This window comes from Bidens hawaiensis, unplaced genomic scaffold (genome assembly GCF_021521415.1).
Source record: "Bidens hawaiensis isolate Kalapana, Puna unplaced genomic scaffold, B.hawaiensis_p1.1 tig00013873_1, whole genome shotgun sequence".
Classification (NCBI taxonomy): domain Eukaryota; kingdom Viridiplantae; phylum Streptophyta; class Magnoliopsida; order Asterales; family Asteraceae; genus Bidens; species Bidens hawaiensis.
In genome coordinates, this window is record NW_027492188.1 from 408787 (window position 1) to 480875 (window position 72089).

General features: G+C 39.8%; 1 pseudogene across 1 annotated transcript; it reads right to left on the reverse strand.

Moving 5' to 3' along the window:
- Positions 1 to 25835: 25835 nt before the first annotated feature.
- Positions 25836 to 32318, reverse strand: LOC143545231 (ABC transporter A family member 2-like; annotated as a pseudogene). The gene is made up of 16 exons (XR_013137391.1): positions 32241 to 32318; positions 31834 to 31949; positions 31606 to 31721; positions 31220 to 31405; positions 31036 to 31131; positions 30202 to 30402; positions 29930 to 30089; positions 28865 to 29091; positions 28672 to 28789; positions 28522 to 28598; positions 28270 to 28360; positions 28014 to 28157; positions 27464 to 27736; positions 27297 to 27377; positions 27049 to 27225; positions 25836 to 26239 (listed from the first exon to the last, which is right to left on the reverse strand). The product of XR_013137391.1 is annotated as an ABC transporter A family member 2-like (transcript).
- Positions 32319 to 72089: the final 39771 nt, after the last annotated feature.

Here is a 72089-nt window from a genome sequence, read left to right on the forward strand (position 1 = left end):
ACCAAACGGTATGAGGTATTCATTCACTTACTTACATCCTGACTACACTTAGTCTATTGACTTCAATACTTTCTCCTTTACGAACGTTACTGATTCTCACGCCGGAGGGTGGTTACAGGAAGACACCCCCCCTCTTGTCCTTCCTGGAACGAGACTCGCGGTATTTGTTTTGCAGGTTCCGGTCATTGGACTTTGGGAAGTTATACTCATATTGTGGTTGTAGTTATCGTACAATACCCTGTTGACTCATCGGATTCAGGACCCATAATAGGGGAGTGGATCCGTGTTTCTTCATTGGCGCCATCCGTTTTAGTGTTAGAACAGCACAAGTTTTCATTGGTTTTTCGTTCGATATGAGTAAACTTTCTGAAGGGCTGACGGGAACTCCTACACCCGATCCACGTGTAACTAATACAGAAGCACCTCAGGGTTTTGCTTCAAGTGTTTTTGCACGTGTCACGACTCCAAGTGGCCATACTCTCGAACGTGTTACAGCCCCGGGGTCACGGATCACTGACATAACACTTGGGGGCTCTACCGCAGAAAATGTTATAGCACTGACCGGTCCCACTCCCACAGACATGGGTCGTGTCTCGGTACCGGAAGTTCCCAATTTGGGTAATCTCAGACGAATTATGGAGGAGACTCGCCGAAACCAGTTAGTGTTGGATCTGGAAGATGATTCAGGCGATTCTGACATGGCGAGGTCTCATCAGCGTAATTCCAGATCTAGGGGAACATTATCCCCAGAAGAGTGGCTCTACGTGCAAAAACAAAGTTTGGCAGATGAATACGAGCGCAGAAAACGCAACGAACGACTTTATGCTCGCGCTTTGACTTATGAAGAATCTCCAAGAAGATCTCCTTCTCCTCCACCAACAGTGAGAGGAAGTCAGATCCGTTACAGCCAACAGACGGAGCCAGGGTTTGGTGAACTACCGAGGCTACGTCCTCGTCCTCGCATGGATATGCGGATGCCATCCTACTTAGATGAATTGGATAGTTATGATCCAACTTATCAACCGGGATATTATAGTCTGTACACTGGGGATAGCGGAATGAGTTCGCATGCAAGAAGTAGTCGTCCGTGAGATGTGGTCCGCCACACAGATTATCATAGTAATGCTGAAAGAGACTTTACCAAACCATACCGCCCGGCAGCTTTTTCCGAAAAATCGAAGTTCATAGAAAGTATTGCTACAACACCTTTTCCTGTTAACGCTAAAATACCTACATCGGTAGGTAAATACAACGGTATGACTGATCCAAGTGTTCATCTCCAGAACTTTGTGGCGGTTGGTGGTGTTAGTGGTTGGACACTCCCCTGTTGGTGTCACATGTTCGCATGGACACTAACAAGGGCAGCAAGAGAATGGTTTGAAAAGTTACCTGATGGTCAAATTTCTAGTTGGGACGACCTGGTGAAAAATTTTTCCCAACAATTCACCCAGCAGAAAAAGCATACGCGTGACCAGTCAGAAATTTTGGACGTCATCCACCGCGATAACGAGTCCATAGAAGATTTTATCACCAGGTTCAACGACGAAATTCTGAACATCGGTGGGATCAGCAAGGACATGCTTCGCGGTGCCTTCCGCAAGAATGTCAAATGCGATGATTTAGTCCGCACACTTACTGGTAGAGATGGAATGCCAAAAGAATGGGACGATATTATGACCGCGACAAAGTTGTATGCCAACACTGAAAAAACATTGAGGAACGGCAATCCGAAGCAAAAACTCAAAGTTGAGTTTCAGACTCCGAGACTTAATAGGCAGGCGAAAGGGCCTATCTGGTCATGACTTCAGCCAAGTACGGAAGTGTAAAAGCCATTTGATGCAAAATCCCTCATAGGCAACAAAAACAAAGCAGGACCCTCGAGCAGGGGTCCCAATAGTTGGACTCCTCTCTTAAAGACTCCCGCCGAAATTCTCACTACAGAAAACGTGAACTTTAGAAAACCACATCCACTCTCAAGAAGGTCATTCCTCAATGCCAAAAATCATTGTTCGTTCCATGACGACATTGGTCATAACACGAACGAATGCAAAGCATTAAAAAATGAAATTGAGGCGGCTGTGAAGTCTGGAAAAATCGGACACTTAGTGAAAAATGGAAAACCTGAAAATGGTAAGGCTCTCGCTCGGGACATCTAGGGTCCGAGTAAAAAGCAAGTTAAAGATCTGAACGTCCATATGATACAAGGCGAATACAATACAGGGAAAAAGAGGAGAGAATCCGATGATGAGGGGTGGAAGAATGAGCCAGTGATCTTCCCTCGAGTCAAAGGAGGACCAAATAACAAGAGTCCTTTGATTATTACTGCCATTTTCGGACACTATCGTTCCCAATATGTCTTCTTCGACACTGGTAGTACATCGGATATCATGTATGAGCAATGCTTTGAGCAACTTGACGAAGTTGATAAAGAAAAGCTGAAACCAATTCATGCTCCAGTATCTGGATTTGGGGGAGAGATAATGCATCCACGAGGGGTGATTTCTTTCCTAGTCACGCTGAGCGACGGAGTCCATTCAAGAACAGAGGAAGTCGAATTTTTGGTTTTGCCAGCAACGTCGAAGCATGTTATCATCCTAGGACGAGAAGCAATTGGTGACTTCAATGCTCACCCGTCTACAGCTCACGGCACGGTTGGGGTCCCAACCAACACCGGTATAGCAATAATTCATGTTAACAGACATTGCTTCGCAACTGAAAGTTCAAAACCCAGCAAGATTCCAAAACAATCTCGGAGGACCGAACCAGAAAAATGGGTTCTGAACAAGAAATTCCCTGATCAAAATGTAACAGTTGGACCTGCTATTTCTGAGATAGTAAGGACTTTCCTGAAACAGTTATTATCAAAAAAATTGATGTTTTCGCATGGCAACCCGCGGACATGACTGGTGTCCCACAGAACATTGCGGAACATAAATTGAGGGTAAACCCATTGTTTACACCAATTGTTCAAAAACAACGTAAGATGGGTCCGGAGCAAACAAAGGCAATGAATGAGAAAGTTCAGGACCTCTTACAGGCTGGAATTATTCGTCCAATTCGTTATCAGACTTGGGTCGCTAATCTAGTCATTGTCCCCAAAAGCAACGGGACATGGCGGATCTGTATAGATTTCAAGGATCTAAACAAATCATGCCCCAAGGACTGTTATCCTCTGCCGGAAATCGATCTCAAGGTTGATGCTGTGGCACCATTCAAATTCAAATGCTTCCTGGATGCTTACAAAGGCTATCATCATATCCGCATGGCAGCGGGCGATGAAGACAAAACGACATTTCGTACCGATCAAGGCACCTTTTGCTACAAAATGATGCCTTTCGGACTGAAGAATGCAGGAGTCACATATCAGCGATTAATGGATATAGAGTTTAAAGGACAAATTGGTCGAAACCTGGAGGTCTATATGGACGATCTAGTGATTAAAAGTGTTGAGGAAGAGCAGATGTTGAGAGATATTTAAGAGACATTCGAAACCTTGAAGAGTATCAACATGAAGTTGAACCCAGCTAAGTGTTCATTCGGGATGGAGGAAGGAAAATTCCTCGGAGTAATTGTCACGGGTCCGGGTTTCAAAGCTAACCCAGATAAATTTCAAGCCGTAGCCCGCATGCCTTCCCCTTCCTCCCTCAAGGAAGTTCAGACACTCAATGGTCGATTGGTTGCTTTGAATCGTTTCTTGGGTAACCATGCGGCCAAATATCATCCTTTCATCTCAACACTAAGAAATTGCATCAAGAAAGAACAATTCAAATGGACCGCGGAAGCGGAACAAGCTTTCTTAGAGGTTAAAAAATGCTTGATGGAACTGCCCATGTTAACAGCACCCCACGTGGAAGAACCTTTAACGTTATACCTATCGGCATCAGATATTGCCATCGAGGCTGTTCTTTTGACAGATCGAAAGAATGTTCAAACACCGGTCTACTATGTTAGCAGAACGCTATCAGACCCGGAAACAAGATATTCCATGCTCGAAAAACTTGTTTTGGCACTGGTCTATGCTGGCCGACGCCTTCGCAGATACTTTCAAGGACACCCCATCAATGTTCTAACCGGATACAAGCTCAAGAATGTTCTCAGCAAACCGGAATTTTCGGGGCGATTGGAAAAATGGGCCATTGAGCTGGGTGAACATGCGATAGAATACAAACCCATACCAGCAGTTAAAGGGCAGGTGTTGGCGGACTTCATTACTGAAGTCCCGCAAAACAAAGAGAAGGAATATCTAAGTGAGCAACAACCCCAAGCGCCTCCGGAATCGGGACAGGTTTGGTCTTTGTTCACGGACGGGGCTTCAAGCAGTGAGGGATCTGGTGCAGGTCTCAGGCTAGTTAATCCTGAAGGCCATGAGTTTACAAATGCCATAAAATTAGACTTCAAAAGTACTAACAATGAGGCAGAGTATGAAGCTTTCTTGGCAGGCTTACGGATAGCCAAAAAGCTTGGGGTTAAACATTTGGAAGCCCGTGTAGATTCCATGCTGATTGCGAGACAGGTCAACAGAACATATGAAGCAAAAAATGACATAATGGCTTCATATATGTAACAAGCAAAATATTTGATGCTTTAGTTCTCCTCATGCAAGGTCATCCATATTAAAAGAAGTGAGAAAAAATCACCAGATGCTCTTAGCAAATTGGCTTCCACAAACTTGAACACTTCGCCAAAGATATCCGCATCGAAATATTAGACCGCCCATCTGTTCCGCAACATCAAGTTTTGGTAATTCAAACCGGAGTGGAATCTTGGATGACACCCATTACAGCATACTTGTCATCCGGTGCCCTCCCGGAAGAAAAAGCCGTGGCCCGGAAGATAAAACACAAAGCCTTGAACTATCAGATACATGACGGTGTTTTAAATCGACGCTCCTTCCTTGGACCACTACTTCGATGTGTGGATCCCGAGAATGCGAACTACTTAGTCAGAGAGGTTCACGAAGGCCTCTGTGGTCTTCACGCGGGTCCACACATGGTAGTAGCAAAATTAATGAATGCCGGATACTATTGGCCGGGAATGCATCTGGACGCTGTAAATGAAATCAGAAAGTGTGATTCATGTCAACGCCATGCTCCTAACTAGTTCCGACCAAAAAACGAACTCGTTCCAGTCACTTCAGCCTGGCCGTTCCAAAAATGGGCTATAGATATTATGGGACCTTTCCCTGAAACCCCCGGCCGAGTCAAATTCTTAATTGTAGCCATCGACTGCTTCACGAAATGGGTGGAAGCCAAACCGGTTGCTTCCATTATAGAAGCAAGTGTTAAGAAATTCCTGTGGGAATTCATCATATGTCGGTTTGGGCTTCCCTTAGAACTCGTTAGTGACAATGGAACTCAGTTTGCGGATTGTGGGTTACAGGAATGGTTGAAAGAATTGCAGATTTCTCAAATTTTCACATTTGTAGCCCACCCGCAAGCAAACAGTCAGGTTGAGAGAACCAATCGGACTATCAAAAAAGGAATCAAAGCAAGGTTAGGAACTAAACGGACGGGTTGGGTGGACGAATTGCCCCATGTACTATGGGCCTTCCGCACCCAAAAGAATTCCAGTAACTCCGAAACCCCCTTTAGTTTAACCTATGGAACGGAGACCATGATTTCGGCCGAGATTGGCATCCCATCCGCTAGATTTCTTCTGATCGACGGTAATGATCACGAGCTCCGGATGAACCTTGACCTACTTGAGGAAAGAAGAGAACTAACATTGATCCGCGAGCATAATTACAAACGTCAGTTGCCAAAATATTACAACTCGCGGGTCCATAAGTGTGAGTTCGATGCGGGAGACTTTGTTTTCCGCAATAATGAAGCCTCCGGGCAAGAACCTCCGGGCAAGTTGGCCCCAACTTGGGAAGGACCTTATAGAATTCAGAAAGTTTTATCTAAGGGTGCCTATAAGTTAGAGAAGTTGGATGGGACTGAGGTCCCTAGAACATGGAATGGGGCCCAACTAAAAAAATGTTATATGTAATATGTTTTTCCTTTGTTTGGTCCACGTGCCTAACTAGATAGTCACAAGTTATGTACTTTCATCTTGTGTAATTCGGCTTATGCCTTGATTATGGAAATTATCGTTCAAACACTTATATTATGGAAATAAAACAAAGTGTCATTTATTGTTTTTGCTATGTTTTACGACTTGTTTTTGCTATGTAATCTTTTATTGTCACACAAAGAAGATCCTGCAAACACTTATATTATGGAAATAAAACAAAGTGTACCGGATACATCAAAGAAACTTCTTCATTCATGCAAAAGAGATTACAATATAGATTAATTACACAACAAAAGAAAGCCTATCTATGGCGCCGTATCTTTAGATCCAGCATACTTGCCTTCCGCATTACCAGCATTCTCATCATCTTCTTCAACAAAATCAAGAAGCTCCTTTAATAGCTCGATGCTATCCTCTTTATCTGCAGGCTCCGAAATCTGCTCTGCTAAAGGAAACTTCAAATTATCGAAGTCTTAGACTTTTGGATGAAAACAGCAGCAGTATCTTGACCAGCCAAAACGTATTCCTCAGGAACCCTGGAAGTAGAACCAAATTGATAACCTTCCTGGAATCCTAGTTGGCGGCCAGCTTGCTTAGCAGCTTTCAAAAGGATAGAAACGCAGTTCCCAAGTTCATCACTCGTCCGAACATCGGCGATAACCTGCAAAAATAATAACGTATAAGCAATTACACACACTTAAGTGGTTTCCAATATTATAGGTTGCATACCTTGGGAATTGCCTCCGCCAACAGCCATTTTTTGTCCGCCTTGGCCCGAACAAGCTCCATCTTGTGGTTGGCACATTCCAAAGCTTGATTTTGGTTCTTGGTTCCAAGGTCGGACAAGCGTTTGTCTTTGGCTGCTGACTCAGCCTGAAGAGTTTTTAGTAAATTGGATTGTTCATCCAATTGCTTTGGAAGAGCATCTTTGGCTTCCTCGGCAGCAGAACGAGCAGTCTTCTCCGCTTCCAGCGCTTTATGGTTCTCATTAGCCTCATTAATAGCGTTGAGAGCCTCTTCATTAGCATTGGACGCGGCAGCCGTCAGTTCATCCCACTCCTCATTCATCGCTATCCAATACCGGGTTATTTCCTGATTGGTAGAAATTGTATTCGCCAAATGATAAGAATTGGAATTCAACAATTCTTGGCGAATACGACGGCGATGACGCTCCTTTTCAGCAGGAGGAAGACTCTCTCGCAGATATACTGAGCAGACGTCCACATCGCGAAATGTCGAGTTTCGGCGAAGGGTCCACTGTGGGTTATGCGGAGTGAGATCTTCCTCACGAGAAGACGAAGAAGTTTGGGGCCCAGGCCTAAACATACTCACTTCTCCTTGATCCCTAAAATGATGAGTATGATAGGAGGGCGACCTACTAAAATGGTCAGCAGGATCAACTTCTCTCGCCTTTAAAGGAGAATCACCCGCCACAAGGATCGGTTCCTGGTCGGTATTGGGAGGCGGAGGAGGCGGTACAGTTGAGCTCTTTAGACCTGAAATATCTTCAGAAAAATCATTCAGGCCCACTGAAAACAAGTGATCCACAAATTAGATATGCAGTGGATCCACAATAGTTAAGCAAATGTGAGAAATATGTAACGTACCTAAGGAAGTATCTTCCGCGTCAAGTTGATTCATGCGCGTTTCCATGGCGGAGGGCTTAGCCTTCTTTGATTTCTTCGTCGGAGCGACTTTGGTAGGATTAACCTTACGCTTGCCAGCTACCTTTGAGTCTTCTGCATCAGCGGCTGGATGCTCACCCTCAGTGGTGACATCATTAGGCATAGGGCCTTTGCCCTCCGCAGCAGTAGTAACATCATCTTGATCCGCCACCTGACTAGACGTGGCTCTTTGGAGGGTCAAACCTACAGTCGATCGCACGGCATTAATAGCATCAACCGAGAAATCTTCCTCGCAGAGTGACGACTCCTTGCTAGACGAAAAGAGTACAATCACTCCGCTGGAAGTAACGACAGTCATAGGTCGGGGTTGTAAAATGCCCTCACCTTTCTGAATACATTCTTTGACGTAGTCCTTACCTCTTGCATACATCGCCTCGGAAACCACTGGTTCCGAACAGAATGCGGTGGGGAATACGAAGTGAACCCGAGTGCGTTCCAAAAAAGGTCCATCCCATGGGTCAATTGGACGACGCACCATCATTCCCCCTTCACGGTCCAACAGAGTGTCGAAAGCGGAACCTTCACCTGTACAACACAACTAAGTCAGAAGTTAGACATTTATTAAGGGAGGAACAGAAGTTATACCAAACTTACTCTTGTTGGTCCTCTCATAGTACGGCTCCAACTCAGGAAACGGCTACAAACGGCTCATCTTCGCACTCACCATTGCTCCCTTATGAATGGGATGCATGGGATTCGGCATGGCAGTTAACGTTTTAAACCAAGAAAGACCTTCATGAGCAGCGGCCGGAACCACGGGCATAGCATCCTCCGCCTTACGCTTAGTCATAACGAACTGAATAACGTCCTCACGGATCCAGAAAAACTTGGGTTTCCAACCATGAAGGCTTCGGAACCATTCCGTACCTATAACCCTATTTTCAACGGAAGCAAAACTGTACCATCCATCACGGAAGGTCATCTTGTAGAATACGGCAAATATGCCGGTAAACGGTTCGAGTCCACGAGCTTGACAACAGAATTAGAAGTGACGAATCCTTAACATCCCAAAAGGATGGATCTGCGATATGTGAACCCCATAAGTTGTTAAGATCGATTGGATAAACTTTGTCACAGGAATCCGGAAGTTCCCCGTCGTAAAATGGTCTATATATACAGCCATCTTTCTCGGCGGAGGACTAGTGGCAACGGAACCACTCGGCGGACGTTCCGGCTCCCACTCCGGCGCCAAGCCGTATACATGTACAACGTCATCATAATCTTTTTGTTTAAGGTTTACAGTGACCTCGGTAATAGTAGGAGTACTCTTCTTATCTCCAGCCATTTAACCAGATGAATAAAACTTAATCAGAAAGAAGAAAGAAATCTCAAAAAGTCTTAAAGTCTAGAGTATTTGAGAGAGAAAGAATTGAGAAAGCGATAAGAGTGGAAATAAGGCCACAAATGGTTTATTTTTACCCATCGCAATTAATGCGACAGATTGAATACCAGAGGAGAGAGGAACTGCGGACCGCTGGATGATCGACACTTCAGACGAGAAATTTAAGAAAGTGGAAACAGGCTGTCAAGGGCGTCATGCAAGTCTTGTCAAAGTACCCCCAGGAAGTTTCTCTCTCCACCACATCATCATGAGTAACCAACTTGCAAAATTTCAAATTTCAAAAATATCTTATAAGGATATTTTCCTTAAAAACTTGGATACTCATAAAAGAATTTCTCAAAAGATTTCTTTTCATTATATCAAAAGAAAATTATAAAAGTTGAAAAGAGATAATTACAAGAAAACTAGTCTATCCTATTCTACGGATTTAAAACTACTCTATCTTCCGGAGCCTTTGACGAAGTACTCAGATTCATCACCCAGATAGTTTTTCAATTATTGCACACCGTCGGGAGCGGAAGCAAACTCCGGAAGAGTATTCTGGAGAGGAAAAACCAGGTCATCATGTTCTTTAATACGTATGGTGCGTTCCTGCTTGACGTCAAGGCCATGAAGAGGATGATCCTTAAATGTGCGATTACTTTGAGCATAAGTCATCCCCTCATGAAAACCCTTTATGCGCCCAAGTGAAGAAGAAGCAGCCATCACGTTAGCAAAGCTGTCGGTCAACTCCGCACTTCCCTTAATATGGCGGATGACCTGATAACATACGCGTGCAAGTCATTTAGTATCACGATATAAAACAGATGTGATAGACGATATATAAGAAAAACTTACAGACTCAAGTCCTCGAGTAAGGAACCATTGACGGTCTTGCTCCGCGCGTTCAGCCCTCGCTCGGTACTCTTGAGACTCACTAAGAGCTTTCTGCCTTTCATTTAGAGCCGAGGTAGCACGGGTTTTCGCTTCTTCACGAGCCAGCAGAAGGGAATCATAAGCAGCTTGAATTTAGATAGCGCTTTTATCTTTAAGCTCGGCTTGTTCCCTCTACAACCTGAGCTCCACCTCAAGCTCTTGGATTCGAGTACCCTACAAGGTCACTTGATTCTCCAAGGCCGAGTTGGCCTCTTGAGCCCAAACTAGATCGTCCCTCTCTCTCTCTGTGCCTTAGCTCGAGCAGCCTCAAGAAGAGAGTTTTGTTTCTCACATGCCTCTTTCCAGTCTCGGGCAGCAGCAACACTCCGATCTTGTTCGTTCTTAAGGGCAGCCTCTGCATCTGCCTACTTCCACTTAGCCGTTTTAGCGGCCAAGTGATGATCTTCGGCCTCTTTCTTCGCAGCTTCGAGTTCTCGGGAAGCTTCACCAAGCTTCCCACCCATAGTACGCCATTCTCGAAGGATTTTTTGACTATAACCTAAAATGTTAGCCAAATGAAAGGATAAGTTCGAGTGAAGATCCTGGCAGGAAAGATCACGTAAGCGCGCCATTTCAGTAGGCGGCACACAATGTTCACAAACCTCATACACGTCACGGGATCAGTAAACCGGGACCCATTGATAATATCCCACGGTGGGACGAATAAGTCAAAGGTGTCCCTCAAATTGGCATCTCCGTAATATCGCGAACCCAAAGATTCACGACGATGAGGGGAACCCTGCATCGAACCCCCTCCCAACTCATGGACGGAAGTTCCAAATTGCAAACCCCCTCCCAGGCCCGTAGTCAAAGGCGAAGAAATAGAGGTAAATTGGGGAGGAGGACGAGGTGGAGATTCTTCAGTCCTAAATACCTCCACGTTCACAACAGGGTTGTCCTCTTGATAGCCCGTGGCAGTCCCAGTTTGAAAAAGATAGTCGAACGAGCTATTGTTCCCAGACTGGGTAACGGGCTCCTCTGTAGCAACATCGGTTGGTGGGGTAGATGGTTTGTCTTCCGGAACTTTCTCGGGTGAAGAAGATGGTGGTTTATCAGTTTTGGGAGTTGGTGTAGGCAACTTCTCAGACGTATCATCCCCAAAGATCAATGGATCTACAAATAGAAAGGCTATGCTTAGCTAAACACCCCGAAAGTAGTGAAATACTTAAAGGTTAGTATTTACCTTCTACTGTATCAATGCGTTCAGCAAGACTGTACTGTGGCTTTTTGGGACGAAGAGTTTTTCGTTTCTTCTTTGAAGGCCCCGCCTCAGTGTCTGCAGTCTTTGCATCCGCTTGACTTGCCTGAAAAGCCTAGAAAGCTCTCTTTTTCTCCAACTCTGCTAACATAGATGAGACAGAAGAAAGTTCAGGGGCATCCTCTTCAGAGTCCTTCTCTTCTCCAGAAGCAGAAAACTCAAAAGCATTACCATCATCATCATCGCTTAATGATAGGATGGCAATCATTCCGTCAGAAGTAATAGCATTAAGCGGAGGAGGATTTAGAACATACACACCTGTTTCAAAGGTGGCATCTGAAATGACAGGTTCAGCTCGCACTTTCTTTGGAAAAAGAAATTGAGATTTGGTCTTCTCGAGGATGGGTTGATCTCCCGCATCACGAATGCTCTTACGAACACAACCCCTATCCTTAAAGAGAGCGTTGAGCATTGAACTCCGACCTATAAAAATTGAAACTCAGTTATAGAAAGATTCAAGAGAAAGAACAAGAGATAAAGACAACTTACGTTCATTCAGATCCACGAAATAGGCTCCATAAACTCCGATGGCCACAAGCAGCTCATGCCTGCCCAAATTAGGGCTTCCTCAGGCAACGTCCGCATGGGTGTTGGTTCCACAATAAGAACACGATACCACTCACGACCCTCATGAACAGCCGTAACAACGTCCGAAAGAGCAGAATTAACCGGACGGCGAACCATGGCCATAGGAACAACATCCTCGGAAATCCAAAAAAACTTATTCCGCCAGTCAGCAGATACCTTTTCAACTTCATATCCGATACTTCGGTTGGAGAACCCTTGACACGCATACCAACCATCACGGTTAGCAAGACGGTAAAAAACTGGAAATCGGTCAATATGGGGTACCATGTCCTGTGCTATGCATACAAATTCATAATGGCGAATTCGTATTACAGCACGTGGGTGCAGTTGGGATAAATGAATCCCATAGGCAGTTAGCATTTTCTTGAAAAATTTCGTTATTGGAAAACGGAAATTCCCATAAACGAAATAGTCAGCGTACACAACCATTTTTCCAGGTGGTGGAAAACTGGCTATAGAACCAGGGGAAGAAAACTCTGGCCCCCATTCTGGTGGAATGCCGTATGTCTCTAGCAGTTTCTCGTACTCAGAATGATCCCAGGAGACTTCTATTTCAGTCTGAACGTTCAACATTATAACATAATTCAATAAGATATAGGGAAGATATATATGAAGTTTAGAGAAACACGAGTAACTAATCAGAAATCGAAAGCGATGAAACTTCGAACAGAAGAAATCTCTCCTTATTTATACCCATCGCAATTAATGCGATGGGATATGAACAATGGAAAGAGAAACCCATCGCCTAATCAGCAGTCGCCACGTCACGCGGGAAAATTCGAAAAAGAGAAAAAGTTGCACAGTCAGGTACAGTGACAGCCGTTAAAAACGTTCCATCATCTGTTCACGCGCCTGCGAGTGGTCAACTTGTCCTTTTTTCATGATTATCTATACCAACAGAAGATATTTTCTACCTAACTTCAAATTCAAAAATCCCAAACAAATACATTAAGTCCATAATTTCACCCGCATAAAGACTTCACACGGAAGAAACACTGGACTGGGGGGACTTATAGAGGTAGGGTTCCAAAAAGACTCAAATACCCTCAAGTATCACCCGCGGGTCACAGAAGAGCCCCTCACGGGTCACCCGCGGGACATATGGATCACCCGCATATCACGGTGCAGGAAGAACACCCTCAAACCACGTGCGGAAGCATCCTGGCATCCTCAGAAGTCATCCGCATGATAGAGCATCTGTCCGCCTAAGTGACTGGGAGGCAGTGCCAAAAGGACAGCTGTCACCAATTAACTACCTTATAGAAGAATGTCCACGATCGTTACTTGAAGGATACGTGACCCGCCATCCAATGAACAAAGGACACCTGGCCAGGTTGTTATAACCGTGCACATGGCCAGAACGAGGTCCATCCTATCATTGGGCGACGCGTGTCCAAGTTGTTATACCCATGTACATGGGACGTATAGCTCAACCTATCATAAGAGGACACGTATCCAGACGGTTACCCAAGATCTTCTAGAAGAGGACAGCTGACCCAATCACCTTCCTACATCCTTCGGCTATAAATACCTCACCAAACGGTATGAGGTATTCATTCACTTACTTACATCTTGACTACACTTAGTCTATTGACTTCAGTACTTTCTCCTTTACGAACGTTACAGATTCTCACGCCGGAGGGTGGTTACAGGAAGACACCCCCCCTCTTGTCCTTCCTGGAACGAGACTCGCGGTGTTTGTTTTGCCGGTTCCGGTCATTGGAATTTGGGAAGTTATACTCATATTGTGGTGGTAGTTATCGTACAATACCCTGTTGACTCATTGGATCCAGGACCCATAATATGGGAGTGGATCCGTGTTTCTTCAGAGTTCATTTGATATATAACCTCAAATCAATAAAATACGGGTGCAGCTTCGACTCTGGCGCGGTCCTGAAGAAAGTATCAGTTTGCATGTAAAGTGAGTGGTTTGATTTGGATTGGGAAGGGTGTGGCCGGCTTGGCTTGTAAGGGTCAGGCTAAATGTACCCCCCTGGTTGCTTGTCATACCCACCCACCCCCCCTGGAAAAACCAACTTTAATATTACCATTTGAAATTATATAATTACCAAATTAGCACAAAAACAAGGATTTCATATTTTTTTTACAAGTTGCGTTTTTTTTATGATTTCAAGTTTAGGGTTTAGGGTTCGGGTTTAGGGTTTAGGTTTTCCGGTTAGGGTTTAGGTTTCGGGTTTAGGGGGGTATGGTTTAGGGTTTAAGGTTTAGGTTTTCGGGTTTAGGGTTTAGGGTTCGGGTTTAGGGTTTAGGGTTTAGGGTTTAGGTTTTCGGGTTTAGGGTTTAGAGTTTAGGGTTTAGGGTTCGGGTTTAGGGTTTTAGGTTTTCGAGTTTCGGGTTTATCTTGTAAAAGATAAAGAGGTAAAATAAGGACATTATAAATATATATATTAATAAAATTAAAAAAAATATTATAAATATTTACAATATTAATACTAAAAAAATAAATTAATAGTAATACTTGATAATTTTTAATTTGATATATGTAGTGAAGATTGTTAAGTGAAAAATATGTTGTAGGGACTGATATGTATATAAATAATGTTAAAGGGTAATAGTAATTTATCTAATAAGTTAAGGGGAGTGTATATTTAATAAAAATGGTGTAAGAGGGTATTTTAGCAGCACCCGCTTGTAATCTGTGTATATATTTTTATAAAAGTTTTGTTACAAAGGAATTATTTGATACGTGAGACCAGGGTATGCAATATTAGTGGTTTATGGGAATGTATCAAATTTTCTAATTGGCTATAGTATAAACCAAGAATTATAAGATGAATATGGTCACAATTTCGGGTGTATCATTTGTATATATTGTCTTTTAGTTAGTTTGATTAGATAGTATGTGTAGGTTTTGTATATATATTTGGCTATATTCTTTTTATAAAAATAATTCCCTTTCCATTATCGGTTTCGTATATGTATCATACTTGTTAATATATAATTTTCTCATGTATAAAAGTCTGTTTGTAATATATGTGATGACTGATTTATGTATGTATGATGTTGGGTTCGGGTTAAACAAGCTTTGGGTTCGTTTAATTAATTCAAGCTGAGCTCATGTTACAGAAAACGGTATTATTATCGGACTTACCCCTATCTCTATCGGGTTCTACATACTCATTGGGTGTTGCTCATTAGCTATAATTTATTCGATTCGCGGCCAGCTCATCGACGAACTATTCGTTTCGACTATTCGTCCATCATCACACTCAATATTTAGCAATAGGATTTTTTTTTAAAAAAAATAGCCCCATTTTTAGGGTTGTTACACATCGGTTGTTGTTGACCTTGAAGTATGCGTTGAAAGTTTGCGAACGGATATTGTCTAAATTGGTTGTAAACGATGGTGGGTCGTTTAGAAATAGTGGAAGGTATCCGGATGTGTCAAATGGGTTTATTTATTGTAGTGGTTGTTGGTGAGGCTTTCATTGGGTTTCTTCATTTCGGCCGGACCTTGATGACGATTCCATTTTTTTAAACAAAAATAAAATGCGTGAAAGTATAAGATTTGAGAGAGTTAAGAGAGTATTTGTTAAACAATGTTGGTCTGAATTGTTTTTAAATAAGTTTATTTGTTTTAAACGGTCTATTAACCGTAGGCAACGGTCACATTCATATTCCCCATTCTCGTAAATAATCGGTGATGTGTCCACAGTTCTGTAGAAAAGAACCCCCCCCCCCCACACACCCACACCCACACCCACCGACTCAATCCGGTGGGTGGTGTTCCCAAAATCTCCCGGACGGGAGTTGGGATTCCCGGGTGAAGAAACACTAATTGACCCCGGGCAGATTACGGATAATCTGGGGGTTAAATAGATGTTTCCCACGAGGGGTTAGGTCCGGCAAAGATGGTTCTTCTGATGACCTGCAAAACAGACACCGTGAGCTCGTCACTGAGAAGGGGGGGGGTACCTCCTTGTGACCACCCTCCGGGGTGAGAATCAGACTAGATTGCTCTTGAATATAAGTGTATATTAAGAGATTGCTAGAAAAGATAAGATGTGATAAGGTAATGTAATGTGTCCATACCATTCCAAGGTGTTGGAGTATTTATAGCCGAAGGTAGGTTTCCAAGCAGGTACAGCCGGCTGAATAGTATTCCTGTTCTGCCAACTGTGGGCTACGCACGTGCCATGCTGGTGGTTGGTGGGTAGGCAGCGGCTGATAGCGACCAGGCCGGCTGTGTACTATTCCTGTTCCACCAACTACAGGCTATGCACGTCCTCCGACAGGTTGGTGAGTAGGCAGCGGCTGATAGTGACATACAGTACAAGAGTGTGCTGCTCGTCATACTGTTGTCAGTGAGCTGTCGTATCTTTGGTCAGATCTTTTGTCCATACCTTGTCAGGTACAGTACAAAAGATCCTCCAGTATCGTACGGACTGGCTCATTTTTGCGGCAGTGTTCCCGGCTTTGTGCGGGAGTGTTCCCGGCTTGCTCACTCCTTCTTCAGGTGACATTACTGAATTATTTAAGAGTTAAGTGCCTTGTGCGTGTAGCCTTACTGCGCGGGTAGCCTTCCCTGATGGCTAGTATCCGTTGCTGCGGGAACAGGCAGAGTACGTCGACCATTAGGAGGCTTTGCCTGCGGGAACAGCTTGCGTACTGTGCGTAAGGACGTCACGTCTCTGAGCATGGTGGGTCGTGCGGATCCAGTTGGTTTCTGCGCAGACGTCTCTTCAAGGTGAGTCTTGCGAGTTTAGCCTTTGCGCAGACGTCCCTGTTGAAGGTGAGTCTTGCGGGTTCAACTGCGCAGACGTCCCTCTTTGAGGTGAGTCTTGCGGGTCCAACTGGGCTCTGCTAGGACCTACCTCTTCAAGTCCCCCCAGTCCAATGTTCTTCTCATGAATTGATAATAAGTGAGGTGAACTTTTGGACTTAAGCAAAGGGTTTTGAAAAGGGTTTAGTTTTAAGGTTTTCCATGGGGATTCTTCCCGCGGAAGTCCTAATGTCACGTGCAGAAATTCCCGACTTTTCTGCTTGATCTTTGGGTATGATGCGGGTAGGTCTGTAACCTCCTCGCAAGTCAGAAGCGTTGAGTTCCACTTGTATAGATTCTCCATGAGGTTTTGGTAGTTTTGAACGTAGTGATCAATTATGTTAAAACAACCAATTCCATCTTGGAGCTTCAAACAATCTAGTTCTCGACGTTCCCGCTATACGGGGATGTTATTCCCGTTTCCGCAAGCATGGCCCAGAAGATCCTTCTTGGTTTCAATTCCCTGCGGAGTGCTAAGTATGTGAAGGGTTTCGCCTTGACACTGTACCCGCACTCGTCTTATAGTTACTTTACTTCCAAGGTATTCCTGGCTTCAATTCCCTGCGGGTGCTAAGTATGTGAAGGGTTTTGCCTTGACACTGTACTCGCACCCGTCTTATAGTTACTTGGTCGCCGAGTTATTCTTGGCTTCAATTCCCTGCAGGTGCTAAGTATGTGAAGGGTTTTGCCTTAACACTGTACTCGCACCTGTCTTATAGTTACTTGGTTGCCAAGGTAAGGGGTATAGTCCCGCTTACTTTTGAATCTTTTTGAATCTTTTTGAAATTCGAAGAGTTGGTGAAAGGATAAGAACAGTTCAAACTGTTGAAACGTCGTCCGACGGTTTCTTCTGACAGTGTCAGGACGTGCAGGAAGTTATGACGACGTGACAATATATGGTCATTCCAGACGCTTTTTCAGGCGCGTGGGCGCGAGTTTTCGGGCGTGTGGCCGCGAAGTTTACGGCACGCGTCCTGTCAACAGCTGTTGCCAGCTTGCTTTTTCCACGTGTCATAGTTTCATTGCACCAGCGTTTTCCTCTCTCTTCCGCATTAAATTCATCGCATTCATTGCGATGAGTATATAAAGGGAGGAGAGGTTGCATCTCAACTCACAGTTTCACCTCTCTTCTTCTTTTAAACGATTTTCGGCGAATACTCTAACTTTTCTATCGAGCATTCCCCTGAAATCGTTCTTGTTTACATCCCAAACATGTCTTCTCATGATCCTGAGGTTACTGTCGAGGAGTCCGATGTATACCTCGAGAATCCGTCGTCCACTTCGGACAAGGATGACAAGAGTACTGCTGGCGAGTGCCAGTGTGCTCTTCCGGTCGACCTCTATCAGTACGTCGTCAGGAAGTTCATGCTCGAGCCTTTCGAGCCTGAGTTTCCTGCACCTCATCAGACGGTGTACGATGCCCCCAAGGGCAAGATAGGGGTGTACGCTGCATTCTTCGTCTATGGGAATCTCAGGTTCCCATTGACGAAGTTTGTATACCGTGTTCTGGAGAGACACGGTGTGCATCTGACTGAGGTACACCCAATGGCGATCGCCAAGATCTGCCATTTCGAGTGGGTGTGTCTCATTCTGGGTGTGGAGCCCCATGTTGACCGCCTGATGACCTTCTATTCCTGGAGGTGCATCCAGGGGTGGTATACCTTGGTCAATCGGATCAAGGGTTTGAAGATCTGCGCTACCGAGCGCAGTCTTCGATCTTAGAAGCGGGAGTTCTTCTATATCTCCGCTCGCGTCGTCCCCATAGCGATGACGTTCAAGAACGGGAGAGCTCTCCCGAACCTTCACGCCTCCAACTACCAGGAGGCGGAATGGTTCTCCAAGGTTTCCCGGATCCAGTCTCCGGTTTACCGCTTTGCGGAGTCCGGGATGGTGATGCTCGGGATGAGCCGGGTGTGGAAGGAGGCGTCACAGATTCCCATCGTCCTCGAATACGGTTTGAACTCTGTCCCTTACGGTATGCTTCATATTATCCGTTAATTTAGGGTTTTTGTTCTAACCGTGTTTTCTTTTTGTTTTCAGAGGGAAACGAATTGCAGTCTCTCCTGCAGCCGCGGGAGAGTGATGGTCCCGCTCGGATGGGTACTCGTGCTCTAGATGAGAACGAGTTGCCCATCCTTGAGCAAACGGCGGATCGGTTCGTGGAGGTCTACCCGCCGGGCCACCCGATTCTAAGCGCCACGCGGCCAGGTAAGGAGTTGTTTAACCCTCGACCTGTCAATGCTCAAACCTCTGCTGGAATTCCTCTAATCTTGTCATCTTCTGATGAGGAATCCGCAGATGGTCCATTCTTCGTGAGGAAGAAGAAGGCTGCTGGCGGGAAGGGGAAGGCGAAGGTTGCCTCCACTGCCGATCCGGTGAATCGGTCTGACTCATAGACCGAAAGCGAGGAGGTGGCGGGGAACCCTGGTGGTGTTGAGATCACTGCTCCGAAGGTTGAGATGGCTGTCACCTCCGGGCAGCCCAGTACAGCGACGGTGACCGGCGTAAAGAGGCCGGTTCCATCGGGTTCGTCCCCGCCTGTTCGTACCTTCAAGCTCAAGAGGACTCGTAAGTACAAACTTCCTTTACTTTTAACTTCATATCTTTCCGCCATTATACTTATATATCTTGTCTTCGTGTAGGCGTGGATGCTACCGCATTCCAGGGTGGAGCGGGGAGGAGCACCTCCGGACCCATGATGGTAGGTTTGGTCAACCTACCTGAGGTGATGACCCAGGCGGCTGCGCCTGCTTCAGTTGGTTCAGTTGCTCACTCGGTTGAGGCAACTGTTCCAACTGTGACGTCGTCTCCGCCGGTTGTCAGTGCCATATTCACTGATTCTTTCACTGAGCCGGCGGTGAGTTTTTCTGTGGTCTCTTCCGCAGCAACGACCGCGGTTGTGAGTTCACCTCCGGTGAGTTCACCTCCGTTGGTCTCTACCACAGCGGCGTCCGCCATGCCTCCTCCGGCGCCGGCGACTACGGCCGGTCTTTCAGGTATGTCCGGGGTTGCGGCGTCTAGCCAATCTCTGCCTCCTTCCCATCTGCCTGACCTCTTGGATGGATATCCGTTAGGTTCGGGTGATGGGTTTGGTGGCTACAGGCCTGTCGTCGACCCTACAGGTGCGTAGGGTTATTTTGGCCTGTTATGTTCTTTTTTTATCATCTTTTCCTAACTGCTTTTTGTTTTTGCAGTGTCGGATTCGAATGAGGTGTTTGTTCCGCGGTGGAACATCCGCCGGGGAACCACCCTTCGGACGGCTGTGGACTGCGTCGAGTGGGCGCGCCACGCCGCCCCCAGTGGTGCACTGGGAGAAGCTATGTCAAGCTACCAGGAGGGTAGGCTGACAAACGAGCTTCGAATTCTCCTTGCCCGGATGCAGCCGCGCGTCGAGCTGCTTTGTCGTGAAAACGACAAGTTAAAAGCAGCTCGTATCCAAGAAGTAGCTCAGGCGCGGGCTGTCCAGGAGGAGAACAGGAGGCTCTCCGCCGTTGCTGCGGAGAAGGAGAAGGCCTTCAAGGCCCTTGAGGTTGAAGTTCAGGCCCGTCTCGAGGCCCGTTCCAAGGCTGCCCAAGCTGTTAACGAACAGCTTCGGTTAGCTAAGGAAACCGCTCGGAACGCAACTGAGAGGGCCACCAGGGCTGAAGCTGTTGCTGAGCCTCTACGCACCGAGAATGAGGAGCTCAAAGCCAAATTAGAGAGGCTCCAGCAGGCTCATGACGCCTTGGCCATGGAAGACGCCAAGAAGCTTCAAGAAATCTTGGACCAGAGGGGTATGCTTGACCATACTGAGCGTAAGCTAAAGGGCGTTGAAGAGGCTGCTGCTAAGGAAGTGTTGCTTGCCAACCTTAACAAAAGTGAAGCCGAACGCGCCCGTAACCAAGCTCAAGCTGCCCTCCAGGAGGCTCTGGTTACCAAGGAATGGCTTCTACGAGAAGCGTTGTCGCAGGTAAGCTTAGCTTCATAATGTCTTCACGCTTTTCTTTATACTTAGAAAGGTTTTGATACTTGTATTTTTGTTTTGTAGGTTGTGCATCAGGTCTTCACGGACACATCATATGACGATGCCATGAGCGCAGCCCTCAACGCTTCTCATGAGGATGGGGAAAAGGCTGGCTTCCTGCTTGGTCTAGGGTTCGTTGAGAAGGGCATCCCGCCTTCCAACTTCCCTTTATATGATGTGGATACTGAAGCTGCTTATGACCAAGCAGTGAACCAGTATGCTGCCTTCCCGCATCCAGTGGTGGAGAAGGTGAACGAAGTTGCTGCTGATGATGATGGGTTAACCATTCTCAAGACCTTCCTTGAACCGCCACAGCCAAGTGATGGTGCGGGTACAAGTGGGTTTGGAGGAAGTGGTCATGAAGCTTGAACCTTTAGATCCCTTTCCACTGTTAGGATAGGTTTATGTTTTTGTATAGATTTACACTCTTGTAGGCGGGTAGATACCCGGCCATTCTTGTAATACTTGAATTTTTATGGTATGTAAATCCTTTGTGCGGGTAGGACCGTCACTCTTGCTTTATAAACGTTATACGACTTGCTCATGCATATTATAGTTTAATTTGGCACTTGTTTTGCCGCATAAACAATATATGATTCGCTTGTGCATACATTAGTTTAACTTAGCAATTTCTTAAGTACTTTGAATAAGTTAACCTATCAACGTGGCAGATAATAGGTTAAAGTGTTGCTTCCTCTTTCGTGATTGTGCGGTTAAGACCGTCACTTGCACTTAGTAGGATGGCTAAACTTTACCTATATCTGACCTGCGTGGAGGTTTTCCTCATTTTTTTCTTGAAGATATTTTCTAAGTGTTCTGAATAAGTTAACCGTTCGACGCGCGGTTGTCAATAGGTTAAAGTTCAGTTTCCTTTATCATGATTTGTGCGGTTAGGCCCGGCACTTTCATTTAGTGGGATGACCGAACTTCACCTATGACTGACCTGCGTGAAGGTTTGCCGTTTTTTGTGTTTATGCGGGTTTTGCCGCCTTCCACACGCAACGATTTCTTCACACTTATTTATGCGGTGAAAACCGGCATATCAGTGTTTTGAATAAATTAACCGTTCGACGCGCGGTTGTCAATAGGTTAGTTCGGTGTCCTCTATCATGATTTGTGCGGTTAGGACCGGCACTTTCATTTAGTAGGATGATCAAACTTTACCTATGACTGACCTGCGTGAAGGTTTGCCGTTTTTTGTGTTTATGCGGGTTTTGCCGCCTTCCACACGCAACGATTTCTTCACACTTATTTATGCGGTGAAAACCGGCATATCAGTGTGGAAAGTTCATTTAAGTATAAATGTAAGACCATCAGCGTCAATGTGATAAGGAGAATCATTTCCATTAGAAGTGGCTCTGGGCCTTTTCTTTTACAAGTTTGGAATTGATCTACATGCAGACTGTGTAATTGAGCTCCCTTCCATGTTCTTGGGAGTGTCATCGAGCCTTTCGAGCCGATATGCACTTGGTTCGGAATCTCGTTGTTTACCCAGTATGTAGTCTCCGACATTGAAGCTGCAGTTTTATTCGTGTTTTCCCCAACTAGGTTCTACACGCATTAACCTGCTCAGCGTTCATTACGCCACGAGGTGCCTGAGCGTCCCATCTCTGACAAATGCTTCGACGATGTCCTTCAAGTCTACGCATTCCTCGGTGTTGTGGCCTCTTGTCCTGTGGAAGTCACAGAATTTGCTCTGATCAGCGTTGTGACGCTCTCGGATTATTGGAGCCTTTGGCCATGGGAGTCTCTCGGTGTCGAATATCTCGGTGACGCTTTTGGTGAGTGGCGTCCATCTGGAGTTCCGGTTTGACGACGGCATGTTATCCTTTCCGCCTAACCGAGGGTGCGAGCCGGATGAGGTGTCAAAGTTTACCCTTGACTGCCAAATGCCTAGCTTCCTCTTTTTGTTTAGTCGGGCGGTAAGGACATTGTTTTCTCTTGTTTTCTGGGTGTAGAGGTTTGTGTTCTGGGGAAGATCTCTACCCAGTTGCTTTTCCGTTTCCGCGAAGCGTTTAGCTGCTGTCATGATGGCATCCCATGTGGATGGCATGCCATCTATACCCGTTAAGGTGCGGATGAGCTCTGGGTCTTTTGTGCCCTGGATGAAAGCAGCGCGAACAAGATCTTCGCTAGTACTACCCAAACTTAGCTTCTTTGAGTTGAAGCGAGTGATGAAGTCTAGCAAAGATTCATCTTCCTCTCGAATGCAATTGAGGATTGTCCATTGCTCTTCGGTATACTTTCTTTGTTGGCTGAAGTGTTGGCTAAACTTCTGTTGGAAGTCTGCCCAATCGTAGATGTGGTGGACCGGTAGACGGTCGAACCACGCTCTGGCTGCTCCAACCAGCGTCATCTGGAACATATAACACCACGTGGGTTCCGTCCAGTTGCTGACGGTTGCCCCCGCTATGAATCTGTTCAAATGATCGTCTGGGTCAGATATACCATCATAAGTGCCGATGTTGGACATCTGTTTGGCACTTCTTGGGGCGATTGCTTCCGCAATGTCCCTTGTAAACTTGGAGGTTCCCGCATTTGCAGCGGTTGGTCTGAAGGTTTTAGAGAAGTCACGTGGGTTTCCACCCGCGTTTTTTGGTTTGAAGGTTTCTCCAAAATTCCTTCTCGATTGGAAGTCCGTTTCCTTACGCTTCCCTTTCGCCCTATGGCGAGGGTTTGCGTCGGTGTCGGATTCCTCCGAATCATCGTCCAAGTACTCGCACTCATTGCTCATGTTGAGCTGTTGAGTGCTTCCGAATTCGTCAGCCTGTTGGAGTGAACGCAAGCGTTCATCCAACTCAGCTTGGAATTCCTTCTGACGTGCTTCGGCCCACGCTTTAACTTGATCGAGTGTTCGGGGGAGCCTCGTCTGTTGTCTCTCCAACTGTGTATTGGTGAATCCCAGTGAAGGATTGTTTACTGCACTTGCCCCGGCTCGGGTAACCGGGGTAGTGTTCGTAAAATTTACTGCACTTGCCCCGGCTTGAGTAACCGGGGTAGTGTTCGTAAAATTTGTGTGCTCGCCGGTGTTCCTCCCAGTAGCTGGGGTTGTGGTTACCGGGGTTTCTTGGTTACTCCCTGGCCTGGGGACCTGAGTAACGTTAACCATCTTTTCGGAGGTTTTGAAAAAACTGAGAATTAGTTCTAGCTTTTATGCACGGATGGCGTCAATGAAGAAACACTAATTGACCCCGGGCAGATTACGGATAATCTGGGGGTTAAATAGATGTTTCCCACGAGGGGTTAGGTCCGGCAAAGATGGTTCTTCTGATGACCTGCAAAACAGACACCGTGAGCTCGTCACTGAGAAGGGGGGGTACCTCCTTGTGACCACCCTCCGGCGTGAGAATCAGACTAGATTGCTCTTGAATATAAGTGTATATTAAGAGATTGCTAGAAAAGATAAGATGTGATAAGGTAATGTAATGTGTCCATACCATTCCAAGGTGTTGGAGTATTTATAGCCGAAGGTAGGTTTCCAAGCAGGTACAGCCGGCTGAATAGTATTCCTGTTCTGCCAACTGTGGGCTACGCACGTGCCATGCTGGTGGTTGGTGGGTAGGCAGCGGCTGATAGCGACCGGGCCGGCTGTGTACTATTCCTGTTCCACCAACTACAGGCTATGCACGTCCTCCGACAGGTTGGTGAGTAGGCAGCGGCTGATAATGACATACAGTACAAGAGTGTGCTGCTCGTCATACTGTTGTCAGTGAGCTGTCGTATCTTTGGTCAGATCTTTTGTCCATACCTCGTCAGGTACAGTACAAAAGATCCTCCAGTATCGTACGGACTGGCTCATTTGTGCGGGAGTATTCCCGGCTTTGTGCGGGAGTGTTCCCGGCTTGCTCACTCCTTCTTCAGGTGACATTACTGAATTATTTAAGAGTTAAGTGCCTTGTGCGTGTAGCCTTGCTGCGCGGGTAGCCTTCCCTGATGGCTAGTATCCGTTGCTGCGGGAACAGGCGGAGTACGTCGACCATTGGGAGGCTTTTCCTGCGGGAACAGCTTGCGTACTGCGCTCACGTCTCTGAGCATGGTGGGTCGTGCGGATCCAGTTGGTTTCTACGCAGACGTCTCTTCAAAGTGAGTCTTGCGAGTTTAGCCTTTGCGCAGACGTCCCTGTTGAAGGTGAGTCTTGCGGGTTCAACTGCGCAGACGTCCCTCTTTGAGGTGAGTCTTGCGGGTCCAACTGGGCTCTGCTGGGACCTACCTCTTCACCGGGTCTTCAAGCTTGCCACTTCGTGCTCTTCTCACCCCTAGTGGCAGTGGGGTGGTGGTGTGACAAAGTTCCGCTATCGTAAGGACTTTCTCTTTTTTATTTAAATAAGTTTGGTTGTTTCTACTAGGGGTGTCAATTTCTGACACGAGCCGAAACCAGACACGAAAAAATATAGGTTTTGGGTCGGCTGACACGACCCGTTTTCTTAAACAGGTCAACCCAAACCCGACACGTTTAGAAAACAGATTAACCTGACCCGTTAAAAAGTATCTGTTAACCCATTTAAGAATTAAAAAGAAGTTAATATTTTCATTTTAGAGATAAGAAGTTTTAAATTTTAAAGTTAAATACTTAGATTATTTATTTCATACATCAAACAACTTAAAAAAAAACTTTTATCTACTTGTTCCAAAATTTTTATTTTATTAGTTCTAACTTTATATTCTCTAATTATTTCCATTCATTTGGTCTTATCTTGAGCCAAATTTGTTAATCTAAGTTTGTTAATTGTAAATGAGATATAAATACACAAAAACAATTAGAAATGTCACAAATTATTAAAATGTTTTATATGAATATAAGCGTAATTAATTGTTTAACTTATTACTAAGTCACTAGGTATTACTCATATTCCTATACGAACGTAAAATGGGTTGACCCGAAACATAACCCAAACACAACACGAATTAAATGGGTCGACACAACACGAATAAAAATCTGGGTTAGGTTGGGTTAGGGTTGAAGAACCTCAACACGCTAACCTGCCAACCCGACACGATTGACACCCTAGTTTGTATGTATTATAGGCTTCACTTTTATCAAGAGTTGTAAATAACCGCTCTAAAAATAAAAAAGTAAAAAAAAAAATGACTCATTTTGTTGCGGTTTATGGAACCAACCAACACAGATGAGATCTATCTATGTTTCTCTTTTTTGTTTTATCAGAAACTCAACCCAAAAACTAAACTGTCATTTTTAAAATATTCCCAACAATTAACTACCTACTTTTTTTTATGTAAAAAGGAAGCGTTCTCTTCATTAATCACTGGTATATTTCCAATGCTGTAAGAATGATAAAAAGTAGAAAGTATAAACAATGCAATGCAATGCAATGCAATATAATACAGCATGATTGTGGTAATCTACAAAAACCAAACAACATATAGATATAGCTATTACTCAAGATGTTGAATTAATTTCATTCGGGTCAATAACGAATCCACGAACGGGCTCAGATGGACCGAAGAAGTTTCTTCTTAAAGGAACATCTCTGAGCTGGACATGAGGCGGTACCGGTGTTTCATTTGAGTGGCCTGAAATGCAGAGAGCACCTGCATCGTCTTGCTCCCAGAAAACCTCCACCATGGATCCTCTTGGATTTCCTGTTGAAATTGTTTCTGGAATTCCTATGTATCTTGCCCCAACTGGTATCTGCGTGTTTTTTAAGGTTAATTGTAACAATATCAATAGTTGTATACCATGTCATGTTACATGGGTGGGGATTTTGACCCGTATACTAATAAATTGGTTGATTTGGGTTATTATGCTTTTTATCTCAAATGGATTGAGCAAAGACTTTGCTTAAAAGGGAACGGTTCAAATGGGCAGAGCTCGAGCTCATTTCGAACTCCATGCCTAGTGCTCGACCTTGGCTCGTGAGCAATTTTTCAGGCTCGAGCTCGATACTTGCATATTTAATTACTTAATAGCTATAATTATAATTTCAAATATATGACATATATGTATATTTATTATGTAGTTATTTCATCATAATTATATGTATAATATAGCCAGTTTCATTATGTAATATATATTTATTATATTACACAACAATTATCATATTTATGAAGATATTAGGCTCGTTTGACATGCACTGTAGATGAAGCATGGTCTCAAACGAGCTTACTTTTATGCTCAATCTCGTTAAGGCTCGGTAGTCGGCTCAATTCGAGATTTTTGTGAACGAATCCCAACAAGCTCACGAGCGGCCTGTCTTCTTTACACCCCTAGTCGCTAGGTCTATTATTTAAGCATTCAATCTTAGTATTTCTATCAAAGATTTAGATCATTATCATAACAATACTTTTTCAATCATAATCGATGCATTAAATATTTACAAAGCTAAAAAAATGAACTAATGATCAACTCATCCAGACCTACCCGACCGGACAACCAGCTAAAGTTCTAAAAAAGGGAAGAAAGAAGATAGAAATTTGAAGTGAAAAGTGAAAACGACTTACTTGAAGAGACGTTCCAGAGGTCAAAGTCAACGTGGTGAATCTACCTTCGGCTGCAGCACTTTCAAACTCAGCCTGTTTTGCAATGTTGAGAAAGACTTCTTCAAGAGTTGTAAGGCTGAGCTGGATATCCGATATACCGAACTCCTCCTCTCTTTTCTCCAACTCCTCAAAAAAGTTCTAATATGATAACCATTTTTAACATTAATTAATTAATAACAAGATTAACAAGAATAAAATGACAATCTTACCGTTAGCAGGCTCTCCTTGTCATGTGGGATAACAAAAGTGAGAAATGATTTGTTTTCCTCTTTCGGAACAACATCTAACCGCTGCAAAAACAATCCTCAAATCAATTACTAGAATGTATAACGCAATTATATCTCAAAAACAAGTTGTAACTAGTAACTCAGCGTACATCTTTAAAGAACATTTTGACTTCCTCATGAGTGGAGACAGCAGTGGTCCCCGAGAAGCTTACATTAGCAATGTAACCGGTGCCAAATCTTGACTTCAATCTGATTGAATTTCCAATGCACCGAAGCCTACCTTTTGTCATGATTCCGATTCTATCACTTAAAATATCAGCCTCTTCCATTGAATGTGTTGTCAGAATAATGGCTCGACCTTTCTTTGCGTTTTCAATAATATCCCAAACATGTCTTCTAGTTATCGGGTCCATACCGGTAGTCTACGGTATTAGAGATTTAGAGACATATTAATTGTATACTTTGAATATGTATTATGTAGTCAAAAGTCCTAGTCAAAGTCAGTCAAATGCTATTATTAGTATTTATTATAGGTATGTTTACTATGTTATGTTTCTCCATTGGATATATATTGTATGAATTATTAATACAAAATGTGGTTGATCATTTTCTTATATACGGTTCAAACAACAATGAATAATAGGGAAATGGTTCAAATGGTTGAAAGCCTTGAAAAATAACAAAGTCAACTCTGTTTACCGGTTCATCTAAGATGATCAACTTGGGTTCACCGATAAGAGCGATTGCAACGCTGAGTCGGCGTTTCATTCCTCCACTGTAGCTACGAGTTCTCACTCGGGCTGACTCGGTAAGTCGCACCTCTGCCAATGATTTTTGCACAGCCTGTATAACAGTCGGATAGTGAATACTCTCTGGAAGCACAATAGGGGATACATTCTAATTTGTTCAACAGATTAACATGAAAATCCAAATTAAACAATATTTTAGGACAAACCATTGTAAGTGAAGAAGGGGGGCAGACCCTTGATACTAGCAAATAGATAGAGATGTTCTTGACCAGATAGTGCATCCCAAAGAATATCAAACTGCAATCGACAGACAGAATATTAGGGTGCGTTTAGCTTGCAGAATTCAAAACAATTAGAATTGAAGGGGGCGTTGGTTTCAATGGAATGTTTAGCCAAACGTACGCTTAGTCCCAACTAAAAACTGTGTTAACAACGAAATGGGGGGAAAGGTAACAAACCTGGGGGCAAACACCTATCATTTTCTGGATATTTGACATGCCAACAGAGCTTCGGATGGAATATCCATATATGAGAGCTGTTAATAAAACATTTAAAATTTTGAATTAACATATTCTCCTAAAAAGCAATTTAAAAAAACATATTATTACCATCTCCTTCAGTGACTGGTGTGATGCCAGTTAAGCAATTAATTGCTGTAGTTTTTCCGGCTCCGTTTGGTCCTAAAAGGCAAAAGAGTTGATCCTTTGGGAAGTTCACCCATAAACCCTGAACATAACTTTATTGTTACAACTTGCAAACTAAAAAAAAAAAAACTTTTTTTAAATGAAATTAATTATCTACCTTAAGTGCATAATAAGGTGCAGTTTTCTTGCAACTGAAGCAGCCAATGTTAGTTCTTCCTGGATATACTTTCACAAGACCATGTATTTGAACTGCAAGATTTGGGTCAACAATGCCTTCTCTATGTTGTTGTTTAACAATGTTTTCCTCTTCAAGTACATCCTCGTCATCTGGAGACATTTGATCCAACGGTGGAGGAGAGCACATGCAACTACATATCCCACCCTCTTAAAGAAACATAGATTAAAAACGAGTTAGTGAAAACTTTATGCGGTTGCAATGTTTATTGGTAAACAAACCGAACGTTTAGTAAACTGTCCGTGAATTAATCAGCGGGAAATTTGTTTATGTATAAACGAATGAACATAATCAACAGAGTAGTTCATTTATTTAAACAAGCAAACATGAACAGATGTCTCGTTCGTTCATTTATGTTTGCGAACATTTGTTTACGTTCGCTTACGCTAATTTATGTTCATTAGCTTACGTTCGTTCGTTTATGCTTGTTAATATGTTCATATAATTTTTTTTAAGTTTGTTCATTAATATATTCATTAAGTTCGGTTGTTTAATATATTCGTTTATGTTGCTTACACTTACATTTAATTGGCTCTAGCTCATTTATGTCCATTCATCTACGTTCAGTTATGTTCATCCATTTATGTTTGTGAACCGTTCATTTATATTGCTAATGAACGAAGAAAAACGAATGTTAACATGTTCATATTCTTAACAAACAAAAGATTAATGAACAAGAAAGCCCCGTTCATTTAATTTTTAATGAACGAACATAAACAAACACACTCATTTTCTAAACGAACATGAACAAGGAAATCCCATTCGTTTATATTGTTAACAAACAAACAAACATAAACAGATACGAACACGTTCATTTACTTAATGGAAGAACACTAACAAGAAAACCCCATTCATTTAAATGTTCAAGTTTGACCACTCGTCTGTTTAACTTTAAACAAACGAATCCAAACATGCTTTGTTTATGTTCGCTCGGTTCATTTATAGGCCTAGCACAAAGAATATATAATCAATGGTTCACTCAGTTACCTTTGACCTGATTTCCACCTTTCCCTGACCAGTATCCAGGGTTCAAAAAGTAAAAAGCCGGTTTTCTAACGCCTGATGAGTTGGGGAATATATTATCAAAGTAGATTGCCAAAGCAACCCACAAAACAAATGTTGCTAAGAGCCATAAATAGATACCGTTCTACCAAAAAGACAGAATATATATTAAAATGGGCCAGCTCCAAATAAGATAATATTATGGAAGCTTCAAAAGACAGAACATGCAGCACATAAAAAGCCATATAAATACATACCAATGTTATTAAACAGTCAGTGTCATTTGGTGCACACTTCCCTTTACTGGCCCAGCTGATACCCGGGTCTTGAGGAGTGGAAGTGGCATCAGAAAGCAATTGAAGGGCTTTAGCAAGAAGATTAGGTGGGTAAAAAGACCATATTACCCTGTACGTGTCAGAGTAGTTGTCACTGTAAGGAAATCCAAATGCGGTAACAATCTGCAAAAATGTGAAGTTAGTAGAATATTGCTGAGGTGGCAACATCTGTAGATCAGACACGCTGGGTCAAAAGTCGAAACAGGTTCGGGAATGGGCCATATTAAGTTGGTTTGACCAGTCAACAATCGTCCATCTCTATTGTGGGTAGTTAATGCATTAACAATAATCAGATAACAATATCATTATAATGGGTTTGGTATAAGCGGGTCCGGGTCAACCCAGCGGGTTCACGGGTTGACCTGTTTAACACATTTATTTTTTATTTTATTTTTTGAAATTGTGTTTTATACAAATTGGTAGGTTATCTAATGCCAAAATTTAAAACTGAAAAAAAAATTGACATATTCAACCTTTGAGACAAACAGGGCGTGTCAGGTCAACCAGCGAATATGCGTTTCGTGTTTGGGTTCACGTGTCTGACACGATTTTCGGTTGGAACCATCAACCCGTAAGCCACTTTCAACCAGTTTTTGGCACGCTTAGTCTGTTTTCCTGTTAGCTGATTTTCTTATATAACCAAATTTTTTTGTGTGTGTGGTGGGGGGGAGCATACACAAATTAACCCATTTAAAGTCAAACGGGTCGAAAAGCATCATCTACCCTTCGGTAAACATGATAAAAAAACAAACAAACTTGTGTCAAAAAGCCGACTATATAGACAGAGAAGCCAACAGCCGTAGATGAAGTAGACTTGCTGATGAACGATGAAAACATAAATGCAAAACCAACCTGACAGCGAAAGCTAGAAAATGGTTATCCAACAAACACACCAAACAATTTTACTAAAATATAAATTAAGAAAAGCAAAAAATCTAACCATGTTCAATTGGAAAAGAAAGAACACAAAAAACACAACTTCAAAACTGTTGTGCAAGAAGAAATCAAAGTGAAACATCATTCCAAAGAGAACTGTGAACAGAGATGAAAGTAGGGTGATAATTCCTTCCCATGTAAGCCACGATAACCAATAAGCTGTATCATAAAGGCCCATCATAGCCATTGCCTATAAAGAAAACCATGCAGAATTATGCAAACTCATTCATATATATATGAGAGTAAATTACGCAAATTGTCCTTTTAAGTATACCTAGAATTGCAGATTCTGTCCTTAAACTAAGGTAATCACAAAGAAAGTCCTTTATTTGAAAAGTTGTCATGCTTTTAGTTTTTAACATAAAGTTAAAATAAATAACAATTCAGTACCTGTCGAAGCTTGAGTTCTTTCTCAACAATCAAAGAAGAAATTTGTAACACAAAACCAAACATTGCAATTGCCAGAAAAAAAGTTCGGTCCAACGGTCCCCACAGAAGACAAATTCCTTCAGACTCACAACCCAACTGAAACCAGGATCTGTTACATTTCAAAATGTCGTTCAGAAGATATTCGCAATAATGAGTAAATATAGACATATTATACCTCCAATTAAAGACCTGGCAATTTCACGTTCAGCAGCAATTTGGTGGAATTTGGAATTTGAATGTTGGAACTTCAAAATCTCCTCTTTTTGCAATGGGTCGTTTGTAACCAATGACAGTTGAATTTCTGTCTACAAAATGCAGGACAGAACATAGGATTTGCAAAAAGCCACGCGTCCACGTCATTCTTAGTTCTAAATGGTAAGACCTATTAGCAATTAATCAATTGAGATTGAGAAAATTCATAGGTGAGATTAATTAACAATCCCACAAGTAAGTAAAAAATTGTTAGAAGGAATAGGCCTTCCCGAATCCGATGGATCGAATCCTGTTACTATCACTTCCACTCCAGACAATTTATAGCTCGAACTCAGTTTAAAACTGAACATATTAACCAACATAAGATAAAAATATGAATATACAATTTTCCTTTTATCATACAATGATGTCGAAACATGATCATCATGTAACCTTTTACATGCATGAACTGCATTCTCCATACATTCACACCACTGTAAAAGTAGTATAAAAGTTCATAGGTTACTGAACTGTTGTCAAGTTGCTAAAATACCCGTCAAATATGGGTGAAAATACGAGTTACCTACTCATTATTATGAAACTGCCACTGAGACCAATTTGTATGTGTTTATGATCTGCAAGTCCTTTAATTTATTATTCAAGTATATATGTTAAACGAGTTTTTTTCGTCAAAAAATACAAAGGAAAACTATATAAATACTTACCGAGTTTTGCTACTTCAATTAACAACAACAAATGTCCTGCTCGGCAACAAAAACAATTACAAAAGACATAATATTGTCGACTATTCGTTGATGAAATACATATTGTGTGTAAACACGATAACAACCACAAAAGCGGTGTGTGGGTGTGTGATAAAACAAATAAGATTTAAAATACTTATAAAGGTTGAATGTAAATAAAGATGAAATGTTGTAATACGGAGTAGGTTGCAAAGGATTTGCAATTTGCATAATGGATAAGTGTCGGGTATATCATAAACTTCATAATGTGAGTTAAATTTAGAATTTATGATACATTGACCATATTAGTTACATGATTAATATAAAAAAAATAAACTTTTTGTTTATGGAAAGGTTAATAAACTATTTAGGTATGTTTAAAGCATTAATATAAACTTCATTTTATGAAAATATCAAAACAATTTTACAATTACAAATTAACGGAATGCTTAATTAACAACTTTGGGTTGTTAGGTCTAAATTATGAAAAATGTTTAACTGATTTTTATATTTCCTAAAAAAACTATATTTAAGTTTCGTTAAAGTGTTTTTTATTAACTGTCAAAACCTTTGAATATAAAGTTTATAAGATTTTTTTTCTGTCGCCTAAATATAAGTCAATGCACAACATATTACTAATATTAACTATATATAAGATCCAAATTCTGTTTTTCCTTCCTAAATTGTAGATAAACTATTAATAAGATTATTAATCAAAATTTAATGAAATCCGTAATTATGGTAGGTTAGTTACAAATTTTTATAAACAGAAATTTCAAAACAAAATTTTAAATATGTAAATTGCTAAAATGATGCATGTATTTAACTAATTAGTTATTTGGTTTTGTATAATTGGTCAAATTTTATTATTATAGGGTCAACATTTTTGACTACGGTAGAAACTATATAAAATTATACACTTGGTACCATCAAAATTTATTAATTAAAAGAGTTATTAATTAATCGATAAATTAATAATTATTAATTTATATATTAGGGGTTCCAAATCTAGCAAAAATAAATGTATTAGATGAAATGAATCTTGCAATTTCAGCATGGACTATGGATGTTCGTGCAAATACAATTGCGAACTGCTTTCGTCATTGTAAACTTCGATCAACAGATAACATGACTTTTGAGAACTCAGATGAAGGTGGTGAAAGCACTCAAGAACTCCAGAATTGATCAAAGAGTTGGGTTATCGCAATGCAATGGATGTCAAAGATGTTCTGACTCACCCAGAAGAAAATGTAGTTGCACAGTTGTTGACTGATGAAGAAATTATTGAAAGCGTTATTGGAATTAATAAAGATGATATCGATGAAGAAGATGATGAAAGTTCTACAATGGAGCCCCCTTCGCGAAACGAAGCTATTAAAGCGGCAATCACATTGAACAATTTCTTGTTGAGCTATGAAAAAATAACACTAAAAGTTCTTACCATGCTAAGGAAAATTGAGACGAGATTCAAGGGGAAATTGATTTCAACAAAAAACAAAAGACAACTGAGTAATTTTTCAAGAAATCTTCGTAAATCATTCATGTAATATGCTATATATAAGGAATTATTAATTTATATTTTATATGGGGTCCAAAGAAATTATCAAAAATGTATTATCTTATAATTTTAGCGAATTATTAATTTAGCACCCTACCCCGAGTCAGGACCGGCAAAAAATATTATCTTAGAGAGTTTATTAAATAATCGAGTATTAATTTTTCGAGTTTCTACTGTATATGTTACAAAAATTAAACATTAAACATCAACATTATGATATGATTATCCATGTCAAGTAAAACAAACGTTATGAGATGATTATATAATCAATAATTTTGAGATGATTATGTAATCAATAATTTAATTACAGTCATGCCTTTTTATAAAAAATAGTAAATTGCCAAATTATGTTTTTCCTTCCTAAATTATAGATAAACTACTAATAAGATGTTAATCAAAATTTAATCAAATCCAAAAATTCTAGTCTGTCAGTTACAAATTTTTACAAACTGGAATTTCAGATCTCTATACAAATATTAAAATAAGTAAACTTCTAAAATGATTCATGTCATTAGCTAATTAGTCATTTGGTTTTATATAATTGATAAAATTTGACTATTATTGTCATACCCCAGACCACGACCTAGGCGTGCAACACATATATTGGTACCACATTTGTAAATAAATCCGAGTTATGGTTTAAAGCGGAAGTTATATTTAGCGTGGATTAAAATATTATTATTTACAATCAAAAGACGGGATTATAAAATACCCGTTTAAGTTTTACAAAATATTACTTGTTTATTACAAACCACCATTTCATATTTTAATATTAACAAAATGATCCGATCCATCGGATATCTTAAGCACTTCGGCATCCCAAGCTTCTATTCTTGATTACCTGAAAAATATTTAGAAAATACGTCAGCAATACATGCTGGTGAATATGTTGACGCTACAAATATTTTTTTTTACTTGATTAACCCTCGAGACATAACTTAGGTACAGTCCATCGTGGCTTAGGAATAATCAAGCTTTCAAAACAAACACAATTATAAACTAAGTCTCACACAAGACACCCCAGCAAACACCGCAGCGTTCGACATTACTTAGGTACCATACGTATACACATGGTCAGTCTCACACGAATGTAACTTAGGTCTGGCCCATCGTGGCGGAAGTCATGGCCAAGTGTGGTGCGATGTGCCCACCGACTTTTTACCACATATGTAAGGATCCAAACAAACGTACACGACAGCCTGAGGGCTAGCGATTACTTTTGTTTATAACGTTTTAGAGACACGTAGTCCTATGTAATTCTTTTCATTTATTTTGACTTGATTAAACAAGTTTGTAAAGTTGGGGCGTATTCACTTTTTCTTTTGGATCAGCTTTAATACACTGTCCGAGGGTCTTTCCCTTTTCTTTGCTATCTCGCACATATAGTACGAGTATAACTTTTTGTTAGTCGGACATTCAATCCGGATTAAAACCTCTAGTCTCTTTTTATAATCTTTACCTCGATTATATTTTGTTTATGAACCTTTAGTTCAAAACATTCTTTCTTTTACTTTAAACCTTTAGTTTAAAAGTATCTTTCTTTCTTTTCTTTTATAAGTTAAAAACTCTTTCATTTAACTTATTTACTTTTCTTTTCTTTTATAAGATAAACCTTTAGCTTAACTTATTTTACTTTTCTTTAAAACCTTACGTTTCTTCTTCTTTAAGCAACGTATATTTCCTTTTACTTATTATCTAAGAATAATAATATTAAACTTAAATAACATTTATAACAAAGAATAATATTATATCACTTTTCTTTCTTTTCTTTTCTTTGTTATGATTTTATTATTTATCGAGGTATCGAGTATATTCTCGACTTAGGGTTTTAAGTCTTTATTATATATTATTTTATTTGGGATTATGCCTACCTTGTTTGGCTTATTGAAACCCTACAAAATTTGAGCAGCACTTCGACGCCGCTTCGTTTTCTTTAACTTCTTGGTCAACCCTTTCTTCGACACCTTTTCCTTTGCACACAAATCGAGACACACCAATACTTTTCCACATGTCTGCACGCTCATCGAGGCGGGTCGTCGGGACGTCTTGGATGGCTTGGTCTTTGATTATAATATCGTCGGTAATTGGCACGTACTTTGAGGAACGTCGAATTTTGGGCACGTTTTACGAGGTGATCGAGGGTACGTTTAACGAGCTTTAGAGAGATGTTAGAGAGAGCTGCGTGAATTTTGGGTGTGCGAAATGAAAGATCCGGAGGTTGCTATTTATAGGCATTTCTGGGGACCCATCGCGATGGTCCCCTTGGTCACCCGTCTCGTATCGCGACGTAGAGTGATGACCAGCCATATAGGCTTGCCACGTGGTGACACGTGGCAGACGTGATGACACTTGGCGAACGTTGTGCCACGTGTGGACCCGTGACAGGCCACGTGTCTTGCTTGTCAAATAACCCATCGCGATACGCGATGGGTTTGCCTTCTGATCCATCGCGCATCGCAATGGGTCAAGAAAATCAGAATTTTCATTTTAAACCATGGATTTTAGAATTTGACATTTTTGGTCCTTTAACTTTTGAAACTTGGTATTTTGATCCGAAATTTTCATGATGTTACAATTATTGGGTCAACATTTGTAATCATATGTTACAAAAGTTAAACATCAACCAAATTCTTAACAATTGGAATTAAATTGTTGAAAGTAGTGACTACAACATTAAAGTTGATCTAAGCAATCAAATTATTAAGAAATTGATGAGCATTGGTGTATTTGATGTCAACAATCTAGTCATTAGATTCCTTTTGAATAAGAAATTAATAAGCATCAGTGTTGTCTTTGAATATGTATTGACATAATGAAGATAATAGTGACTACAACATTAAAGTTGATCAGAACAATTAAATTATTAAAAAGCTAAGTGAAATGATAAAATTAAATGGTTAGCATAAGCAGGGGCGGATCTATGGGTTATCCAAGGGTTCCAGGGTTACCCCTCAACTTTCTGGTGAACTGTAAAATTAGTGCAAAATGTTGTTTCTGTTCTTCTTTTTGTGTATTAGGTTACCCCTGAACAAATATTAGGATACCCCTGATAAAATATAAAGAGAGAAAGTGAGGAAAATTCATCGGAACTTTTTTCCGGCGGCCATGAACATATATAGTGCAACTTGCAAGAGGAAGAAGATGACATAGATGAGTTTTTGTCTGGTAGTTATTTAATGTCCAGGGTCTTTTAGGTAAAAGATAAAAAACATTAAACTTTACCCTTTGTGCTTTAATATCCTACCCTTTTTACTTATTACATTAAAAATGTAAAATATTAAATATTAATAACAGGAAACAGTAAAGTTCATCACTTTCATCTATAATTTGGAGTTCTGTATATTATTTATTTATATATTTTTTGGTATAGCTTATTTAGTTAATTTAATTGTATTTCTTTTAATTGTATACTTTATTGTTTTATTTATATGTTAAATATATTTTTAATTCACACATGAAAAATATAAATAAATATTTTGTGTTAGGCACGGTTTGACATATTTTTATTGTTATTCTTTTATAACTTTAAAATATAGTGTTTTCTATCTTCGAAATAAGTTGCTACGAAATGTTTATTTTTGTGTATGTTTCGATATAAATTTTAGTAAGAATAACCAGTTCTACGTTTCAACGTAAACTTTATTCAAAATGAGTCGGGTCAGTATGTTGTTACAAACAACTAGAGTCGTTAGAAATTGAATCCATTAAAATTTGAAATTAGGGGCCTACTTTTCCATTGGAAAAGGGCGCCCCCTGATGGCTCTTAAATTTTTGGTGACGGCTTTGTATCAACTTATGGTAAAAAAAAATTTGGGTTACCCCTCAAATTTTAACCTAGATCCGCCACTGAGCATAAGTCACACAGAGGTGTCATACATGTGACTAAAAGGCGGAGAACTCATCTGCTAAAAAATTGATGAGAAAAACAAACATTAGAAACAAATATATAATTAAGACAAACTACACTCTGTTATTAAGAAACCATAATCATCTGTTAAAAATTATTTGAAAACAATAAATATATATGAACCATTTATACATAACTATTCAAAAGGAGGTTTATAGTTTAAGAAACAATGAACGTATAATTTATAGCTAAACTGAACCCGAACCCGTTTATACTAAACTCAAACCCACAAATGTAAACAGTTATATCAAAATAAAATAATTGTATGACACAGTAAAACAATAATTGTCTGTTCTCAAATAAAATATGAGATTCTTTATACGTAAGGTTGTAAACGAATTCTCCTTTTTAAAATTTCATTATTTTCTTTAAACAAAAATTATTAACTTTACTAAAAGTAGCCACAAGTAATTAAAAAAAAGAATCTCATTCATTTTAAAACAGTTATCTGGGTTTAATAAAACAAATGCGCATTGTCACATTATGAATCTTAGCTCTCCCTTATTACGTTCAAAACATAAGAACTTTTGAGTTGTCTATATAAAACATACATACAAACATCGTTTATGTATAATGTAAGTAAAGATTTAAAAAAATCGTATCGTAAATATGAGGTTTCAACACTTCCAGCAACAATTTTTTGTAGTAAAATCATAAACCAGTTAATATATTTTCATTAAAAGAAAGGTTAGGTACTTAGGTGACCTTAAACAGTAGCATTTAAAAAAAATATGTTGAGTTTATAATGAAAATGTGATTCGATTTGTTACAAGGTACGGGAACATAATTAATAGGAAGAATTGCATCGTGTTGATTTAACCAAGATGATCGTTGGTGTCGAACTGGAAAGAACATAAGTGATGGCTGCCAAATTCTGGTGGTCGTCGAAATACACATCAAATCAATAGTGATAAAGAGGAGAATTCAATGAGGTGTGTAGAACACAAAGACTTATACCGTATTTAAAACCATGTGTAGGAATCCATATATTTATAAACGGTTTAAAATAATTTAATTCAAATCATGATTTCTTTCTTGGTTAAGAAACCGAAAAGGAAGGAGCCAAAATTTATAAGGTTGTCAAAATATATTACAAATTCAAGCATTAATTCCTACAAAACATAGAATTCAATGTAAATTAATAAATCATTGACCAATGATTATAAGCATGAAATTATTGATTTCCATTTTAAAATAACTATCATTTTAATTTGTTTTTGAATTATTTAATTGTAAACAAATTCTTAGAAGTGGTGGTTATATATGAAAACATTAGGCTATAACCAATAGGAAGAGACCAAATGAACATAAACTTTATTGATTTAATAGTATAGGTAGATTATCATATATGTGCCACTGTAAAAGAGTGTTGGTGCAAGTTGTAATAACTACTACGTACGTAGCTGTGTTTTTCAGATCAGATTCTTAAGTTTTAGATTTAGACCCGAAAATCAACCCAAATCTCTCAGGTTTTTTCGAGATTGGGTCATTCAGGTTCAAAATTTTTTTTTGTTGGGTTAATCAGAGTTTATCTAAGAAAAGAAAAGGAATAATACAAAAATAAAAGTAAAATAGAGCTACAACGCTAAAACATAAGCAACATATTCTTCTTTCCCCGTTACGTCAATAACCAAATAATAAACTTATGTTACCCAATAAAACAAAAAATCTTCGATTATGGTTGTCATTAACCACAAATAGAAAAGATATTCAAACGCTAACTAGTCGATCACCCACAATATGTGTAATATGAACATGTGGAATGTGAACAGTGTTCCGTGTATGGTGTACCTAATAATGTTATGGTGACTACCTAATATTAATACCATGTTTTTAAACAAAAAGTTTATTTGGGTTGACCTGAAACTTAAAAACAAACCCAAGAATCAACCCGAGTTACTTCAGTTCGGGTTTTCCGGGGTTCAAGGTTTCTCGAGCTAGGTATCGAGTTTCAATTAAAAGTGACAACCCTAGCAATAACCCCCAAAACTAGTCCAAGCACATATTTTGTGATAGTATGAACGACCAAATAGTACAGAACTGTTATCGAATCATTTTTTTTTAGATTTTGGGATTGGTACAATACCAGTATTTTGCTAGGGTTGTGCATGAAACCGAAAAAAACGACTCGAAACCAAATTAGAAACTGATGGTTCGGTTTCAATACATAGTAAAAACTAAAATATCAGGTTTGGTAAAGCCTTTTATATATAACACAAACCGAGCCTTTTTATATATAAAGCCTTTTATATATAATGGGTTTGGTCGGTTTTATGTAAAATCGAAAAGACCGATTTGGTGAATTTCTCTTTTATTGAATCGTTTATGTTTTACAAACTTGGATATTTGTTTTATTTTAACGTTGATCGGTTAAGTTTGATCGATTGGGATGAGACGTAAACATTTTAAATGTAAGTATATTTTGTTAGTACTTAATATTCTTGGCTAAATGTACAATACTCTATTAATTATTTGTTTTTTTAAATATATTAGACGAAATTTCAAAATATAACGGGTTAAATTTCCTTGGCTAAATACTACTAGTCAGATTAGCAAAAAGACTTTGATTTTTGGTTTGAATTTAGCCCAAAACTGCATCGAAAAACTAAAACCGAACAGTTTTGAAAAAAAAAACAAGACTTTGATTTTCAGCTTGTTTTAGCCGGAAACTGCACCGTGCACGCCTCTAGTTGCGAGTTACAATAACCCCAAAAGTAGTCCAAAACACATGTGTAATCAAACAAAATTAAACATATTTTTTGTAGTCATTTTTAGCAAATAGGTTGTGTTCGAATTAACTTATCTAATTAAACGAGATGTTTTCTTGTCAAACACGTGACAGCTTGGTTTTTACTTGTCAACTCATTTAACATGATTAGATAAAAAGTTTAACCGAGTATATATTCAAGTTACTCAAATAAACTTATGAGTCGTATTCAAGTGAACCTGACAAGAAATAACACGTTAACACGATATGTTACACCCTGATTGTTTCCCCTAATTAAAATCATTTCTTTTTTCATATAAAAGAGTTGATAATAGTTACTTGTATGGGAAGGAAATACAGTCAACCCGTGCCAAAATGTGAAGGGCATTTTAGGAATTATGAGTAAAAACAAGGGTACGTTAGGAATATAAAAAATATGCGGCCAACAATTTGTATACCTCAAATGTCAAATCAATACATAAAAAAACGAATATGAAAATAGATAGTATGTGAAGGAAATATGGTCAACGAGTGCCAGAATGCTCTGTCAAATTAATTATCAATCAATCAATCAATCATGCCCAGTAAAATCCCACGGACAGCAAAGCTATAAGTAGGGTCTGGGGAGGGTGGGATGTAGGCACACCGTACCTCTATCCAAAGGAATAGAGAGGTGGCTTCCAGAGAGACCCTCGGCTCTAAGTACATGTGAATGAAGCAAAATAAAGAGAATCAAAGTTTAACAGTTATATAAAAACTACTACTTATAGTTGTACCATTTGTGACCACAGGTTCGATCAATATTAGGATGCTTAAATTACGACACGTTAAATGATATGATTTTCAAAACATAAAATACTTATTATAAAAATATAACTTGGTAACAAACCCACAAACACACGAATTCAATCGGCATTAATAGATTTCGTTACGATATCAATACAAAATTCAAAAAATATTAGGTAAAAGGCCAAAACAGTATATGCACTTGTAGAGGTACAATTTATGACTAAAACGAGGTTAAATCGTCGTTGTCAGTTAGGTTTGTTACGATACTGAAACTAAATTAAACAAATAGTTAAATGCAATTTTAGTATCTGTGATTTGGCCAACTACACAACTTTAGTACATTTTTTTTATTTTGTGCAAATAGCTACCTCAGTTTAAATTTTTTTTTGCCATTTTAGTACTTTTTTTAACCTCGTTTATTTGTCCGTTAAGTCAGAGGTATTTACGTAATTTATTTATTATTTATTTTATTCTTTTATTTCTTTCACACTTTCCTGCAATGATCCTTGATATGCATAAATATAGATATTTAATTCATAAGAAAAAATAGCAGACAAATACAAACATCATAATCATATTGTTATTAACAACACATTATACATTAATAATAATAATAATAATAATAATAAGATTGATCCAACAAACTAATTATTAGCAAACCCTTAGACACGAGCGGGTGGAGATGGCACCACCGGTGGCAGCTGTTGTCCCGTCTTTGCTTTGCCACCCACCACCATCGGCGGCACAACAACTTCTTCCAGCTTTTTTCGTCCAACAATTGGCGGGAGGTCAGCACCCGCAGGCGTCGGTATATAGGTAGGGTATCAAAAAGACCCAAATCTCTTAAGTACTACCCACGGGTCAGTTGAGAGTCCCTCATAAGGCACCCGCGGGACATATGGATCACACGCTTAACCATCTAAGGAAGAAACACCTTCATGGCATATGTGGAAGCATTATGGCACCCTCAGAAGTCATCCACAAGACGGAATATTCGTCCGCATAAATGACCAAGAGGTAATTCCCCGGGACAGCTGTCAATAACTAATTACCTTCTAGAAGATTTACCAAGATGCTTTCTTGGGCAATACGTGATCTCTCGCCCAGTAAATAAAGGACAAATGGCAAAGCCGTTATAACCGTGCACATGGCAAGGGTTGTCTATCATCCAATCCCGTTAGGACATGTGTCCAGGTTGTTATACATGCACATGCGACTTATAACTGAACCTATCATTTGGGAACACTTGTCCAAGTGGTTACAGGAGCATCTTCGGAAAAGTACAGCTGGCCCAATCATCTTTCCACACCATTCGGCTATAAATACCTTCTCAACCATCATGAGGTATTCATTCACTCCCATTGTACTCTCACTATTTACTTAAGTACTTTATCTTCGTCGGGCCTGTACTTATTCTCACGCCGGAGGGTGGTTACGGGAAGACCCCCCTATTTTCCTTCCCGTAACGAGCTCACGGTGTCTGTTTTGCAGGTTCCAGTCACTGGACTTCGGGGAATTGGGCTTGTATCGTACTGGTTGTTATCCGTATCCTACCCTGTGGACTCATTGGATCTAAGTCCCGTCAAGGGGAGTAGATTCGTGTTTCTTTATTGGCGCCATCCGTGCTTGTGTTAGAACAGCGATAATTTAGTGTTTTTTTGGTTTATTGTACGATATGAGTCTAAATCTTGAAGGGCCAACGGGAACTCCTACGCCTACTTCACGTGTTACTGGTACAGAAATAACTGAAGGTCTTGCTACGAGTATTTTTGCACGTACCACAGCTCTTGGTTCACGAACAGCTGGCATAACACCTGGTGGCCATACCCTTGAGCGTGTCACAACGCCAATTGGAACAACTCCTATAGATTTGGGACGAGCCACAGTACCAGAAGTGTCGAATTTGGGTGACCTCGGACGAATAATGAGAGAAACTCGCCAAACCCGGTCAGAATTGGGCCTGGAAGATGATTCTAGCGATTCTGACCTGGCGAGAATTCATCACCGTAATTCCAGATATAGGGGACCATTATCTCCGGAAGAGTGGCTACATATTCAACAAGAGAATATGGCAGCCGGATATGAACGTAAGGTACGGAACGAACATTTTCATGCCCGTACTCTGACCTATGACGAATCTCCCAGGAGGTCTCTTTATCCTCCACCAACGGGGAGAGGAAGTCAGATCCGTTACAGTCAACAAACGGAACAAGACACAGTTGAAGTAAGAAGGTTGCATCCTCGTCCTCGTATGGACATGCGGATGCCATCTTGCATGGATGAGTTTAATAGTCAGGATTCGACGTATCGTCCTGATGGTAGTTATTACACTGGTGACAGTCGACACCATTCGAGTGGAGGGGCTAGTCATCCGCGGCCGGTTGTTCGCCATGCGGAATATCACAGTGATGCTGAGCATGATTTTTCCAAACCATATCGCCCATAATCCTTTGCTGAAAAGTCATAGTTTATCTCAAGCATTGTGACAGCTCCATTCCCAGTGAACGCAAAAATTCCAACATCTGTTGGGACGTACAATGGAATGACAGATCCCAACGATCATTTGCTGAGATTTGTCGCGGTTGGACTCTTCCATATTGGTGTCACATGTTCGCATTAACGTTCACTGGGGCTACGCGGGAATGGTTTGAGAAGTTACCGGACAGATTAGGAGTTGGAATGACTTTGTGTCCAAATTTTCTCAGCATTTCAGCCAGCAACCCTTTCAGAAATATTAGATGTAGTAAGGCGAAATAATGAGTCTATCGAGGACTTCATTACTCGTTTCAATAATGAGAACCTTAACATCGGCGGGGTTAGCGAAGATTTTAAGAGAGGAGCATTCCGCAATAACGTGAATAGTGATGCATTGATTCGTACTCTAACGGGAAGAGACGGAATGCCGAATCCTGGGAGAAGATTATGAAGGCAGCCAAATTGTTTGCAAGAACTGAAAAAACTTTGGGCTCTAGTAGTCAAAAGCAATTGCCAAGGGTCGAGTTCCAAACTCCGAGACCAAACAGGCAAGCCAAGGGAACAATTTGGTCAAGGCTTCAACCAACTTCAGAACCACCAAAACAATTTGATGCAAGGTCCCTGGTCGGTAATATGAACAAACAAAACTTTTCAGCACGACCTTCTAATAGCTGGACTCCGTTGTCAAAAACCCTTCAGAAATTCTCACCACCGAGAATTTAACTTTCCGAAAGCCCCAACCAATACCGAGGAAGTCATTCCTCTATAACAAAAAGCATTGTTCATATCATAACGACATTGGACACGATACGAATGAGTGTGTGGCCTTAAAAAATGAGATCGAAGCAACCGTGAAGAATTGTAAACTTGAACATTTGGTCAAAGGCACAAGACAAGGGGCTGGCAAACCTCCCGCGCGGGATAGTTAAGGCCCAGCCAAAAGACAAGTTAAAGATTTAAACGTTCATATGATTCAAGGTGGATATAGGGTTGGCGGAAAAAGAAGAGAGTTCTTGGATAAGGAGTGGAAAAATGAGCCAGTAATTTTTCCATGAATAAAAGGTGGACCATATAACAAGAATCCTCTGATTATCACCACTCTCTTCGGTCACTATAGATCACAATACGTCTTTTTTGATACTGGTAGTACATTTGACATCATGTACGAGCAGTGCTTCGAAAAACTTGATGACGAAGACAAAGAAAGGTTGAAACCCATTCATGCTCCAGTATCCGGTTTTGGAGGGGAAGTAATGCACCCACGAGGGGTAATATCGTTCCCAGTCACTTTTAGCGATGGGATCCATTCAAGAACTGAGGAAGTTGAGTTTTTAATTTTGCCGGTAACTTCTAAACATGACATAATTTTAGGGCGGGAAGCAATTGGTGACTTCGACGCTCACCCTTCCACAGCCCACGGTGCTGTAGGAGTTCCAACCCGCACTGGAGTGGCAATATTTTATGTCAACCGGCATTGTTTCACAATTGAGAGTTCGAAACCTAGCAAACTCCCAAAGCAAGCTCAGAGGACTGAACCAGAGAAGTGGGTTTTGAACAAGAAATTTCCTGATCAGACAGTCATAATTGGACCCGCTATTTTAGAAATAGTGAGGACTTTTTTAAAGCAATTATTGACTAAAAATATGGACATCTTCGCTTGGCAACTTGCGGACATGACTGGTGTCCCGCGAAGTGTCGCGGAGCACAAATTAAGGGTAAACCCAATGTTTAAACCAATTGTCCATAAAAAGCGAAAAATGGGCTCGGAATAGACGAAAGCCATGAATGAACAAGTGTAGGATTTGCTTCATGCTGGAATCATTCGAGAAATCAAGTATCAGACATGGGTGGCCAATTCAGTCATCGTTCCAAAGAGTAACGGAACATGGCGAATGTTCATAGACTTTAAAGACCTGAACAAAGCTTGCCCGAAGGATTGCTACCCATTACCTGAAATAGATCTCAAAGTCGATGTTGTGGCCCCATTTAAATTCAAATGCTTTTTAGACGCTTATAAGGGCTATCATCAAATCCGCATGGACACTTTTTGATATAAAATGATGCCTTTCAGACTAAAGAATGCGGGTGCCACATATCAACGGTTGATGGATCAAGCATTTAAGAACCAGATTGGTCGAAACTTAGAGGTTTACATGGATGACTTGGTGATCAAAAGCATTGAAGAAGCTCAAATGTTGAGAGATATCGAAGAAACTTTTGAGACTTTGAAAGGCATTAACATGAAGCTAAACCCAGCTAAATGTTCTTTTGGGATGGAGGAAGGAAAATTTCTTGGAGTTATTGTTACGGATGCGGGTTTTAAAGCTAACCCTGATAAGGTCCAGGCAGTGGCCCGCATGCCCTCTCCCTCATCCCTCAAGGAAGTACAGACTCTCAATGGAAGATTGGTAGCATTGAATAGGTTTCTGGCAAACCATGCAGCCAAATCTTATCCATTCGTTTAACTTTGAGGAATTGTCTCAAGAAAGCACAATTCAAGTGGACCACGGAAGCCGAACAAGCATTCCAAGAAGTTAAGAAATGTTTGATGGAGTTGCCCACGTTGACAGCTCCTTATGCGGGAGAACCGTTGACGTTATACTTATCGGCATCCGACATTGCTGTGGGAGCCTTACTACTGACGGACAGAAAGAATGTCCAAACTCCTATTTACTATGTCAGTAGGACGTTGTCGAATCCAGAGACCAGGTACTCAATGTTAGAAAAACTTATTCTAGCACTGGTCTATGCAGCCCAATGGCTCTGCAAGTATTTGCAGGGACACCCCATAAATGTCTTAACTGGATAAAAACTCAAGAATGTGCTAAGTAAGCCAGAATTGTCTGGGCGATTGGCGAAGTGGGCCATTGAATTGGGTGAACAAGCGATAGAATATAAACCCAGGAAATCAATTAAAGGGCAGGTGTTGGCGGACTTCATTACTGAAGTTCCGCAACACAAAGAGAAGGAAAGTTTGATTGAACAACAACCCCAAGCACCTCCTGAACAAGGGAAAATTTGGTCATTGTTCACGGACGGAGCTTTAAGCAGTGAGGGATCTGGCGCAGGCCTAAGGCTAGTCAATCCTGAGGGCCATGAATTCACATACGCCATAAAGTTAGACTTTAAAAGTACTAACAACGAGGCAGAGTATGAAGCCTTTCTAGTAGGCTTGCGAATAGCTAAAAAGCTTGGGGTAAAACACTTGGAAGCACGGGTGGATTCCATGTTATTAGCTAGACAGATTAATGGAACTTATGAAGCAAAAAACGACTGGCTTCATATCTGTTACAAGCAAAGAACTTAATACACCAATTCTCCTCTTTCAACGTTGTTCACATCAAGAGGAGCGAGAACAAGTCAGTAGACGCCCTTAGCACACTGGCTTCAACAAATTTTGAGCACTTTGCTAAGGATATTCGTGTAGAAGTTCTGGCCCAGCCGTCTATTCCACAAAATCAAGTTCTAGTAATTCAGACAGGTAAGGAATCCTGGATGACACCAATTATAGCATATCTGTCGTCGGGAGTCCTACTGGCAGAAAAGGCCGTGGCTCGAAAAATCAAGCATAAGGCCTTGAATTACCAAATGAATGATGGCGAGTTGTACCAGAGTTCATTTTTAGGACCGCTGTTACGTTGTGTGGACGCGGAAGACGCAAACTACTTAATATGAGAAGTACACGAAGGCATCTGTGGCCTACACGCGGTCCTAGAATGACTGTGGCAAAACTCATGAATGCGGGGTATTATTGGCATAGCATGCATTTAGACGCTATGCAAGAAATTAGGAAGTGTGATTCTTGCCAACGTCCTGCTCCCAATACCTTGCGTCCAAAGAACGAGTTAATTCCGGTGACATCAGCCTGGCCGTTCTAGAAATGGTCTATTGACATCATGGGACCTTTCCCGGAAGCTCCTGGACGAGTCAAATTCCTGATAGTGGCCATTGATTACTTCACCAAATGGGTGGAAGCCAAACCAATCGCATCAATCACTGCATCAACTGTTAAGAAATTCCTTTGGGAATTCATTATCTGCCGGTTTGGTCTTCCGCAGGAACTGGTAAGTGACAATGGGACCCAGTTTGTGGACAACGGACTACAAGAATGGCTGTGAGAACTTCCAGTTATTCAAAATTTCACATCTGTAGCCCATCCGCAAGCAAACGGTCAGGTTGAACGAACCAACCAAACAATTAAGGAAGGGATCAAAGTGAGGTTAGGAACTAAACGGACAGGCTGGGTTGACGAGTTTCCCCATGTACTTTGGGCTTTCCGCACCCAAAAGAATTCCAGCAATTCCGAGACGCATTTTTGTCTAACCTATGGCACTGAGGCCATGATCCCAGCTGAAATTGGGATTCCATCCGCAAGAGTTTTGTTGATCGACGATAATGATCACGAACTCCGGATGAATCTTGACTTCCTTGAGGAAAGAAGGGAACTAGCATCGATCAGCGAGCACAATTATAAGCGAAAATTGCAGAAATATTATAACTCGCGGGTCCAAAAATGCGAGTTTGATGCGGGAGACTTTGTCTTCCGCAACAATGAGGCTTCTGGACAAGAGCCTCTGGGCAAGTTGGCCCCAACTTGGGAAGGACCTTACAAAGTAAAACAAGTGTTGTCTAAAGGTGCCTACAAGTTAGAAAAGTTGGACGGGACTTAGGTTCCTAGAACTTGGAACGTGGCTCAGTTGAAAAAAAATGCTACATATAGTATGTAAGTTTTCATTTTATGTTTTTGGCCTGCGTGCCCGAATAGATTAGCAGAAGTTGTGTAATTTCATTTTTTGTAATTTGGCTTATGCCTGATCTATGGAAACGTTATGTTAATCTCATGATACTCTGATAATTTGTAATCCTTTATTGACGACAACGAAGGTCCTACAAGACACTTATATTATGATGTATAAGACAAAGTGTAGCAGACTAAGTAAAAACTTCTTATTATTCATCAAAAGGGATTATAAAAAGAAAAAAATTACAACAAAAAAGGAAGAGATTGTAATTATGTTGCCGCGCCTTCATGTTCTGCGTTCCCGCCGACCGCGTCATTCTGAGGCTCCTCATCCTCTTCATCAAGACCAAGGAGATCTTTTAATTGTTCGATTCCGTCCTCCTTATCTGCAATATCTGATATCTTCCCTTCAATCGAAAACTTTAAATTGTCATAAGTTTTCGTTTTCTCAATAAGTATTGCAGCAGTATTCTGGCCGTGCAAGATAAATTCTTCCGGAAGTTTGCCTTCTGGGGCAAAGTTTTAACCTTCTCGGAAACCTATCTGACGACCGGCTTGCTTGGACGCATTCAGAAGCACGGCAACACAGTCACCAAGCTCATCACCATTCCGAACATGAGCAATAACCTTTTAGAGTGATTAAACATAAGTGATTATGACTAATTTGGTTGTTTCCGGAGGAAAAAAGAAAAATACCTCGGGAACTCCTTTTGCCAGTAGCCATTTCTTATTCACCTTGGCCCGGACAAGTTCCATCTTATGGCCAGCGCATTCTAAAGCTTGTTCCCGATTCTTGGAAGTAAGAGTGGCAAGGCGTTCGTCTTTGGCTCCTGAGTTAGCCTGCAGAGTTTTAATCAGTGTATCTCGTTCGTCCAACTATTTTTTGAGAACATTCTTGGCCTCCTCAGCAGCAAGACGGTTAGCCTTCTCGCTTCCAAGGCTTGACGGCTCTCTTTAGCCTCATTCAGAGCCCCGAGGGCTTCCTTCTTGGCTTTGGCCAAATTAGCCTCCAGATCATCCCATGTATGATTCATCCCCCAACCAGTCTTGGCAAATTTTGTGACTGGCAGACATGGCATTCGCCGAATGATAACAATACGTATTCAGCAGTTCTTCGCGAATACGATGGCGTTAACGCTCCCTTTCGGCCGGGGGGGAGGCTCTCTTGTAAGTACTCCATACAAACGTCCATATCGCTAAATATCGAATATTGGCGTACGTCCCATTGCGGATGATTTATGGGAACTTCCTCCTCATGAGGAGTTAGAGATGCTTGTGGCCCATAGGAAAAGGCACTAACTCCCCCTTATCTCTAAAGCGTTGGACAGTATGGAGGGAGGAGGAAGCATCAGGATTCTCAAAATCACCATCCTTTTTCTCCTATTGAGGGGAATCATCCACAACAACAATCGGTTCTTGGACGGTCTTGGGCGGTGAGGATGGTGGAGATGGAGGCGCTGGTGCAACCGATTTCTTCAAACCTGAAACGTCTTCAGAATAATCTTTCAGGGCTACTGTAGAATGATAATCATACATTAGTCATATGTTTGATTCATAATTATTGATAAATTTGAGAAACATTGAAATTACCTAAGGAGATGTCTTCGGAAGCAAGTTGGTGAAGGCGCGTTTCCAAATTAGCAGGTTTTTGCCTTTTTTACTTCTTTGATGGAGCAACCTTGGCAGGTTGAACCTTTTGTTTACCAGCCGCCGTGGAAACGCCCGCATCAACAGTATGATGCTCACCCTCAGTGGTGACATTATCGGCTGTTTGATGATCACCCTCAACAGTGACATCAGCACCGTCATCACCCGCATTGGCGCTAGAAGTGCTTCTCCATCACGGGGCGGTGATTCTTCACTGGAAGACAGAAGTACTATCACCCCGCTAGGAGTCATGGCAGTAAGAGGTTGAGGTTTTAGAATTCCCTCACCTTCGGCGATGATCTTCTCACCATTCGCGTACATAGCCTCAAACACCACGGGTTTTGGGCGAACAATGGAGAATATAAAATTGTTCCGGGTGCATTCAAGAAACGGCAACTCATTGGGATGAATGGGCCGGCGCATCATCAGACCTTCCATCTTATCCAGAAGGGACCAAAGAATAGAACCTTCACCTGTAATTGAAAGTGTCAAGATTGTGAAACGAAATTCCGAATAATAAAATAAAAACTCACTCTCGTCAGAATTCTCGAAGTACGGCTCCAAGTCAGGGAACGGCCGTAAGCGGCTCATCTTTGCGTATACCAACGCCACCTCATGAATCGCCCTCAGTGGCGTTGGTGTCTTGGTCAAAGTGGTATACCAAGTAAGGTTAATTTTGGTGGTAGTAGTAACGGATGGGGGGAGCGTCGCTCGCTTTGCGACGAGTCATCGCGAATGGGATTGCGTCCTACCGAACCCAGAAGAACTTGCGTTTCCAGTCATAAAGACTCCAGTACCACTCAGTACCAATTGGACCCTTCTTGGTAGAAGCCCAACCATACCACCCATCGCGGTTCGTCAATTTATAAAAAACGACGAACCGACCAACTGTAGGATTAATAACGTTGGCCTGATAGCAGAACTCAAAATGACGAACACGCAACATCCCAAAGTGATGAATCTGGGACAAATGAAGACCATAGGACGTCAGGATGACCTTCACAAACTTCGTTTAGGGTTACCGGAAGTTCCCCGTCGTAAAAAAATCAACGTATACGGCAATCTTTCCTGCCGGAGGATCAGTAGCAATCAAACCGTCGGCAGGACGTTTCGGGCCCCACTCTGGCGCCAAACCGTACACGTGGACGACGTCATTATAATCTTTTTCCTTTAAATTTACAAAAACCTCATGAATCACCAGAGTATTCTTCTTTTCACCAGCCATTAAATCAATGTTGGTTGATTAGGAGATAAGAAAGCAAACTATAGAAGTTTTTCAGATCTGGATATTTGAGAGAGAAAAAGATTCAAAGATAAGAACGAATTGGAGGCTACAAGTGATATATTTATACTCATCGCATTCAATGCGACCGAATGACTTCCAGAAGAAAGAGAAGACGTGGACCGTTAGATGGTTGACACGTCAGGCGGGAGATTCAAGAAAGTGCGAACAGGCTTTCAAAAGCGTTTTACACGTCTTGTCAGTTGTCCTTTGATATTTCTCTTTCTGCCATGCACCATAACCATCCAACTTGCAAAAAATTTTGATTCTTGAACAGAACAGAAATATCTTACAAGGATATTTTCCCACATACAATATAATATTCACAAAAAGAAAAAAAACAGTTCTTTCTCATTAATATTCAGAAGAAGATTACAAAAAGTATGATGAAAATGTTACAAATCTTATAATTCATGCCTATCCTAAGATTAGGAGAGGATGTGTTCAACAGAGGAGTGTCTTCAGACGAAGCGTCCTCAGATTCATCATCTAAGTAGTTGCACGTCATCGTTAGCGGAGGCAAACTCTGGAAGCATGTTTTGTATAGAAAATACCAGGCTGTCATACTCCTTAATCCGAATATCGTATTCTTGCTTAACATCAAGACCGTGAAGCGGATGATTTTCAAAGGTTTTACCAGATTGAGCATACTCCATCCCTTCATTAAAGCCTTTCACGCGGCCGGCCTGGGAGGAAGCAGTCATTAAGTTCGCGAAGCAATCAGTAAGCTCAGTACTTCCCTTGATATGACGGATGACCTAATAAAAGAAAAGTGGTTTGTTAGGGTCAATAACACCAAATTTGAAAAGAAATGTGTACAAAGGAAACTTACAGAGCCAAGTCCTCGGCTGAGCAACCACTGACGATCTTTCTTTGCACGTTCAGCCCTCTCTCGGAGTTCTTGAAACCCGTCAGCCATCTGTTGTTTTTCATTCAAAGCCTCAGTATCACGGGCTTCTGCCTCTTCACGAGCTTGCAAAAGGGAGTCATAGGCAGATTGTATCTCGGTAGCACCCTTGTCTTTGAGCTCAACCTACTCCCTTTGTAGCTTTAACTCTGATTCAAGTTCTTGAATCCGGTTTCCTTGGCACGTTACCTGGCTTTCTAAAACTGAATTAGCTTTAAGGGCACACGCCAAGTCATCCTTCTTCTTCTGAGTCTCAGCACGAGCAGCTTCAAGGACTGCATTTTGCCTCTCGCAGGCTTTCTTCCACTGCCGGGCACAGCAGCACTTCGGTCTTTCTCGCCCTAAAGGGCAATCTCGACGTCAGAGAGCTTCCACTTGGCAGTATTTTCCGCTGACCGATGCCCTTCGGCTTCTTTTTTAGCTTCCTCGACGGCTCGAGAAGCTTCTCCAAGTTTGCCTCCCATTGTTCGCCATTCGCGTAAAATTTCTTGTCTGCATGCCAAAGTGTTGGCTAAGGTTGAAGAAAAGTCCGTGTGAAGATCGTGGCGAGAACGACCACGTTGATGGATCCGCTCCACAGGTGGCATACATTGCTTAATAAAATCCATGCACACACCCGAGTCATTAAAGCGAGACCCATTAACGAGATCCCAATGAGGGGTAAATAAGTGATAATCCTCCCTCGGATTCGCTTCCTCATAGTAATCAGAACTCGACGAATTGAGGCGAACCGGGATAGAGGGTGAAGGATGAGGAACACCGTGTGTCGAACTTCCTCCAATATCATGGACAGATGGTCCAAACTGGAAACCTCCTCCTACACCCGTAGGAAATGGGGAGGAGGTAGAAAAAAATTGAGGAGGAGATCGAAGTGGAGATTCTTGGGTCCTAAAACCCTCTTCGTTCACAGCTGGGTTATTCTCCTGAAAACCAGTAGCGTCCCCAGTCTGGAAAAGATAGTTGAAGGAGTCGTTAGCTCCTGAATAAAGATTAGGCCCCTCCACATTTGCTTCAGTAGGTGAATTTGGAGGCTTATCTTCCGTCTCCCTCTTAGGAGGAGGAGATCGTTGTTTCTCGAACGTAGGGGTGGGTGATGGTAATTTTTCAGACACATTGTCTCAAATGATCGCTGGATCTGCACAAGAAAATCACACTTAACCACATATCAAAGCAGTGAAATACTAACCAGTCACCACCTTCATGCATTCGGCAAGACTAGACTTGCGGCTTCTTAGGGCGACGAGTCCGCTGTCTCTTGGCTGTTGGTTCGCCTTTAGTGTTAGCATCACTCGTGTCCATATGCTCTCCTTGAAAGGACGTGAAAGTCCTCTTTTTTTCCAATTCTTCCAACAGATGCGAGACAGATGAAAATTCAGAAGCATCATCAACGCTTTCTTCTTCTTGGGTCGCAGAATCGTCACTCGATGATATAATGACGACCACCCCATTAGAATTAAGGGCGTTAAGTGGAGGGGGGGATTAAAGCTTGTATCCCAAAAACGTGGATGTAACTAGGATAAATGTATCCCATATGCACTCAATACTTTCATAAAAAACGTTGTAATAGGAAAACGGAAATTCACATATATAAAGTAGTCGGCATACACATCCATCTTAGAAGGAGGTGGCAGACTAGCTATAGATCCGGCAGAAGGGAACTCTGGTCCCCACTCCGGCGGAATACCATAGGTATTGATCAGCTTTTCATAATCAGATCGATCCCATTGAATCTCTACCTCATCAATTCCAGATTGAATAGTCGTCATTACAGCAAGATATGATGAAATAATGAGCAGTTATAAGGAAAAAATAAGCGGTTAACCGAAATCTTCAGAGAGAAAAAGAAGAAAGATATTCAGATATCAAAGGCGATAAAACTTCAAAGATAAGTTAAACTCCACTATTTATACCCATCGCAATTAATGCGATGGGATATGAACAGTAGAGAGAAGACGTCGAGATCCAATCAATTGACGCCACGTCACGCGGGAAATTCGAAAAAGCAAAAAGGTGAACAGTCGGGTACAGTGACAGCCGGCATAAACGTCACATCTTCTGACACACGCGCTTGCAAGATGTCACCTCGTACTATTGAATGGTTATCCAATATGAAATATCATCACCACAACCTGCAATGTCAGAAAGTTCCCAAAACCATCCTTAAGTCCAAAATTTCACCCGCATAAAATACTTCACGCATAAGAAACACTGGACTGGGGGACTTATAGAGGTAGGGTATCAAAATGACCCAAATACCCCTAAGTACTACCCACGGGTCAGTTGAGAGTCCCTCATAAGGCACCCACTGGACATATGGATCACCCGCTTACCCATCTAAGGAAGAAACACCTTCATGGCATATACGGAAGCGTTCTATCACCCTCAGAAGTCATCCGCAAGACGGAATACCCGTCCGCATAAATGACCAAGAGGTAATGCCTCGGGACAGCTGTCAATAACTAATTACCTTCTAGAAGATTTACCAAGATGCTTTCTTGGGCAATACGTGATCTCTCGCCCAGTAAATAAAGGAAACCTGGCAAAGCCGTAATAACCGTGCACATGGCCAGGGTTGTCTATCATCCAATCCCGTTAGGACACGTGTCCAGGTTGTTATACATGCACATGCGACGTATAACTGAACCTATCATTTGGGAACACGTGTCCAGGTGGTTACGGGAGAATCTTCAGAAAAGGACAGCTGGCCCAATCATCTTTCCACACCCTTCGGTTATAAGTACCTTCTCAACCATCATAAGGTATTCATTCACTCCCACTGTACTCTCACTATTTACTTAAGTATTTTATCTTCGTCGGAACTGTACTTATTCTCACGCCGAAGGGTGGTTACGGGAAGACCCCCCCTCTTGTCCTTCCCGTAATGAGCTCACGGTGTCTGCTTTGCAGGTTCTAGTCACTGGACTTCGGGGAATTGGGCTTGTATCGTAGTGGTTGTTACCCGTATCCTACCCTGTGGACTCATTGGATCTAAGTCCCGTCAAGGGGAGTAGATTCGTGTTTCTTCAATCAGTCAGGTTTGTTGCAGTGGCGACAGAAACACGCCCACCACCTTCAAGTTGGTGGTTGACTAGAGTCACGGTGGACGCCATGTGAATCGGCATCGTGATTTGAATAATGAATACATAAAAGTGTGATTATTCTATTTTATATAGATTGTAGAAGATGGGCTTTCACAACAGAATTGGATTGAATTGAGTAAATGGTGCGTGAGATTGAGGTGGGTTTGGGGTTTTTGGGTTAGTAAAGGATGGTTGAGTCAAGAAGATGATGGGGAAAATGAAATAAAAGAATAAAATAAATAATAATGAAATTACGTAAATACCCCTGACTGAACGGATAAAGTAGACAGGGTTAGAAAAAAGTACTAAAATGGCAAGTTTTTTTAAACTGAAGTAATCATTTGCACAAAATAAAAAAAATGTACTAAAGTTGCATAGTTGGCAAAAACCACATGTACTAAAATGGCAATTAGGTAAAACACCTATAACAACAATGAGTCTAATGACACTCGTATAACTTATGATAAAAAAATATAACATATATAAAACGACGTTTATTCGGCCGATTAAACCCATGCATTGCAATGGCGGGCTGAAGCAAAATCAACGGTATCGATTAGGTCTATTACATAAAAAGTAGCATAACAAATTTCGGTTAGGTTCATTACGTAACAACTAACATTGCAAAAAAAGAAGAAAAAACGGATGACGTGACATAATCAGGACTTTACAAGTGGTGTGAATGTTTGCGACAACAACATGCATTTTAAAGTTATACATAAAGGCAAGTCTCATTACCTTAATCTATTACTACTTATTTGTAATGTATTTACACATGTAACCTTATAAAAACGTGTCACTTGTGTATCATTATGTGTCACTAAAATTTGTAATATTCTATGGATAAGTTTAAATAAACACGCTATATAAATCCTTACGCACCACACTTAAAATAGTTTGGGAAAGAAATGTTTGAACGCTCTACTACGCACAATAGAAGTATATGTTCGCGACTTGTGGCTATGGATGTTACTTAGTATTTTTATGGTCTTTTGCTAGTATGTTTTTTTTGTTTGTCTTGTTTGGTGGTCTTTCCCCCTCCATAGTAAAATGTGCAAGGGGAGAAGGGGGGGGGGGGGGGGGGGGGGGGAGAGGTTGTTATGTTATTTACCAAGGTAATGTATTTTTCAAAAGAAAAAATCAAACCCTAAAACTAAATACTAGGCTTGACAATCTTGACCCGCCATCTCAAAATTAAAATGATATGTCATTTGTTATTTTTCAAAACCGAAACCCGACCCACCTTTAATTTGTATATTTAGTTATTCAGTCATTTATCATTCATTTATTTTTCTTTTCCTTCTAAATTCTAAATATTTGATCCTCGTTATCATAAACCGACAAATTTTATTTAATTTATTTTGTCTATATATATTACACGTCACTAGATTCATGCATTCCATAAACGAGTTTTAACAATATTGGGTATTTACTTTTTCAACCCTCTAATTAACTTAAACCCACTTGTGATCAAACAACCATGAACTAGGGACCAATTCTGTCAATTACCCAAACTCTTCCCCCTTCTTCTCTTCCTTCCACGTCACATACTAACCCCCCTTTTCATGATTTTGACCGAGGTCAAAACCCCCACCCCCTAATCAGCCAGATAATCAGGGATTTGACATAAATTCTTGTCCCTTACTCGACGTGTGATCTTACTTTTTGGAAACATGTTGTCTATTGCCAGCAAAATTGACTAATTCGGATCGTTTATCTATAACTCATCACGCGGGCTGCTTTGGACAATGTATCACTATAAATACATGTTAAATCTTCAATTCAATGACTACACAACTATATTATCACCTCAAGAACAAAACCCATCATCCAATTCTTGCCTAGAAACACCAAACGACTCATTCTTTTTATTTGTTATGAAAGCCGAACCCTAGTTCCTTTTTTTTCTTCCAATTAGACATCTTTTCAGGTAATTGTTTCATGCATTTGGATTGAAATCTCATGTACAATCAAAACCCTCTGACAATTTTGATTGACAAATGGCAATCAACGATCAATTGGGGATTTGTGAATAAGCGTTTAAAATATTTTGTTTCCAGATAATCACCAACAAGCCTGGTAGCCCAGCTGGTTAGTGTGTTTGTGTGTGTGTATTGAACAGACCAACTGCCCTAGTTCGAGTCCCACTCTAAGTTGTTTGGGTATTTTTCTTTATTTTTTTGAAATAATTTTGTTTTATTTAAAAAGGATAGCTTCTTTCATATATAATTTTTAAATCCTTATAATTAAATTTTGTTTGTGCATGATTTGTTGTTTGTAGCTGATCGAAAAGGCTAGGGGTAGTTTAGTCTTTATAGTAATTGTAATATGGCCCATTTGCTATGGTTTGTATAGCGAATGAAGCTCATTCGTTAGACTAGCTAGCCTTTTTGTTAAGATAGGAGTTCACACGCCAAGGATGTTTAGCGTATGAAGGCTCATTCATTAATGTAGTGCCCATTCGCTTAGGATATTTAGCGAATGAGAGGTCATTCGCTATAGGAAGCCTTATTCATTAGGTGTGTCATGATTAATGAATGAGGGTAGCCTATAAATAGGCATTCCCTAGTGAATATGCATAGAGATCTATGCCGTATTTATTTCCCGTGTAACAAACAATATATTAAATATAATTATAAACCAACAATATATTTAATTTTACCTCGGTTAATAAATAATCAGTTGAGACACCGAGGGATAACGAGCTTCGCTAGGTGACTATATTTAATAAGAACCGACAGTGGCGGTGCACGCAGGGCAGTGGCAAGGGCGGTGGTTGGCGGCTCCGGCGGTGGCACGGTGGCTGACCAGCGGCGGCCGTGGAGTAGGCTGAGAGAGAGATATAGATGGTGGCTAGGGTTATTTCTTAATCACCTCACTTACAATTATGTTAACTAGTTAAAATATAAAGGGCCACCAAGCCCATCTCTAACTCTAAAGCCCAGTCCACTATATGTTATAATCTCGTTAACAATTGTCAATACCTATTAACTAGTTTAAGCGGGTTTATGCTCGTTAGCCAATGTGTAACTCTTATGGGTCATAACTCGATCGCCGCATTGACTTCACTGAATCGGTTCATAATTCCAACAGGTGGATCGAGTTTAACCGTATGTATGTATGTATGTATGTATGTATGTATGTATGTATGTATGTATGTATGTATGTATGCACATATGAATCATCTTGTAATCATTCGGTTATCGCTATCAATGAAACAATCATTCAACTCGATTATCGTTCTATTTATCGTCTCATTAATCTATTATATGTGTCATGTTATGCGATTGGATCCTCCTAAAGGATGAAACGGATTCTCAAAACCATTTTATAAATTTAAAACTTGACTTTGTGTGAAGCAGCCCCCTTTTGAAAAAACAACACTTTTTCTACCACTATGCACATACATCAGCTTCCGATACGGGTTCATCCGAGAAAATAACGTTTGGTATACTTTGGCTTTGTACTAAGACACCTAGTCATAGATTTCTTCTTCTTCTTTTTCTTGGAATGAGACGAGTGTCTATTTCTTCAATGACTACATCACGATCACTTTGACTACCCAGAAGGGTCGAGGAGGTTTCAATGTTGTTCTCTACAACATTTCCTTAACAGCATATATCTGCTCTGGTGTAGGTACTTCTTGTTGAATGTTAACTTGATGAGACATCTCCATTGGTTTCACCAGAGATTCTTCATGAATATCTTCCTCATCATCAGTAAGTTTGACATTTTCAGGTTCAGGAATAACTTGTTGAGGAGGTAAATCATGATTTTCCTCCACCTCAGCATTCAATTGAGCTTCTTGTTCAACTTCTTCCACAACCTCTGTTTCAGCAAACTTCCCAAATTTCTCCAAGGAATGAATTCCTCTATACATCACTTTAGCCCCTTTTCTTTACTGCTTCATTAACCCAAAGGTGTTCGGACCCATTCTTTTGATATCTAGAGTCTCCACTGTCTTCTCTGTATTTGGATGATGAACATCTTGAATCCTCTGAATGAATCTAGGATACATCAAGAACATATCCTTCTTCTTTCCTTTCAAGTGCCCAACCATCTAATTAAAAACGAACTTTGAAAAGTTATAATCCCATTCCATGATTAATGCCATAGTTGCTGATGACTGCACTTGATTCATCTGGTCAGTTCCTCACTTAGTCCTTGCCAAACACATAAAAAACACGTGGAACAAATATCTCTAATATGAATGCCGTATTCTCTTTTTGACCGAAGGATAAGTTCCCTCATAACCATTCTCTGTAATACTTCAATAACGACCTCTTTAGGGTACTCAATAGGATGATCAGGCAAATCTCCAAATAGTAATGAATCTCTTATAGATGTCTCTGAAATCACAACATTTGCCTCCTGATTGTGGCCTCGATAGTACCAGTGTAGGTCCCCCCGGGGACGTCGCCGATCGATACGAGATCCGCACGAGGTCTAGGAGTGCGGAATCCTCCTAGACTCGTTTATTGGTGTAAAGATAAAGAACACAAACACGTACACGAACAAATACACGAACAAATACAAGAACGGGATAAACAAATCTGCAGATTCTTATATAATAATCAAAACGAATTACATACCAAACTCGTAAACAAATGACGGCCGACCCGAGGTGAGCTCTACCTCGGGTCGTCCCACACGACTCTCACTCTCGGTCTCTCTTTAGACAAATAAACTGTAACACACAATACTCTAATTTCTGGATACAAAACCTAAACAAGACACACATATATATAGACAAAACATCTTTTCGGGCTTGGGCTTGGGCCAGTAGGCGAAGTTGTTCTAACTTCGCCTAAGGCGAAGTTGTGCTAACTTCGCCTGTGGCGTTCCGCTGGTCTGAATTGCATAGCGACGGTCACAAAATGCACCAACAGTCTCCCCTTTGACCGTTGCTCTCAATTCTAATAAACACAAAAGATCATCTGTTACAAAACATGCACCAACAGACTCCCTCTTAACTGATGATCTTCTGTTTGCTCATCAACCAGCCGTGTCTGAAACTGTCCTATAGCTTCACAAATCTACCAGTCACCCAGCGTCTTCCATATCAGATCTCCCCTTCAGTGTAAGCTTCTCCGACTATAATGATTGAGGTCTTTGAAATGCATGCATCCTCGTGCCAATAGATCATCTCAACCAATCACGTGAGTCCATCTGACTTCACCAACACGTGAAGTTGGGCTTCCTCCACAACTTCACCAACTCGTCGGCATACGATAAGGTTTAATCTTCAACTACTCAACATCAAGTGATCAATTTCATCACAAAACCACCTTGACAGAATCTAACACATGACCATTAATTAATCCGAAGCATCTTCAATCACCAGGGATAACGATCAAGAACATAAACACTTTAGTTCCCGATTAAATCCAACTTGTTCCAGAATTTTCACTCTAATAAATAAGCATCACGTTTCAGGATCCAATTCTCGAACGCCTTGAAAGTAACATAAATAATATGCTCTGACCGCAATCCAGTAATGACAAAAACCTTCAGTTCAATTTGACTTTCTTCAATTGGTCACCTCGAACAACAACAATTTCATTGCCCACAAACACCCAAATATGTGTCAATATCCAGTTTCAATCAATATCCCATTCACAAACTCAACTCCATATCCAGAGTTGACACGTATTTGTTCACACGTAAGACCCAGAGATAACAAGTTTCACTCGTTGACGGAACAACATCTCCGGTCTCACAATAATCGTGTACACCTGGCCATACAGACGAAAACACCAAAATACTCTTTTTTTTTTCTCGTTAACTTCGCCTAAAGTTAACTTCGTCTGTCCATAACTTCGCCTGGCTATAACTTCGCCTGGCTATAACTTCGCCGAGAAGTCAACTTCGCCTAAAGTCAACTTCGCCTAAAGTCAACTTCGCCTGTTCATAACTTCGCCAGACCTTATATCTTCGCTGAAACCCTACGAACAGTGACGGCAACTTCGCCTGATGAACAATAACTTCGCCTACGGCGCTGTTCGGCCAGAAACGCACAGAAACACCAAAACGCAGATCTCGAACCATAGCATAAGAGCCTAAGGCTTTGATACCACTTGTAGGTCCCCCCGGGGACGTCGCCGATCGATACGAGATCCGCACGAGGTCTAGGAGTGCGGAATCCTCCTAGACTCGTTTATTGGTGTAAAGATAAAGAACACGAACACGTACACGAACAAATACAAGAACGGGATAAACAAATCTGCAGATTCTTATATAATAATCAAAACGAATTACATACCAAACTCGTAAACAAATGACGGCCGACCCGAGGTGAGCTCTACCTCGGGTCGTCCCACACGACTCTCACTCTCGGTCTCTCTTTAGACAAATAAACTGTAACACACAATACTCTAATTTCTGGATACAAAACCTAAACAAGACACACATATATATAGACAAAACATCTTTTCGGGCTTGGGCTTGGGCCAGTAGGCGAAGTTGTTCATAACTTCGCTTATGGCGAAGTTGTGATAACTTCGCCTAAGGCAGAAGTTGTTACAACTTCGCCGTTGGCGAAGTTGTTCTAACTTCGCCTAAGGCGAAGTTGTGCTAACTTCGCCTGTGGCGTTCCGCTGGTCTGAATTGCATAGCGACGGTCACAAAATGCACCAACAGTCTCCCCTTTGACCGTTGCTCTCAATTCTAACAAACACAAAAGATCATCTGTTACAAAACATGCACCAACAACCAGCTTATCCTGCTCTTTGTGGATTGTGCTTAGCTAAACTCCAAATATCAGCAATCAAATCCTTATTGATAACTGGATTTTCTCTAATAGCATGTGTAATTATGCATGCATTCAATCCCAATATCAAAGATTTAAACTCTGCCCAGCCTATTGATTGTGGACAATTGATATCATATTGTCAAGATCCACGAAAGTGGGACTTACACCAGTGGTGGTACACGCGTTAAGCCACATCAAACTCGTGACCGGTGTCATTATGTGCAATTTGGTTTTTGAGGTGCATAACGTAACAACGCTAAACACGTGTCACAAACATCTCGATCATAAGCGCTATTTAAATGTGTGTAACTGTCACCAGAATGCACACTTGCATTAAACGCGTGTAACGAAGTCTCGTGTAACTTTATAGCGCGGGTTACTCACACGGAGCTAGTCACATGTAAAGTGCTGAGTTAAGCGCATACCAACTACCAAGACCAAGTTATGCGTGTTATGTGGCGCCTGACATGTCTTTTTCAATTCAGTACACGTAATCAGAACCAGAATGTGTGTAACCGCTATTGATAAACGCATATCCTATGTCTCGTGCATAACCAATGACAGAACACACGTAATGGTTATCAGAAACTAGAAGCAGGGCTAAAATGTACAATAATTTTATTAAAAAAGAGGTCCATTTTTAAACCAACCTGTATTGACTCGAAACCTGTTATAACCTGAATTCTATCTAACCCAAAACTAGTTCTAAACTACGTCTCAACCCGAACCACGTTAACCCTTTTTTGAATTGACTAGCTCTGGACCTAACACGTTTTGACCTGTGACCCGACCCGCCCGACTCAATTCATTTGTCAATAAAACTAATCACTAAAGCTAGATGCTAAAGTTAAACAATAAAAGCTAAACGCTAAACTTTAAAACTAAACCATTAACGAGCCACTTTCAACGACGCTAGAACGAGCTAAATCAAAATCTGTTTAAACAGATTCCTACTATCTTTGAGTTGCCTGATTAACCTTAATCTTATCAAACAAGGTACTTTCTTTTTGAAGGGCATATAAAAACGTAAATATTTAAAATATAAAATATGCAAAGTGTAAACCGTGTATTATCATTGGATTTCGTTTTTACCCGCCTAATAACCTGGTTAAAACATTATTTTTCATAACTTCATCATCATCATCATCATCATCGTTATCATCGTCATACTCAGTAAATTCTATCAATAGTAAAGTTATGGTAGAGTATAAGGAGGATAAGATGCAGACAACCTTACTTTTATCCCACAGGAATAGAGATGCTGCTTCAAGTGAGACCATCGGCTTGAATTTTTCATAACTTAAGTGATCAAAATAATGCAAATAAATATATTTATAATATTATTGATTTAGATTTATAATAAATACTTCGGCAAGCCGCAAGCATGTGCAATGCCATTTCCAAGAGATTTCATGGAAGTCGATTGTAGTTCACATATTTTATTAGCTCCAAAAGCCATAAACTATATATGCACAGCACAGATCGTCATGCCATGAAATATTAAAATATAGAAAATGTATGAATGAAACACACCTTTTTATTGCTTATGAGAACGGCTAACGTTGAAGTTCGAATAACTGAATTTAATAAGGTTAAAATCATGACGGATAACGACCTTGTAATTAAGTTTTTTTTTTTTTTTTTTTTTATTCACTTTAGTTCAGACCTGTAGGTTTGAAAATATATTTATTTACTACAATTTTTCATTCTTCTTTGAAACTTTCATATTTGCCAATTTAGAATTGTGATTTGTATTCCATTTAAAAATTAATTACATATATATTTTAAATCTATCTTATCACATCGGGTTTGTTGCTAGCAGGCGATGAGAAAGTCTATGCTAAGATAAACATGTCTTAAGTTATTTTGATTTTCATATATTTGGATCTCATGCCCTTGAAGCTGCTGCATTCCTAAAAAAAGTCCAGCAGGTCATGCACAGTAACTTATCGATGCTAAAAAACATAACTTTTTTTTAATAGGATCGGTTTTGTCATTCAGAACACAGTTGTGACACAACTTGTTACCCGCTTAACTGCCGCTTTATTGTAAATAGTCATTTACATTAATAAAATATTTAGATGGGTAAAAATAATTCTCATAAGAGTAAGTTCAATATTTACGTGTTTCCTTTTATACTGTTATTACTACACAGAATAAATGGCTGTGTAAAAAAATGATAGGAAAAAAAACTTTAAATTAAAATTTTGCATCAAGCCCTAGAAGATGTTAAGTTGTGCTTGTTTCAAACGACACTAAAGCAGGAATCTAGGATAGATATAAAAAGGAAAAAAAGGTAACATTTGATACCCTTATTAAAGATCAACTAGTTAACAAAACACGTCGTGTTACGACGGCACATCGATACAAATTCGATCAGTATCGGTTAAGTTTATTACGATGCCTAAACTAAATCCATATAAACGTTTATAACAGTATCATCACACGTACAACTTATGATAAAAGTGACACAAAATTGATTGGTATCGGTTAGATTCATTATGACAGCGACACTAAACCAAATTAATAAATTAGTAAAATTTTAAAATAATATTGAGACTTGTATAACTTATTATATAAAAAATAATATATCTAATCTAGGCATTGGTAACACTCGACCCGAATTCAATTGGTATCGGCTACGTTCGTTACGATATTGGAACTAAACCCAAACAATAATTTCGTCAAATGAACATTTTAAAAATAAGAAACATATTTGAAACAAAAATTGATTAAATCCGGGTGTTGATAAAACCCGACCATTGCAACGAATACTTTCCGCGAACCAAGTTTATCATGGTATATGAACTAAACCCAAAAGATAAATTCATCCGATCAATATAGAAACAAACAAAAAAGAAAACATACATATATATATATATAGAGAGAGAGGGGGGGTAAGGATCTCTAGATAATCATTTGAAAATTGAGAACTTTGATAACCATTCTGGACCACTAAAAAAACCTCTTAAAAATATTTAAAAAAATTACAAAACAAAATTTTTTTAAAAAGTAAAAAAAACCAAAATTCTTATGATTCATTCGGTTTCATAAAAAAAGAATAAAAAACAACATCGTATTATACACATGTGTATAATTCATTTAATCTCTAGTTACGTAATGTACATTATCATTTACTTTAAATTGTACTTATGTGTATAAAAAAATATGTATGTACATATATGTGTATATTATACATATATGTATAATTTAGCTAAACCGAGACGTGTTTTTTTATAAAACCGAGATGATAAATAAGAATTTTGTTTTTGTTTTTTACATTTTTCATTTTCTGTTTTTTTGTTTTGTGATTTTTTTTATTTTTGAGTTTTTGCGGTCATAGTTCTCAATTTTCAAATATTATTCACATGATCCTAATCCAATATATATATATATATACACACATATATATATATAAAGCACTAGCTTCTATCCCGCGTGTTACGCGGGTTACTTTTAGTTTTTTTTAATAATTGTTTTTTTTAATTATTGTTTATGTATATTTTTCATGTAGGATGTGTTTATGTATTAAAAAGAAATTTCGTTTACTTAAGGGTGTGTTATTATTTGGTTAAGTTAAATAAATAATAAAGTATATGCTTGGACAATAAAAGATTGAATAATAGATGGTGATGGGTCTTATGTGCGTGGGTTTAAGGGTATATAAACTCCCTTAAGGCTTAAACCCCCCTAAAATCCTCATTTCCATCTTCTAGCCTCCATACACACTCAAAAACACACAAACACTCTCATCCGTTACGAACCATATTTAGATCCGAACCAAGAAGGGTTTTTGTTAGATCTTACTTATACAAACAAGTAAGACGTCCATAATCGCACGTTGAAGCTAACCCGTAGCCAAAATACGCCAAAAAAGTACATTTTATATATAAAGGTTTTGTTTTTGAAGATGGTTTGCCCTAAGATTCGATACAAAGGAAAATTGGGCCTTATTAAGTAGGAAAGTTATGAACTTGGACATAAATGAGGTGTTTTGGAATGAAACGGGACAAACAGGTGGCGTTTGGACCGTGTTAACGCAAGGAAACGATGTCGTATAGACCAAGCTCGTTCCTTTTGCAAAACGGGCAAAACGAGTCGAAAGAAAAGGCTGGAAAGTCATGAAAATGTAACCCATATTTGAATCGGGTCCTTAAGAAACCTGATTCAAAGAAAATGTAATCGAATCGAATGGGCAGAAATGAAATCAAATAGAATAGCCAGAAAAAGTAATCGAATCGCGTGAGAAAATGTAATCGAATCGAATGGACAGAAAAAGTATTCGAATCGAATGACCAGAAAAAGTAATCGAATCGAATGGGTGATTCGATTCGAATAGAATTTCCATTCGATTAGAATTTTCATTCGATTAGAATTGAGAATTCGATTATGTTAGTTCAGACTTAAGCTTTCTGGTGAAATTCTAGTAAAGAAAAGCTAATGAAAATAAAATTTTTCCAAGCTGACCTGGTGACCCCAGCCAAGGGCTTTACCTCTTGGACTTTGCTAGGGGCTGCTGCCCCTAGACCTCGCTGCCAGGGCGCTGCCCCCGGACCCCCGTAGTTAGGGGTTTCACTAACATAGAAGTATGATAAAGTTAGAGTTAGTTAATTAACACTTAAACTTATTACACAGTCAGTCGTGCACAACTAAGGAAGGGTGTTACCATTAACTCGAGAAGAACGAGACACATGTGAGTTTCTAGTTTCATTTCCTTGTTATGTTTTCGAGGCTGTGTGCATACTCAATGTGATTGGTTAATACATTTACCTTAATAACCCAATTAACCTATGTTGCACCTTCATCATGACCTGTCAAGCATAACCCCATGTTTAATTTTAAAATCGTAACCTACGTATAAGGATTTGGATCCATGTTTGATAAAATCCATGACCCGCTTCTTATCTTTTTTAATATACAATTGTTTTTAATTATATATCATATCTTTTTTTTAAAAAAATATTAGTTTTTAGTATATCCCTATATTATAGGATATTCATATCAAATATTTGGTGATATTAATTTTTAATTTAATGAGATGTTATAACCCGTTTAAGGACTGTCTGGGTTTGGTAAGACCAATACCCGTGAATTCGGGTCAAATGAGTGGGAAACCTCAATTAAAAATCAAGCAATCTGGTGGTTTCCATAGAAAGAGGGAGCGATCACATGGCGACATACATGATTTTTAAGCTTACGTTTATATATATTGTAGATAGATAGATTGCAACTTTTATAATATTATTAGTAGTTATTACAAACTAAATTTCAAATTACAAAAACAAATATAATATAACTTGCCACGTTAATTGTTCAAATGCGTCAGCACAAACGTATGTAACACAGAGTCAGAGGGCGCAATGTTCTGGGAAATTTGACGTGAAGTTTGTACTTCATTCTTCTTTAGTCATAAAAAATCTTTGACTATTAAACTTTTACCATTTAAAATATTACTTCAATGAACTCAGGGAGGTCGATTGTTTTAAGCGATTATTTTAGGGGCTCGAAATTTTGTTTAAAATTTATATAAAAAACTGTATTAGATACAATAAAAAGTTTTGTATGAACAAATACCAATAAGTTAGACCCAAAATCCAAATAATATATAATACTCGATTACTTTTATATATGAGTTATCGAATCTTGTATGTTATAGGAGACGGCCCTGGTTAAAATGAAAACTAAGAGAATACTATAGAAAGCTATCTTTTATATATGAAAAATTCTCAAAATGTCCGTTCTAAAATTTTATAAAACTTCAAGTATACCGTTGCAATGTGCTTAATTTTATTTATAAGTTATGTTTTACTTGATACAGAGCCACACGAAATTTAAATCAAGCATTCTGATATAAATTTGCCTCAACTCGAATTTGAGTAATACATCGTGTAGATAAATATAGTCATATTGCAACCGTATATTCGTTTTTTCTATAAAACTACAAATTTTAATTTTAGAAAACAAAAACAAAAATAATATTAATATTAATTATATTAATTTAATATTTAAATTAGAAAATTCACACTTAAAGTTGCCCTCACTTATAAACTTATTTAAAAGACACGTAGCTTCTACCGATTGGCTAAGAATACCGTTGGCTGGCAATAAATAAGAGAAGAACCGATGGTAAACGTGTCAGATGGACAATTAAGGAAAACTTTGGTCAATTGAACAAAACTCTTATTTCTTATAATAGAATGGACATTATGAAAATCTTCTCTTTTATATATTCATAGCTAAATATAAAAGTATGTATATAGTAATATAATAAAGGCAAAGGTTAAAATACAAAATGTCACAAAAATGAGAAAAATGCGAAGAATTTGTGGCTTTTAAATGGTTGGGATAAAAAAATCCCGTAAAAAAATCAAAATAATAATTAAAAAAATAACTCAAAATATAAATTAAAAACTAAAAAAGTAAAAAAAAACAAAAATAAGAAATAAAATGTTTCCTCTATTGTCATTGTTTAAAAAAAATACCTCCCGAGAAATGTCGGTTAAGCTTTAGGATTTAGTGTCATTTGATTGATTAATATAAATATTAATCTTACATCCGTTTATCGGACGCTAAAAATCTAAACCAACATTAAAATCACTTGTCTTCTTCTTTTCGCTTGCCTAGAATAAACTGATATAATACCAATAAAACTGTTTTTATAATCACAAGAGAAATTACATTGAAGAAGCTGAAAGTCGTGTCTTCGCTTCTTCACAGTGACATAGTCTATCAAACTACCAAGAAATTACCGGTTAAATGAAGTTAAAGATACAAATTCACCTCTTGCTTGCCAACGACCATGATTATTATTACTGATCTTTTCATTCACTTAATAAGGTGACAAGTGTTATAAGTTATATTTAATAAGTTAAAAGATAAACAAAAGAATTATGAGTTGACGAGTGTTTATTTAAATGTTTTACAAGATTAACTAGAAAAAAAAAGTCAAGTAACTCAACAATTGTTTAACATGTCTTTAAACTACCTAGAAATTTCATACGCGCATGATTAAGTGGCAAATTTATTATTGTGTTGATCAATGAAAGATGATATGATAAAGACTGGTTTGAGATGAACATGTGGTCAATCTGACGGTAGACTCATACATCGAATTAGGCTTCAAAAACAAGAACGAAGAAGAGAAAGAGAAGTTGGAACAATTCTCTACTTACTTTTCTTGTTTTCTTTTCTCACACAATGATTACAATTTATAGGAAAACCAAGACATAATAATAAAAAAAGATAAACAAATAAAGAAACATTATTAGAGTATAATAATTAAGAAAACCAAATAACAGATGAACTTAATGACTATATTAAATTTAAATAATAATTAGCATCGTATTATGTTTTATATTTTTATATGTGGTGGTTTGAAACAAAAAGAGTCAATTATAATAATTATAATAATAATACCAATAATAGTTATAAGAGCATGCATTTTGGGGTGACGCCTCTGCCACCTCTCAAGCATTTTAACGGATAGGCCTTTGTCAAACTACAACATCACCATCATCAAAGGCGTTAGCCACGTTGACATCATTGTCTTACCGCCCTTCCATATTTTAGGTGTTAGGTCCACTTCTTCCCAACAATCTTATGCAAACACAAATACACAAAAAATTGATTTATGTTTATTTTATTTAAATATTACTTAAACTACAACATGCTAGTTAAGAATGAGCTAGTTGATGTCCCAATGTCAACGCGGAGATAACATGGCTTTTTACCTAGCCTTTGTAGTTAGTTGTAAGGCCCGGTCCCGGTGCCCTACTTTGACGTCGGATTTACTCATAAGCACAGTTCTACAAATCAGAGTTAATTAAAACTTTTCGTTGAATATAATAAGTCAACCATATATTACAAAACATTTTAACTCTTGTCTTAACATCATTCAAATTTGTCTGTAAAAATAAACATAGTCATATATGACATCATAACGTTCTTCTAAAGATGCCAGAGTCTTCAGTCCAATGCCATGTGTCTTCGTTCAAGCGAGCTCCTCAATCTATTTGCCTGCGTGTATACTAAAAGTCAGCTACGCTGAGTGAGTTCTAGTTAATCAGGCAACATACAATACATACACTTACCTTCATATATGCATCCGGAGATACATATTAAATACTTTACTTACTACCTTTCTTTCATAATACATACATACATACATACATACATACATACATACATACATACATACTTTTATACTCCCATACTACATACGTTATCTTTTCTATCTCGGATATTATTAGGGTCTGATCCCTTTCCTTTTATATCTCAGATATTATTAGGGCTGATCCTTCTTTCATTGTCTATCTCAGATATTATTAAGGTCTGATCCCACTCATTTTCTATCTCAGATATTATTAGGGTCTGATCCCTCTCCTTTTCTATCTCAGATATTATTAAGGTCTAATCCATCTTTCCTTGTTTATCTCATATATTATTAGGGTCTGATACCTTACTTCTCTATCTCAGATATTATTAGGGTATGATCCCTTTCCTTCACTTCAATCATACATACATCTCTTCACATGACCTTTTGACGTGAGGTCGAAGACTCACTCAATAATAAACCAAATACAACTAGTTAGATAGCGGTAAGCGGGTATCGAACACAGGGAGTTTGTGGAAAATGCGTTACTGAGTAGCTATGAAATTTATCTAAATTAAACTAAGTGCAAAAAGTAATTCAATGATTTGGTTGTTTGATTTGATTTAACAATAAAACTAAACACAATTTAACAAGTTTAAAATCAATATAAGAAAATATGTCTTCCCTCAGTTTCAGGTTTTCATGAATGTTACAGTTAATGTTTAACTGAGATGAACAATAGATAAAGTTCGTGTTTATGTAAATGATTGCGATAATTGAAGATCAAGGTAATCACTCAAAAACCAATTAGTTTATCCAACCCTAAATCCCTCCCGATTAATCTCGATTACTTAAAGCACCAAGAACTGACGGTTTAGAACATAAAATCGATAAACTAACAATCTATCAACTAATACATAAACACCATAATAATGAAATCAATAAGCTCAAATATTATCTCAGAAATTGTCTAAACATTCAACCAAACAAACATAATAAACCTTACAATCCGAGGGAAAACACATAGGGATTTAGCCGAGCATGATGTGGTTCATCATTCCTTCAATTAAAGTTTGCATATGAATCAAAAACGAGTCTCTAATGATTACCACACTCAAAATAATGTTCTTGCACTCCAAAATCGCCTCTAGGTTGCTCTAGGATGAAAAGATATGATAATAATACCAAAAGCCATCCAAAATATAAGTAAATAAGGGCAGTTACGATTCCAGCGCCGCGCCCACCGTAAGCTACGATGGCCACCGTAGCTTACGGTGGCTTCCAAGAAACCAACGGTGGAACAAAACTGCCTTACGACAGTTATAATTCTCCAGTCCCCACCGTAGCTTACGGTGGGTACTGTAAGCTACGATGGGCTTCACTCTCAATCCCTATTTTCTTGATTTCTTCATAGTTTCTTCGTTCCACGTCCGTTTTCTTCACCGTTTTCGCCCACGTTCTCGTAATTTCATCATCTAGCTTTTCATACCTGCCATTATACGAGTAAATGTAGTTATCCAATTCAACAAGATAAATCAATTAAACGCATGAATATTAATGGTCTTAAATCACTT